General features: G+C 43.4%; 2 protein-coding genes across 2 annotated transcripts; one reads left to right on the top strand and one right to left on the bottom strand.

Moving 5' to 3' along the window:
• Positions 1 to 21,324: 21,324 nt before the first annotated feature.
• On the bottom strand, positions 21,325 to 32,891 carry znf281b (zinc finger protein 281b). The gene is made up of 7 exons (XM_080835697.1): positions 32,773 to 32,891; positions 29,200 to 29,743; positions 28,600 to 28,716; positions 26,372 to 26,495; positions 25,813 to 25,905; positions 24,827 to 24,945; positions 21,325 to 24,450 (listed from the first exon to the last, which is right to left on the bottom strand). The coding sequence occupies exons 2-7, from the start codon at positions 29,677 to 29,679 to the stop codon at positions 22,651 to 22,653; spliced, it is 2,733 nt and encodes a 910-aa protein (XP_080691823.1). The 5' UTR covers positions 29,680 to 29,743; positions 32,773 to 32,891; the 3' UTR covers positions 21,325 to 22,650.
• Positions 32,892 to 39,917: 7,026 nt separating this feature from the next.
• On the top strand, positions 39,918 to 49,276 carry kcnj19b (potassium inwardly rectifying channel subfamily J member 19b; the record flags this gene model as incomplete). Its single annotated transcript, XM_080834899.1, has 3 exons — positions 39,918 to 40,583; positions 46,671 to 46,887; positions 48,561 to 49,276. 3 exons carry the CDS (start codon positions 39,918 to 39,920, stop codon positions 49,274 to 49,276), a joined length of 1,599 nt encoding a protein of 532 aa, XP_080691025.1.
• Between the last annotated feature and the right edge of the window lie 22,813 nt (positions 49,277 to 72,089).

The raw sequence follows: 72,089 nt of genomic DNA, 5'->3' as shown, positions 1-72,089 counted from the left end.
TTCATAAAGAATAGAACTACATACCGCACCCTTTTAGGAAGAGAGAAAGTGCCTGATATCTGTTCTGACAGATGTTAATATCACATTTTTTTGTCATGACTAGTGTTTTCGCTTCACTCATTTCATCTTTCTGTCTCACCTCATTTTCGTTTTGTTAACGACTTAAAAGTTATCAAGTATACCTGCATTTCTAAATGGTCATGCACAATCATCTCAGAGTTTTCTAATGCCTAAGTATTTATAATATCTTATTATGTTCAGGCAATGCTCCCCCCACTATCTGTGAACACCACCTACTCTTCAGAGTTGCTCCTGCGAAGAAACAGTCAGAACAGTTTGCAGCATTGGCGATTTCTTCCCTGACAGATGCATCAGTGGCATTCGAGGAGACGTCGTAGATGTTCTCTACCTCAGCGACCACACTGCCCTCCCTGTAAGGTCCAAAGGCAGGAAGTGAGGAGACACGATGTGCGACTGAAAGGCTATTTGAGCCGTGGCTTCCTATTTTGTGTTTCCGTTTTCCATATCAATGTGCTTTTGCATCTGCTCTGCGTCTGAACTGATCTGTGATCAGTTATTCGGTGAGTCATTTGCCACAGATGTGCAGCCTCCTAATGATCACTGATATATTCATTTGTTTGTACAGATGTAGGTATGCTGTCACCTTTTAACACAGGACCATCCTCCTTAGTGATGCACTGATCATATAATGTGTTTTCCTTCTAAACTAGTTATCACTGTTAAAATACAAACTTGTTTTATCACAAAAGGGTTTTTACTGATTGATGCATTGTGTAGTGGGTTCTGTTGACTTTTTGTTAGCAGCAAAGCCTAACGAAATACCCTGTGGGGATTAACAGTGTAATTTATTCTGTTGCATCTGAATGGTCGTTCAATGACTCACCTTAAACTTAGAACAGTGGAGGTGATGTAGCCGTCTTTACCGTTAAGAACGCCCTTGAGCTATGATTTGAAGGAAAGATGAACTTCAGTGCCAGGAGAACCACATGCAGGTCACTTTTCATCGTATTGTACGTGTTTTTTTTTCAAGTCACATTTTCCCCCCTCATTTAAAACCATAATTAATCTATCATGCCATGGCATTTTCATGAAATAATGTAAAATTCCCTGAACATATTTTAAAAGATAGGCAGGCACAGGCACAAATAATGCTATACAAGTTTATTTTCAAAACTTCTGAAAAGCTCATCTTTTATAGAGGCTGTACTTTTTATGGTTTTAATATTTCTCCAACTAATAGGGTCAGACTTACCTCAGCCACTATTTCATTAGAGGTATCTTTGAACTTTTGAGAAGTCTTATCTGCCATTGCTTGTTCAAAGGTTTGATTTATCCTTAAATCACCAGTAAAGACCTTTGCTGCAATATAGAAGTAAAAATGTGGGGAGAATGATGATTTATTATTGAATTCCCCTGCCAGAACCAAACATGTCTTTTTAATGATTATTAATAGCAAACTTAAATATGAATATTACAGTGGCTGATTGCAATATTAAGTTTATTTTTTTAATAAATATTGTTGGTTGTTTTATGTACAACACACACTTACATGTTTTACAGACATCGTCCTGTAGCACCAGTCCAGGCAAACACAAACAAGTGTAATTGCCAAACCGTTTCTCACAGCGACTGTTTGATGGGCACGGGTTTGGGATGCAGGGATCTAGGAAAGGGCAGGAGGAAACAAGATTTGTGTTATTGAAAAATGAATGTCATTAAATATTAATTAAAGAAATTATAAACCAAGAAAAATGATCTCGCTATGCACTTCCCTGTACCTGTCCCAATAGCAATACTACTGCAGCATGTAAGTAAGGTCACCGTGCGTGGCCAAATACGACTTCGGCACTATGTGATGAGAGTTCACGGTCTGCTAACAACTTGAAACTTGAAATTGTGAACTAGAAATCCATTGAAAACAAATGGAAACATAACTACACCTGCAGACTTTACCTCTCAGATCCACCTGTGAGATCTTTCTCATGCCCCTGTAACTCTTGATCAGGTGTGATCATTCCCATAAACACTTTTAGTCCACCTTTTCAACGGCGGACGCTACCCTTATGAAATGGTTCCTGGACTTGCTGTTCTCTGACGTGCAACCCAGACACCAGGCAACCTGTCTCACGCTTGGCTTACTCTGTATTCTGTATCTGAAAGATGGATTGATGACTATTTTTAAGAAGTGATGCTATTTGGAGGTAGAAAGCCCATATGCATACCAGGTAGTGCAGTGGTGGAAGGCGGTGTTGATGCAGTACTGGGACCTGGAGCTGCAGTACTGGGACCTGGAGCTGCAGTACTGGGACCTGGAGCTGCAGTACTGGGACCTGGAGCTGCAGTACTGGGACCTGGACCTGCAGTACTTGGACCTGGAGCTGCAGTACTGGGACCTGGAGCTGCAGTACTGGGTCCTGGTGCTTCAGTACTGGGACCTGGAGCTTCAGTACTGGGACCTGGAGCTGCAGTACTTGGACCTGGTGCTTCAGTACTTGGACCTGGAGCTGCAGTACTTGGACCTGGAGCTGCAGTACTTGGACCTGGAGCTGCAGTACTTGGACCTGGAGCTGCAGTACTGGGACCTGGAGCTGCAGTACTGGGACCTGGAGCTTCAGTACTTGGACCTGGAGCTGCAGTACTGGGACCTGGAGCTGCAGTACTTGGACCTGGAGCTGCAGTACTTGGACCTGGAGCTGCAGTATTAGGACCTGGATCTAGAGTTGGAGGACTGTCAGCAGATGGACTAACAGTACCTGTATGAAATGAGAGGTGAATTAGATCTGTGTTTGTATTCTAACTCTAAAGATTGTACTGACATAAGATGGAATTTATTAGCCCATAAGGCATATATGACATAAGCAAGGATGTTTTTCAGTCTGTTGAGTCTTATAAACTGTGCTACTCATATCAACTTTCATGATTTAAAGACAAATGTGACAAAGTTAATCATTGTGCATCTAGTTGGAATCTTTCCTGTATATTTCATTAAATAATATAGCACGTAATTGAAATACATATAATCTTTTTAACATTGTGGTGGTGTTTATTGCTTTTGGATGTGGTAAGGTTTTGGGTGTTGAAACTGCAGGGAGTCATTTTAATGTTTCCCCCAAATCCATTCTCTCTCTCTCACTCACACACACACACACACACACACACACACACACACACACACACACACACACATACACTATCTGTCTCCTCTAATCTTACCCACAGCTGCTTATTCTCCCAAAGCCATGACAACAGACTGAACCGGAGAGCGAGGGGATGTGATAAGGGAGGAGTGCAAAAGCAGAGACGCCCTCTCTGCCTGTCTCTGAGTCCCAATCTCACACTCACACAAAACTATGAAGGTTTATTGTCTTTCTTTCTTTCTTACTCTCTCTCTCACACACACACACACACATGCCACCTTCTTCAAAGTATTGATTTAAGGCTGATTACTATAAGTACTGCACAAACACAGTCCAGGATGTGTGTGTGTGTGTGTGTGTGTCTGTGTCTGTGTGTCTGTGTGTCCGTGCGTGCGTTGCGCGCGCGTGTGTGAATGTTTGCCAGAAAGGAGGTGTAATATCAAGAGGAATAAGCCATTCCGTTTGTATGCAACTCAGACTGATGAGCTCATATGCTGAATCAGAGCAGTGATACATGATAATGAAAAAAAGCTAAAAGAGTTAACAAAATTTGATGAAACCCCACAAGACAAAAATCCAATCAAGACAGAGACAGCCTTCCTAGGACAACAGGCTAAATTGAACATATTTAACATTGTAACATTTAGTGAAACTGACCACATTCAGCTCTCCTTATATACAGGTCATTTTAACGACTGCATAGATGACGGGGTAAGTATCATTCCACAGAATGGTTCTCTATGGGGCTACCTGAATGAAACCAGAGGGCTCAGCCCAAGAATGACACAATGAAAGATTCCCACAGGCAGAAACGAGAGACACACAAGCTCCTGGAAAGGAAACCGGTCTCCCCTAACCTCTGGGTTGGGTTTCACATAGGATTGTGTGAGAGCTGACAGTGGTTGACTGAATGGGACCCTACCAAACACAGCCCACATCCAGGGATACACAGGCAATGATAGCTGCCAATAGAGTGGATGCAAACTCCACTGTGGAGTTTAAAAAAAAGAAAAAACGTCTGGAAGAGTGCCACCTGTTCTGTCTTTACTTAGCCTAGCGTAGCCAAGCCATGAGCGGGATGTTCATAATCCACCAGTTTGGACCTTGAACCATTCAAAAAGTAGTTTTGTTATAAGCTGTTTATTGATTAAATGGGTGACAGAAGAAGCTGAATTTATCCCATACTAAGAATTAGTTTGGTGAACCCAACCCAAGTCACAATTGAAGAGATTCGCTGAATATGCTTGTGGAAAGCAAAGCCAATTTAAAAGACATACACCAGCAGGTATAGGAAAGCCGACTCAAAATGACAAAATTGGGCAAAGATTAATATCTCTTATCACAAAAAGGTTGGATGAAGTTAATATTAACGCCTCCTCCTTGTTTAATTTCCGTGTGTGCATGTCTCGTGCACTTGTATTTCCCGTTTATTCACTCCTCTTCTCCTCCTCTCCCTTTTTCCTTTTCTTCCTCCCGCTCTCTCTCTCTCTCTCTCTCTCTCTCTCTGTTGAGGTCTTTGGTGTCTGCCTCCCTGTGAATTTACCTTTGCATCTGCTTCCCTTTGTAGTCAGACGTATCTCTCCACCCTTCGCTGCTCTTGCCCCTCTTCCAGTGGGTCGTGACTGAGCAGCCCCGAGCTGAAGGACCCACAGGTGGAGAGGGTGGAGATGCCAGACAAAAGCAAACGCTCACCGCTCAAAGAGAAGCCCACTTCAGGGGCATTGTGAACAGAAGGGAAAAAAACACTACATTTCAAAAGCTACTAGGCTTGCAACCATACAAAAAAATCCTCTTCTCTACTACACACTACACACTCATACTTAAACACACAAGCACACACACACACACACTCAAACAAGTACAAAGCTTGCTTCATGACCAGTAGTCCACCAGATGTACTAGGAGCGATGAAGAGAGGTCTTAGATAAGGGAAGTTAAGGAGGAGAGGCGATGGGGACACAGTGTGGTGGTTACTATCAACTCCACCATAAATGCTCTGCCGGATGGTCTGTGTCAACACTGATGACTCGACTACTTCAGATATCTCATAGATATTCCTTGAACGGTCACTGCTAGGCAGAACCAGGTGTGGTTGGGTGTGTGACCATGTCTTGGGTGGAGATTGGGTCAAAGGTTCTATAGATATGGCAAGATGGTACAATCTGCCTTGTAAAAAAAACTCCTTACCCATCCACATCTTCAACTCCTCCACCTCGTAAAGTGACTTTACCTGTCCCTATCTTTGTATTTAAACAGTGAAAAACTGACCTCCAATGATCCGACTGAACTCTGTATCTGGCCTGCTTGGTCCAGTTAAGCAATTCACAGTTATCCATGCTCTGCTAATTATAACTGCTTTCTCATATTTTACGACAGCAACAAGCAGCAAGGATCTAATGACACGGAACTGGATGAAATGTGTCATTGGGTTCTGTGTAATTCCCTACACCTCCCATGCAACCTCTGAGGAAAACAAATATGGCTGCCCACAAAAATTAGCCAAGAGTGAAATCCAGTAAAGTGCTGTTCGGCCTCTCTGTGTCTCTCTTGGCCCTTGTTCCTCTATAGTTAGAAGTAGCAATTTGAAACCACAAATAAGCTGCTGTGTTAGGTCACCCATAAAATAAGAACACAGTGCAAATGATCAGCATGAATGACTACCAAGTAAGCCTCAGTAAAAAGTTAGGCTAATCAAAGATTTAATAGGGGCCCACATATATTAGGGGCCCACAAATCCTGGTACAAAAAAGACCAGTCGTTTAATAAATGTAGAGGGGCATGGAGGCTTGACTGAGACATGTGTGTGTATACACCACTGTAATTGTAAACTGACATGCTAAAGCTCTGATTTGTGCTAAAAACTGTTCTCAAGAGTTACTGTTTAATCATTTTCTTGGGGTTCTCAAACATACATTGACTCCATTATCAAATTTGAACTGTACAACATTTATACACCAGTTGTCCATTAATTTCCTCTTTTGCGAAATCCACTGGTGAACCTCCTTGTGTTGCTATAAATCAACCAGAAGGTCTTCCTTTCCTGTAAGTTAATACACACAGCACTGAGTTTCACTGTGCATCGCTATGGATAATTACACTAGCTCAACAAACCCAAAAGCTGAACCCCACCCACTGTCCTTTCCTGGCCCTTAGTGTCAGATAGCAAAAGTGACAAACCAGACTATCAGGAAAAGACTCCTGCTTCCTGTGAGCAGCTCGAGCAATTTCAGAGTGAGTGAATAGTACCTCAAGGTCATCGTAATAGCCTCGAAAACTACACAGAACTCCTCCACTACCATCCCAACCTGTACCCGGGCTGTACACACTCTCCCACACACTTCCCCAGTGCTCCTCCACCTGGATGGTCCCTTTGTGCTACTCTGGAAGACCGCTGAATGAGCGGGGGAGGGGGGGGGAAAGAAAGAGATAGAGAGAGACAGAGAGAGAGACAGAGAGATTTAAACAGATAGAGAGGGGAGAGAGAGCAAGATAGATGGAGGGAAGGAAGGGGATAAAGAGGGGGAGAGATATGTGAGAGGGGGTGAGATGGAGGGGGAAAGACTGGGAGAGAGAGAGAGAGAGAGAGAGAGAGAAAGAGGGAGCGAGAGAGAGAGACCCAATGTGGGCTCGTATTCCCCTGCACAGAGGAAACCCCAATCCCAGCACCGCACAATAGAGCCAATTTAGAACGCCACAGCAAGGGCCCTGTTGTTCTCTTGCAGGTAATGGCTGCACTTGTCCTCCGAACAACTGATATGAGAAATGCATTCACTAAAATGTCTGTCTCTTCAGGTCTTAAAAAACACATGGCACATGGCATACAGGGGAATACGCTTAACATATTGAATGGGCCCATGGAGTATAAAGGGATTCACTTTTCAGGTGAAAAGATTAGATGCATTTGTGTCAACTGGGAAACTGGGTGAGAATTTTTCATCCTAAGGTTTTCCTTGTGTGCTCCCTAGTATGATATTTTATCTGTGTGCGTGTGTGTGTGTGTGTGTGTGTGTGTGTGTGTGTGTGTGTGTGTGTGTGTGTGTGTGTGTGTGTGTGTGTGTGTGTGTCTCTATAACCCCCTGATACTAGGCTTGGTACATATACTGTACTACCGTCACCATTATCAGATCTATTAATCTTCTTGACGTCAAGAGGCTGTGTGTAAACTCCTCAGCAGTGGCAGGGTCGGAGTGGTTTGTTTGTTGAACACTCCTTGTGCGTGCGCACACACACACTTTTGCTGAGTCACAGGGGGTCTTGGGGGACACACACAAAGGGCACCTCAGAGTTACCGTGGAAACATCTGCTTACTCACGTAAGGATTAGGACACATTCCTGGAATAGCATGCAGCCTATCAAGCGGTACTGCGCTGGAAAGTTCCGGTCAAGAAGTACTTGTTAGATAGCACTTTTCTCTTGTGAAACACGGCAGTTACCAAGCAGCTATTGCTATGGATCGGCCTATTATAGTCCTTTAATAGTCTGAGCCCTCTGGCGTTCCAGTGTATTGGTGGCACAGTGGTTAGCATGGCTGTCTTCCAAGCAGTTGACCTAGGTTTGATTCGCATCATGCTCAATGTTAATTGCAAATAGCCAGTAATCAAATTATGATGTCACAAAGTTACTGCCTAAACATGGCCTACACTGACTGAGCCGCATCATGGAGATAGGGGGCTACTGGGCCCTGTGAGATGCCCGCGCCAACAGTGTGCTTTTGCCCCTGCATCGACCCAGGGCTGCACTAGAATTCACCACAGAGGGTTCTCTTTTGACCCTCTTCACTGACAAACATCATGTTCCCTAATGCTATGAAATGAGAATAAACCATACAGAAAGATCTCTGTGGAAAAAAATGTCCGTGGCAACAGTAGATATATTTTTTCGGACCGATAATATCAAAATCACGGTAACTGAATCTAATTCTATAGTAGAGTGCACTAACTATAGTTTAGGTTCCATAGCTGTAGCCAGTGCCCAAAAGACAAACATTCAGAAGGAAATGCAATAAACACTAAAACTTCTTGACTAAAATACACAGGCCTTGTCTGTTGGACTGTATGTTGTGTGAACTGTATGCTACCATCTCCCCCACTCCAACCTAGTGAAGACAGTTTAACAGAGAGAATGAAAGATGAACACTTGTAGATAGTATTCTGTCGTGAAACAGGATAACCTAAGGATAACACTCTGAAGGAAGTTCACTTAAAAAAAAAAAAACTCTGTATCTTCATGTGTGTGGTGTGCATGATGGTGGAGCCGCGGCCACACGGTGGACTGTGCACCATATCTATATGTACATTCTCAGACAGACCCCAAACGGGAGATTGGTGGCGGAACAGGTGCAGCACACAAGATTCTAACTTCTCACAGGTGGGTGAGTTCACACCATCCTCTCAGGACTGCAGTGTCTGTCCAAAGTTGGGCTACAACAACTCACATTTATTTTTACATTCATACTTAGCTCTGCTACAGGCATCCTTTAAAAAACCAAGACCTTTAAAAAAAGACTGAATATACTGAAAAGCCATCAAATTGGCCTATATTATCTGAGTCAGCTCATAGCTTAGGCTATTCAATCGGTGGAGAAATTGGGCCCTCTTTTACAATGCTTTACTAGAGGGCCCTCAATGACCCTATACATTCTAAATGAGGCAAAAGCCAAATTTCAAGCAGACGAAGGGCCAACACATCAGTGATACAAACAAGATAAGATACAGAGACATACCATTCATTTATGTTCTAACAGCTTCACAAGAGGGGTGAAACATTAACTCCCACGTTAGCCCCTGAGGTCAGGTAAACACCGAGGCTTAACCGCGACAATGCACGAGGCATTTTAACTGTCTGGTTAATTCACCATAAAAATGGCAAATTACCAAGAGACATTTGGATTGGGCATTTACCGAGTCTCTTTTGGTAAATCCGTACTATTGTCCAACTATGGGGCTATGGCAACAAATAACGTCCGGGATGACATGGTGTGTGAGTAAAGAATCTCTTTAAAAAGCTACAGGGCTATTTTAGAGAATTATTTGATAATGGGCCACTATGCAACACTGATATAACTACACACTTAAAGGTCTTGTGCAATAAAGTCTGCAATACAATTTTATTATTATTATTATTATTAGTAGTAGTAGTAGTACAAAATATGAGTTTTCGGATCCTCGCAATCACAACCATAAGATTACATGTACCCTCATTTTAAAACGACCAATCCAGACGCTGAAATAGATTTCTATCTTACCTTCTGATTGCACGAAAGATGCTACCAACCAACACACCATCAGAACTTTAGCCAACGTCTTCATCGTCAATTGCTTTCTACTACAAGCTAGACTCAATTCAACAGGTTTTAAATCTATGAAAGTGTACCCCGTTTGTAATGACTGGTAACTTGTAGTGAAGTAGAATCCGCAAGAAGTCTGAAGGGTATCACACGAAATCTTCGCTCATTGGTCTTTATAGCTTTTAGGGAAACCCAGACCAGAGGACTAGCCACACCCCCGCTGCTGTTGACAACGACATCCCGCTTTGATATGAACCTATGAGTCAGGCGCCTAGCCCTTTCTCTTTCCCTGAAATCAAGTTTTCGATGTTGACACAAAGTTTGAGCCTCCTTTGTTGACACTTGAAAAGTGGGTTTTTTAGTGTCAGTTGGTCCTTCAAGGTAAAACACATGATCTGATAAGTCAAAGGGTAAGGTTGTGTGGGTTCGTGTACCTCTGTTACAATTAGACAAATCAGCATGCAGTCAATGCGGGTCTGGTCGCCTAACAAGGAGGCTGATGATGTACTGTATGTCTCTGGACAGAACCACACAGCTAAGACAATTAAACAGTCTAGTCAGAGCTATGGGCCATTGCCAGCAACCTGAGTTAGTCTAGCCTAATCTTTTCCTTTCCTTCATTTTTCTTTCTTTACAAAATGGGTTATTCAACAAGCAAGTTAAAGATATACATAGATGTTACAGTTGTACACTGTACATTAGGCCTACACATAAACAGATACACAAGGCATATTGTTGTGTCATACATCCTTTTGTCATAGCTGTAGAGTTGAGCTAAAAAATGTTCCAGTGCAAGCTTTGGCCTGTCAAGGTGTGAGCTGTGCATTAACTTTAGCACTAAGGCAGATATCGGCATTGGTCTATTGTCTTCCTTGGTGATCGAAAAGGGCAGAATCATATTCAAATCTAAATTCATGGAAAATAATCAAGATTATTTATGTAAGTGCAGCAAAGTATTTGAGCAACCTTACAAACGCATCTATCTGCAACCTTTTCACTCCTGTATGACAGGTAGACCCTAAGTAGATGGTGACAGATGGTGACAAGGGGAAATCGAATCAAAGTGATTTATCACTGCAGTAAAAAAAATCACCACAGAGTTCATCGTGTGTATCAGAATGCCCCTTTTAGGAACATCATGGACAAAGAACAATTAGTGACAGTGATTCTTACAGCTTGATTGGAAAATCATATCTTGTGATTGAAATTAAACCTAACCTGGAAGGAGAAAAAAAAACATTTAAACATTAAAAAATTAAAAAGGGTGATGTGAATCCAGCAAAGACAGCTTTATCACTCTATGGAAAATTTGATGTCACTGGGAATGCTGTTGAGACATCGGTGGTTTGGCTAATCATCCCATAAATCCATGTATTTCACATCCTCACGTCATCACTGGTGCCACACCACCAAATGTATGCCTTTATAGCATGTTACGCCACTTAGCTTCTGTTTGTGTTTCTATGGGGATGGGCGATATCAATGAGGACACAAAAGGAACTCCCATAGAGTTGGCAGTTGCCTGCCCTTATCTGATCTGATTGATGATCAACTGCAGCCTGGAAGAGGATACAATTAAGGCTTTTTTATCGCGCCCAACCTCTGCTCCTAAAAATGTATCCATTGTTTGTATTTAGTCAGGAGATATTATAACCTGAACCTGTTAAGCCACCCTCATCTTACACAAACAAACACACACACACACATACACACACACACACACACACACACACACACACACACACACACACACACACACACACACACGCACACACACACACACACACAAACAATGTGTGCAGTTTAGAGAATTGTTAAATATTTGTTTTGAGTCTGGGAATATTACACTCTAGTGAAGTCCATTTAGATGTAAGTTTTCCTTGTCAACACACACACACACACACACACACGCACACACACACACACACGCACACGCACACGCACACACACACACACACACACACACACACACACACACACACACACACACACACACACACAATTCTTGGAATTGGCCACTAAAGGAAGTATGCATGAGATTGTTTTTTCTTTCAGGTATTGGTTAACCTGTAAAATCAAAAGGTTACAAAGGGAGTCAGAAAGCCTTACAAGACAATCTGACCCCAAATGATAACATTGCGGACATGGTAGACATGCAGGATCCTCTAAAACAACTGATTCATATTCAGATTCACTATTATTCACATCCATTGATACAAACGTAGATATGTTTAAATATGTGTAGACACAAATTATGGATAAAAATTAAGATATTGTCCTTTATACTGGAGAGAGATTGAACTCGTCAGACACGTGTCATTTACGGACATTTGATAGGTAACAAAGGAGAATCAGAGCAGGAAGTATCTGATCAGTCACCTGATTTAACCAAATTGTGACAGACCACACAAGTTCGGACCCATGTCTGTACGAGAGTTAAAGGAATTGTCCACAATTCTAATCCAAAACACTTTTTGTCAGGTTTAGTGAACTGCTCGTTACGGTCCTCTAAATGTCTGTGTTGTTCATGAGAATGAGAATGCATATGGGACCCAACAATTGTGGCTGGGCCGAGCCACAAACAACTGCAGTTAAGCAACATGTTCTTATAGCAGCTTGGAAGGGAGGGGTGTAATCTGATTGGCTTTTGAGCTCAAATATCAACAAGAATCAGAATCACAGACTGTACCTTTAAATGCTATGTGATAGATAGATGGATACTTTATTGATCCCGAGGGAAATTAAGGGTGAGCCACTGTGTGAGCCACTGACCTTGTGTGAACAGCATGAGCCTGTTTTAAACATCCGAGTGTACTGCCGTTTATAAGTCCCTCCGTTACGAGTTCTTTGCTTATTCACCTCGAAACCAAACAAAGCTGGCATAATGCTGCCGCAGGGTGCATTTTGAGACAGCATGCCAGCATACCGGTAGAAGAGGCATATCATCTAACTGTTTATCCATCGACAGATGCCACAAAGGCCTAGAATGCACTTGAAATGCAAATGTAAGACTTCACCATTATATACATGTATCTGATTTGGCTAAGCAAATGGATTTAAGGGGCTAACACTAGACTAGACTAGAGAGCAAAGAGCCTTGCTTTTTTTTAGTACCAGAGGTTGCAACAAAGAGATCAAAAATCCTGCTCTTGAAAAATTATTAACAATTTAATATCTTCAATATCACCGACCACAAAGACAGCTACTTTGAAGTGATTCAAACAGGCTTTTGTTTAAAGCTTTCTGAATCGCTCTCTCTCTGAGATCAAGGTACTTCAGGGAAGTAATTCCAAGACTGAGCAATGAATAAACCCTGAGCTCACTTGTTGGTTTCAAGATTAATTTTAGTCACTTATTACAAAAGAGTAAAGTGAGTGTCGGTCCTTACACTTTAATTCAAGGGCGTGATTGACTGGAAAGGTATGCTTCATCTTACACACACACACACACACACACACACACACACACACACACACACACACACACACACACACACACACACACACACACACACACACACACCTAAATGGTCTCCCTCAAATATATTAGTTTGATGTTACGTAACTATCGTAAACAAATCACCTCACTAATCAATCAATTTAGACAAGAAAGATTATGAACAATATAGCTGCAAGCAGTTATGAGGGGGCCAAGCAGAGCATCATCTCCATGGCAACGTTTTGCCATCATGTCAAGGTCATGGTTGTTAGCTCTCATACCAAGTTTTATAACAATTCACCAAAGATTGAGGTATGTTATCATTTCTTGTGTGATGGCTTTGCCACAGATTTTGATTGGCCGTCATGGGAAAGGGTTTCGAAAATGAAGAACCCAACAGTTAATTTTAGTAAGTCTTTTTTGTCTTCAGCTCGTTTTTGACAAACGTCATGAATGACTGCGCATGTCTTCTTATTGTGGTGCTCCCAAGTGTTGAAATGGCAGAATTGATTTTGGATTGCCTCTAGACAGGCTCTTGCGGCTAACTATCAAGTTTGGCGTTGATAAATAAAAAAAATTACCTAATTTTGACATAATTTCCTGTTTGGCAGCCATGCTGTTGTTCAGACAAAGACATGAAGAGTAACAACTCAAACATGTTTTTTCTTATTATAGCACCAGTGAGTGGTATAAGGGGGTCATTTTTGGATAATTCTCTCAGGGCAAAGTCTTGAGTCACTTCACCAAGTTGGGTGTAGAGACATAGAATCATTGCTGAGAAATAGCCTAACTTCCTGTTTGGCAACTTGACCATCGAATACGTCGGGATCAAAAAAGACTTGACTTCAAATAACAATCATGATTTTTTTTTGACCAACTATATGAAGAGTAATGAACAAAAACATGTCTATTTTCTTATTATAGTGGTAAAATGTATCCATTGTTTGAGTCAGGAAATATAATAACCTGACCCTGTTAAGCCACCCTCATCTCACACAATCACACACAATGTGTGTAGTTTTGAGAACTTTTAAATATTTCTTTTGCGTCTGGGGATATTACACCCTTAGTCCATTTAGATGTAAGATTTCCTTGTTACCACACAGACACACACACACACACACACACACACACACACACACGTCCTATTCTTGGAATTGGCCACTTAAGGAAGTATGCACATGATTGTTTTTTCTTTCAGGTATTGGTTAACCTGTAAAATCAAAAGGTTACAAAGGGAGTCAGACAGCCTTACAAGACAATCTGACCCCAAACTATAACACTGTGGACATGGCAGACATGCAGGATCCTCTAAAACAACTGATTCATATTCAGATTCACTATTATTCACATCCATTGATACAAATGTAAATATGTTTAAAATAATATGTATATAAATTCGATATATACAGTGCCGCCTGAAAGTATGTGAACCCCTTGAGCAGTTTAGAGTTTTCTGTTGTTTTACCATGATTTTTCTATTTTATCATCACCAGTTTTCCATATATGAAATGTCAGGTTTATGTACATGAAACATGGAATTAGTATACATTGCTGCTTGAAAGTATGTGAACCCCTTAAGCAGTTTAGAGTTTTCTAATGTTTTACCATGATTTTTCTACTTTATCATCACCAGTTTTCCATAATGAAATGCCAGGTTTCTGTTTATCAATTGCAGGTACATTTACCCCTGATGCTGCCAGAGAGGTCCGCAACTCTTCAGAGGTGATGTGTGGGTCTGATCGGAATCTCACAAAAACATGTTTTTTTCTTATTATATTGCTATTATAGTAGTCATATGGGGCCCTTCTTTTTGGTCTCCCTTTAGGCAGGGTCTTGAGTAGGTAAGTTGGTACATCTAGGTGTTCCTATGGGCCCACTTCCTGTTTGAGTGATTCGATTCAATTTTGATTGGCTGCTACAATCAAATGCTTTAAAATCCATGTGATAACTTTTGTGAGGCTTGATCTGAAGTCCATCTGTGAAAATTTGGTGAAGATTGGACAATGTATGTGGCCATTATTCTGTGTAACTGGACAGATGAGAATGTGAGACTGTTGCTATGACAATCAAGAAGTAGATGAGTTAACAATTCTGCTGTCCTTATTGATTGGGATTAAAGTATGTGAAAACAAATACATAACATTTACAAACAGAGCTCCCGACCTGTAATTAGGTTTGCATAGCCACACTCAGGGAACAAAAAACAAGCACTTTAAGGCTCCTTGAAAGTTCTGCACATCGTGGAAAATATTATCTTGTGTTTGTTCGGAGCAAGTTACTTATTCTAGATCTGACATGCCTGAAGTCTCTCCTGAATTATGGCCATGGAGCCTTATCAGAAGGGAGATATTGATGTCACGCAAAGTGGAGTTAAAAAAAGAACATGTTCAATGTCTGCCCATTTCAACTTATCTTCTCGTTGACTAAATCGATGTTGCAATGTTTTAGTCATTTCTTTAGCCTCAAAGACGTGGGAATGTGGAATGTCATTGTAGAGAGGAGACAAGTATACGTCACAAATGGACCCTTAACACACCTGGCACTACAATGTGGCCTTCAAATAGGATGGAAACATTGTTGTTATGCCATGATTAATCATTTGTAACATAGCAGAATGATCTTAACTGTGGAAAGTACCACAGTGTGACACCCACTATAATAGAAACATGAGTGGCACTCACAAATTGATTACAATCATAAACACGTATGGCTTTCCAGTAATTACCTTATGGTTAATGAATGGATAAATAGGTCTATAACTGTAATACTGAGGCTATATTCACACTGAATTTTGACCTAGGAGACAGGTGGCATGCCTACCATAGGTAACTGACATTATATGGCATGAATGTGTTGACAGTGACAGTAAATTACGTAGCAATGACATCACAGACCATAGGTAAGAATGCCACACAGACAGTGATCTTTGAGCTGTCCCTGAATAAACATTGGATTATATGCGAGAGATTTTTCAGATGGGTGTAGGCGATCTAACTACACTTTCATAATTCTAAACATGAATTCAAGGAATCAAAAAATGCCTTTGTAAGGAGGTGATGTGGAAAAAGAAAGAGTATTCTGTTCAAAGGTAATGAGAAACCTCTAAAGCACACCTGACACTGTCGTAAGAGGTTTTATAGGAACTTGAACTTTTGTTGTGAAATGCAATCTGGAAAGCAGTGTTTGAACTCTAAGATCCTGAAACGGTACTGCAGCATGTCAGGCCTGAAGAATCGGTTTCCCTGACGACTTCCCTGGACTGCCCTCTAGTGGTTCATGCCAAACCTAGACTGTCAAAGAACAAGATGAACATGTAAATAACATCTATCGGTGTAATCATACCGCCAGAAATGGAATGCGTCTAAGCAGAGTACTTTTCTATACTTGTTCACACAGGGCAGTTACAGTGGCCATGACATTACAAAATAACAGCATGTGTGATGTGAAAGCCCCTGATAATACATGATGAAATCAGGCAACATTTCAGAAAATATTTTGTAGATATTATTTTATACTATTAAAAATCGAGTTTTCTATACATATAGCACTGCTAAACAGAGCTCTGGGCTGGCTGGTATTTGCTCACCTGTCCTTCATAACAAGAATCAGCCTAAAACGAGAAAAGCTCGGCTCTCCGGCAGTAAGGTTAGAGAGAGTTGGATTTTGGTTATGGTTATGACGCTCCTGATCTCCCTGTTATAGTATTCAATTCAATTCAATTCAAATTCAATTCAAAGTACTTTATTTTTCCGTTAGGAACTTCGGATGTGGAGGAGCAGCAGGGTGTGTCCATACCCGACAATACATAAAACAAACACACACGCACACACATATACACACAAGCACACACACACACACACACTCACACACACGCACACCATCAGCCCACACTAGACATAAGGCAGATAATAATGGCAGATTATAATAATAAACCTTGCTGAGCCTGGTGAATAAATAAGTTAATACCTCCACAGTGGAGGGACAATAAATAATGATTAAAAGAGAGTCCAGGTGTTTAAAAGAGAGAGAACACCGTTCAAGCAGGGGGTTCAGCCATTTAACAGTCTAATAGATGCTGGGACAAAGCTTGACAGGGCTCTATTTGTCCTTAGTGTAGGTGCTCTGTATCTGTGTCCTGAGAGTAGGAGGCAATACTGAGTGTGTAGAGTGTGTGTGATGTCCAAGGTGATTTGTTTTGCTTTTTGCTTAGTCCTTTTGTTGTATATGCTGATGAGTGATTCCTGCTGTTGTCCAATTATTTTGCTGCTCAGTTTGATGATTCTGTTTAGTGGGTTCCTATGGATGTTGGACAGCGCTCCAAACCAGGAAGTGATGTTGAAGGTGATTATGGATTCAATGAAACATCTGTAGAATGCAGTCAGAACGGATTGGTGGACCTGGAGTTTGCGGAGTTTGCGAAGGAAAAAGAGACGCTGCTGACACTTGGAGTAGATGGTATCGGTATTTGTTTTGAAGTTGAGTTTGTGGTCAATTATTGTTCCAAGATATTTGTATGTGTCAACCCTTTCTATCGGCTGGTTATTGACAGTCAGAGTGGGAAAGGTGGAGGGGGACTTTCTGAAGTCTATTATTAGTTCTTTTGTTTTGGTGATATTGAGATCAAGGCAGTTCCGGCCACACCAGTCTGAAAAAGTGGCCAGCTCAGACTGTAACTGATCGGATGAGTTGGTGGAGTCCATGATGACAGTGTCGTCAGAGTACTTTATGTATGTAATGTCTGGGTTTGTGCTTCTGCAGTCGTTGGTGTAGAGAGTGTAAAGAACTGGTGAGATGACAGAGCCCTGTGGAGCACCTGTAGAGATCCTTCTGGATGAGCTGAGGTGGCCATTAACTCTCACTCTCTGGTGTCTGTCTGTCAGGAATGAGAGCACCCAGAGTATGAGGTGGGGATTGACCTCCATCTGGAGAAGATGTTGTCCCATTAGATGGGGTTGCACAGTGTTAAAGGCACTCGAGAAGTCTATGAACACCAGGCGTACAAATGACTTGGGCTTGTCAAGGTGGGCATAGGCTCCATGCAGTAGCGTCAGTGTGGCGTCATCTACCCCTCTGTGACGTTTGTACGCTGAAGCGGGTCAACGTGCTTACTGACCTCCGCCTGTAGCTGTGTGATCATTAACCTCTCATGACCAGGGATGTTAGGGCCACAGGTCGGTAGTCATTGTCGCAGGTGGGTTTACTCTTTTTAGGCACAGGGCATATGATGGAAGATTTCCAGACTGAGGGGATAGAGTGTTCAGCCAATGAGCGGTTAAAGAGGTGGCAGTAGACACCAGCAAGCTGGTTGCTGCAGGCCTTCAGGAGGCGGCCACAGATCTGGTCTGGCCCTGGTGCTTTGTTTGGCCTTGTCCTTCTCAACACCAGCTCAACCTCCACCTGCTGCAGCTGCCTATTTACGTAGCCCGGCATCCTAGCAGTGAGCTCCTCTGTCAGTTTTTCCCTCTCCTGCGAGTGGTCCACTTTCTCAAACCTGCAGTAAAACTGGTTAAGGTTCTCTGCCATGTTAATGCAGTCTTCTTCCCCAGTGGTGGGTAGAGCTGAGTTGTTGTTGGGGAGGCCAGCTAGGGTTTTGACGCCTTGCCATGCAACTCTCGGCTTACCCTCCAGGAAGAGTTTCTCAACTCTCTCCTTATATTCCCTCTTTGCTGCTTTTTTGCAGTCACCTTGCCGCTGCTGTTTTGGTGGCTGCACTGGACTGCTACATACTTTTTATTATGAATTCCGGTTATTTTTTTCCTTCCACAGCTAGACCCCAGGCAGTTTCTACTGGTGAAATTGCAGACATCATTTGCAGTCCCTTTGGTAGTTGTTTTCCCTGCAACGATTTTTTTGTAGAGTAAGTATAGAATGTCAGAAAATGTTACGATTAAACAAAACTTAATTAAACTCTGAATCACACCTCTGCAGCACAATTAACTATATAAAATACAGCTTTTTATTAAGATCTCTCTACTAAAGTGACTTCCGTCTCCCCTCTTCCGCACTTCTAAGGATGACTGTCTGAAAAGGACTTAAAAGAACAGACCCTGACCTCTCCAAGCTCGCACCTGAAACAGTACCTGCAGATTTGGTTTGAAAATCGAGTAAAACCTGTTTGGGGCATCACCAATGGAATGTCCAGACCATGTTTGCCAAATAGTAACACCTTCTAGGTGCTGCTGTACTATTCTACTGCTAGTGCACTTTTATATTTTCCTATAGTCTTACCAATGGTTGGTTCTAATATTTTGCAGTCAGTCAGTCATTTTGCATTTCGTTAATGATCCCACATGCTCAGGAAATGACTCAAGCCATACGTTACTGAAAACAGCAGTAAAACATTATTTCACTTGTTTACATGTGCTGCATTTCAAATGGAGCCTTCGTTTCTAGCTTTTATTTTTCTTGCAGAAGGTTCTGGGAGGAGAAAGTTCAAGTTCAAAGTTTAAGCTACCTCAAGGTGGAGGACACTCCCTGCTAGGTAGAGCAGAAAAACTTCTGATCTCATTTACGAACATAATTAACTTTTTACTGAAGTATTAGCACATGTAAAGATTCATTTGGGGTTGGAGAGTCTTTACACTGCTGTTCTGTTTGATTTCAAAAGAAGAAGCATCCATTCACTGTAACTACAACATTTAAAAGCAGCTTAGTCATTGTCTTGTGATTTCCCATTAATTTTTAGACCACTGGTAAGTTCTCATAACAAAAGATTTTTATTGGCTTATCTAATCATTTATAAAGTCATTTGATGGGCAGAACCTTGCAAAACAAGTTCTGAATGGAGAAGGGACATTGGGAAGCATAACGCTACAAAAATTTTGGTGTGTTGATGGTGATCACAGAAATGCCATATAAAAAAAAACTTCATATCATGCATATCAGAAAAAAAAGTCAGAATGAAAAATATCACACACACATTTAGTGTATTTGTACATTATTGTAAACAAAAGTCATTCTAGACATCATATCAAAAAACACATTTTTTATGGCAAGTAACAAAAGTTAGATGGGGAGTAAGGGATGATGTGAAATCATCGTAGAGAGAGAGAATCCTAAAAGAGGGCGTCAACCTAAAACCCAACACTGCTTGGCATGACTCCATGGATCAAAAACCAAAACAACGAAAAGGAACAACAAACAAACAAGAATGTTCATTTGCCCCTCCAATCAAGTCTCTCTCTAGAATAGCAAACCCCGGGGGTGCTAAGAAAAGGAAGTTGGAACACAGGGCTACTTTATCCCAATGGAACTGGGGACTCTGGGACGAATCGGGACCTGATCAGGACAGGAGACGCCAAAGAGTCCACCGCTAACTGGGATGTCATTCTGTTTTCTTAAGAAAAAAAGTCTCAATTGCTATTCACTACAAACATTTTAACACTTGTCCCTGGGATTCTGCTTACAAAAAAAATTATCTTTTTCTTGTTTACACTGATATGAGGTATATTATGGTCAATCCTATTTTTCTTTTTGCGATCGCTCTTGCGATTCTCCATTCCATTATTCTCTTTTTGAAAGCATAGCGCATAGCTGGGGTGGCAAAAACAAAACAAAAAAAGGGGGGGGGGGGGGGGGGGGTCTTTTCCACTAGTAATATTTCACCACTGGAGCACCCCGAAATTGTAAAATATCACACTCTAGCCGCTCAAGACTAAAAAGAGTAAAAAAAAAAAAAAAGTAACCATGGAAGACAGAGCGGAGTAGTGTTCAATCACAAAAGAAAGTTATCAAAACTGCATTACCATTTAAGTGGAAGGGAAAGGGGAGAGGGGCAAAACAATCACTTTGCTCACACCAAATGTCCTCATTCCTCCATCTTCTCACAACGTTCCTGATTTTTCAAATGTCTTTTTTGTCTTTCTTTCCTTTTTCTTTCAAGAGCCAACAAAATACATTAAAAACCACAGGTTTTAGGTCCAAAAATAAAAGAAGACTTGCATGTATTTTTTTCCCATGTATCATTTGCTCAATGATGGTGTGTCCTTGTAGGCTTGTATCAGCAGGGGATTATATGGATATACAAAAAGAACAGCCTGTTTTTGTTTGCATGCACTGATCACACCTGAGTCAGTGTTTGAGTTGGAGAGGTAGGATTGCCCTAAATGTGGCCACTCTCTTGGAGCAAAAACATATAAAATAATAATAATAAAAAAAAACATTAATATTTAAATACACTTTAATACAAAGAAGGTCCTGTAACTTGAACCCAAGGCTCCACTACATATCAATATTACAAACAATAATGGCATAGCATCCAAGTTTCCCACCCTGCCCCACCTCATCTACCACCCCGACCCCCCCCAACCCTCCACCCAAATGCCCTTGATCATAACCCTCCCAGGACTTTTCCCATCCCACCCCCTCCCAAAACAGACCCCCCCCCCCAAACTCACAGCTTTCTCGACAAAAATAAAATAAAAATTCCAAACCTTTTTCTTTCAATATCAAAACATAAAATGTGACTGGGCTGAATCAGTTCTGTTTTTCTCAATGGTTAAAACGGTTGGTTAAAAAAGTGCTCATTGATTCCTTGCAAAAGAAGAGGATGCCAAAACAAAAGCAAACAAAAGTAAAAAAAGTCAAACCAGAGCGAACACGGAAGAACGGGCTCTCCACCCCCTCATGCCACCCTGTGGCCACTTCTACAGACTTCAAGAGGAAGTGACGTATAAATACTTACCAAGAGTTTGTGTCTCTTCCTGCGTCTGCATGTGTTTGTGTTTTTGCGTGTGTTTTTGCGTGTGCGTGTGTGTGTGTGTGTGTGTGTGTGTGCGTCTGCGTGTGTGTGCGTCTGCGTGTGTGTGCGTCTGCGTGTGTGTGCTTCTGCGTGTGTGTGTGTATGCGTGTCTGCTTGTGCACGCGTGCGTCTGTGTGCGTGTCTGCGTCTTGTGTGTGTGCGCGCGTGTGTGTATGTAGGAGAGATGGCCTTAAGCAAGAGAAATGAGAGGGTGGGTTTAGGTTTCAAAGTAAAACGGTACCATAATCTCCATAACATCACTAGTAGTGGATAAGGTCTGTCTGTGACTGAATGCACAGATTCACGACTGGCTACAGTCTCTTTCCTGGAGGAAGATTTCCCCCCAAAAAAAAACAACAAACGCACGCATAAATGTACTTTCATAAGTAAACCAGTCAAAAATACAAACAAGAGTGCTAGTTGCATCTCATCATAAAAGAGAAAGAGAAACAAAAAACGAGAAACAAAAATAACCTCTTAGTTTGCTGCTTTTTTTTCCTGAGTAATACTTTTCATTATTGTAACAGACAATACATAGGGTTTTTTTGCCTTTTGAATACTGGGCCTCTCCCTGACACATGTTATTACTTTAATCATTATCATCATTAATATTTTACAAATGCATCGTGATTGCTAAAACACACAAGGGATTTTAGGAACACAAGCCAGTTCATAGCTACCCTCTAGTTTTCATCCGAGGAAGAAAAAAATTACATTGAAAACCTTCTAAAAAAACAATATCATACGCACTAAGCTAAAGTTTTAAAATAAAGACATGGGGACTGAATACATATTAAAAAGGAGAACTTTTTAGTAAAAATTGCATGAGGTCTTGAAGACCTTCCCTGGTAGAGTCTCATATTAACATTTAATGGCAGTGTAATAAGTCTTTTTTTGTCTTGTTTAAATGTTGTTATAAAATGAATTGGTGGGGGAGGGGGGGTTGAAGTGGGGTCGATTAGGTTTCCGATAAACACTGAGGTTGGAAGACCCCCCCTATCCCCCCCTTCCTTGGACGACCCCATTTACCTGTAGCTTTGGCTCGTGGGAGTTTTGGATCCTGAGTTAGCGGGCTCGCCGACGTCCGCCAACAGACTAGTATACCCTGAGAATTCCGAGACGGGTGTCCGCGACAACTGGTGGTCCTCTGGGCCACCATACGCTGACAGTGGGGTGCCGCGGCCGTTCTTGAACTGCGCGCCGAAGGCCTGGGCGAAGTTCTCGATCTGGAACGTGGAGCGCAGGTCCACCTCCTTCGAGTGCTCCAGCGCCGCCAGGTCCGGGTAGACCGGCCCATTGCCTGAGCTGCCATTGGTGCTGGCGGTGGTTCCGCTGTCAGAGCCCACTCCTCTCCCCGAACTGCCACCATTCTTCCCATCCTTCTGACCTCCAGAACCGGCTCTATTGGCCACGTCGGAGGCGAGCTGGTAGGGAGGCGAGTGCTGTTTCTCCAGCTGGTCAGTGAGCTCCTGTGAAGGGGTGAGCTGCTGGTGCCCGGCTGGATCCAGGCTGCTGAGGTGGTACCCGCCCTGTGAGTTGCCCGCAGAGCCTGAGGCGTGGCTGGGGGGTGAGGGTGCCGACACCAGCATGCTGAAGTGGGGTTTGCCGGTGGCGGAAGAAGAGGACGAGGAGGAAGAGGGCCCCAGTGGTGAGCTAACGGGCTGCGTGTATCCGCAATCCAGCGGCGAGGTGGTGTAGACGTGCTTGTCAGAGAAGAGGGTGGAGGAGGAGGACGGCCCTGGGCTGCTGGCTGTCAGCAGGCTGGGGAAGGGGGCCGAGGGGCCCAGTGGGAAGCCCGAGCTGTGGCTGGTGCGCTCCAGTGTCTGCAGCAGGAACTTAGAGTACTCGTGCATCACCACCGTCTTGTCGCCCGAGCCTGGCGAGTCCTCATCGTCGGGCCCAATGACGTCGGCCGGCTGCAGCTCGTGGTGGCCACTGGAGAGGTCGAAGTTGACATCGTCGTGGTGGTGATGGTGGTGGTGATGGTGGTGGTGGTGTGAGTTGTCGGGCTTCTGGCTGTAGTGGTCCAGCAGGCTCTGCAGCACCTCGTCCGGGATTCCCGACTTGTCGTGCTTGTCCACGCTGATCAGCGGCGAGGTGTCCAAAAGGGCCAAGGTGGGCTCACCGCCCAGGCCCCCCTGGATGACGTTCTGCTGGGGCGGGGGCAGATGCCCGTAGTCGTTCTGCTGACTCCCCCCACCGTTTGCGCCTCCCCCATTGTTAGCTGCGTGCAGGTAGCGCCGCTTCTTCAGGAACTGCATGGCGTCGTCATAGTTGCTGCTGTTGCCTGATTGCTTGGGGCCTCCGGAGCTCTGCATGAGACCCAGATTGTCCAGCCCCCCTCCTCCTCCTCCCTCCCCAGCCGAGAGCTTCTGTCCGTGGATCCCAGAGCCTGAGCTGCCGTCCTCCTCCGCCATGGAGAGCAGGCTCTTGTCCAGGCCCTTGTTACGGCCAGCCTTCTTGAACATCAGCTTGGGCGTGCGGCCCATGTGGTTGCCCCCTACACCGGACGAAGCCCCCCCAGCCTGGCCCGCCCCCGAGCCTGACGCGAGGTCACCGCCGTAGTCCTGCAGGCCCAGTCCCCTGGGCATGTGGAGCGAGGAAGACGCTGCCTTTTTCCTGCGGCGCTCCCCGCCACCCTCGCCTTTGCCTTTGCCTCGCTTGCGCCCCCCGTTGGGGGCGGCGGGGGCTCCCTGAGTGAGGAGGTAGCTGCCCTGGCCGAGGTCATCTTCCCCGAGGTCCAGCAGGGATGGGTCCAGGCCCTTCTTTATGGCTTCTTCACAGGTGCGCTTGTGCTTCAGTAATCGGTCGGTGCGTGAGAAATACTTGGAGAAGGGACAGAGAGCGGAGGGAGGCAAGATTACAGCGGAGCTGTGTGTGCGGATTCATTCATGCAGCAAACCAGTTAACGTAACCCACTTCATAGACCACACGCTTTAGCTCACTGCTATCTCCGAAATCACAACAGCTACATCTACTACTAGAGTCCACCTAGGCGAAAAAAAAAGGTTCTTTGTAAGGGCTGAAACTAACAAATCTGAGTTGAGGAGATGCACTTAGGCCAATGATATAATAATAAAAACATGTTTTAACAACCAATTCACAGGTCAGCCTATATCTACTTTTAAAAGATCTACAAAAGCTGACTGATTATCGCACCGAATGGGCACAGAACAGATCCATAGTCCTTCTCAATCTTACCTGTTGGCAGTTTTCACATTTGTATGGCTTTTCTCCACTGTGAGTCCTCTTGTGTCTCTCCATGTGGTACTTCTGAATGAAGCGCATGTTGCACTGGTCACAGCTGAATGGCTTCTCTCCTGCACCACACACATAAATAGTCAGTGCATCCCCAGCCAGTTAAAATAGCACACTGTTCATGTTGGTAATACTACATGCTAAGAATATACCAGTCCACATTGACATACTTAGGTGTGATAGAATAGCCTTTGGTATAAACACATTATGAGGTCAATTGAAAACTATCCACATTTGAACGCTGGCATTCTTCTTATTAGTGACACCTTCCCACTAGTTCCTCCTAGTTGACTGGTGCAAATGAGTGCTTAACTCTGAACACTGGGGCTAGCTAGTAATTGAGATGGTTTGCTCTAAACGCTGTTAATTTCATGTATTGGAGTCACGTGAGATTGGGGGTCATTCTACCCCCGGGCGAACAAGTAAGAGTATCAGTGGGAATGGGAGCAACTAGATTCTAGTCTTCAAATGGGCAAAAGGGAAGTGGGACTTTCCCACCTCATTTGTTTGCTGCCTGGTTGCTATAGTTGCTTGCGTAGCTACGTCGGTTATCAGCTAGTTGGTTAAAAATCAGCCAGCCTGTTAAACAATCGATATGCTAAGTTTAATAATAGATTAACAGGACAACGGGAACGTAGCCGATTACACACACATGCCGCTATTATAGCCCGTTACGATATGCTAGCAAACTAGCTATGTAGCCAAGGAAGCCAAGTAATAACCGTAAAAAACTTTAGATATCAGTCTCCCATTTGCATGAAATGGTAGCTAGTTATCTAGCTGATGTTATTGTCCCCTCAATTTAACTTATGAAATTATAATATGCTTGCCCAGCTTCTCTGCTTGACCCCCAAAATACAGAAGTTTAACTTGCAGTTAATCAGTGAGTGTGTGTGTGTGTGTACACACGTATGTGTGTGTAGACTCACCGCTGTGGATCTTCTCATGTCGCTGGAGAAGGTACTTCTGGATGAAGCTCATGTTGCACTGACTGCACCTGAAGGGCCTCTCCCCTGTGCCATCAGAAATAATACAAGCGCCCGCGTCCCGCATTAAATTAAAAATAACACACACACAGAGGAACAGCTTTTAGATTCACACGGCCTTGCTTCAAAGTCACACACACACAGAAAGGTACAGTTCGTTGATGTACACATACAGTCACAAAAACATAGAACAGAGTTTTTAAATTCACACGGTGTAAAATCACACACACACAGACAGACACGAGGAGCTAGCAGATTCATATGGTCTTCTGTGTGCAGCCTCAAAAGATGCATTATGGACATAAGAGCTGCAGTAATATATTTAATGGCAGACCACTTACAGTGGCTATGACCACAACTACAGCAGAACTGCTACCATTGCTTAACAGAGGTATCCTATGGATGTGCTGAGTAAGTGCGTGATCTGCAAGCTGTGCTGTGTAGTGTGTGTGTGTAGGTATATGTGTGTGCGTGCATGCGTTCACCAGAGAAAGCGTCTCACCTGTGTGGATGAGCACATGTCTGCGCAGGTGGTAGGAGCTGCGGAAGGCTGCGTTGCAGTGCTCACAGATGTGCGGCTTGGTGTTCGGGGACATAGGACCCCCTTCCCCATCAAGCATCATTGACTAGAGTGAGATGGAGAGAGAGGGAGAGAAAGAGGTTAATATACAGCACACTGCAAAGGTTTTAAGCGTCTGTGATGTTAAATGTGAGGATGCTTTAAAAAAAAGTTTTTAGTGATCAAATAACATACAAGGCTACTACACTAAGTGTGTAGTACAGCAAGATGATGAATGAATAATAACCATATTTTCAGATTTTTCAAAGATGTAAACGTGATGAATTCCGTGGTTAACTAACATGTTATCTGGACAATACCAAGCTGGCAAGCTAGCCAGCGTAGACCAGCAACAGCTTAATAGCTAAGGGATTTGAGTTTTGCAACAACAGATTAAAACGTAGCTAAGCAAACTATCCAATGTTATCCATGGAAAAGTAGGATTTTTAAAACTGAACATAATTTTGCCTAGGTGGGCTTTACATGCATGCCTAAATATGTGTTGCAGACGGGGTATAACCGGCAGTGTGGACAAATGTGTCCAATTTCCGATTTCAGTCCGATTTAAATTGGATATTGGACACATGTGTCTCCCCAGAACTAGATTAATTGTGTCCGACTTGAGTCCGACTGGACTCCGATGTAAACCCCTGGACACACGATTCGATTCCGCTGGTAATTGGACTGGGCGCGCATGTGTCTCTCGTATCTGATTCAAATTGGACAATAACAACTTTTGCACGTGCTTGAGATCGTGCCCACAGACATATACATGCATCATATATAATGTATATGATATGATAAACGCTGCTAGACGCTCAGTTCTTGTGCTCCCTCTCATTCACGTTGAAATACTGAAAGCGAAAGTGAAACTTTGAAACTGGAACGCAACTGTTTGGGACAGAACGCTAATTCAGTGAACAAATATTTTCATATTACTTTCCACCAGTTGTTAGTCATGTAATCCATTCATATCGATGTGAATCAATCAATACTAATACAACTTTAACTGTGGTGTGTTTTTGTTTCATTTCACAACGTATTTACTGTATAATCAACGGTAGCAGATGTAAACATTCCGCATTTGATTTTAACTGACGCGGCCAAGAGCTAGATTGGTCACTGCCATGTGCTTTGAGATAGAGCAGTTAACCCCCCCATGGAGACCCCATGGAGAGAATTGGATGGGACCGGAGTGCTGCCATCATGTGCCCGCACTGCGGGATAACAGCCTTTGAGGTGTGAGGAAGATATTGGCCAAGGTGGAGGCAAAGAACTTTATGATGCAGAGCAGAGTGGCTTTTTCTTCGCTTAGTGTGAAGTAACACCTCGGCAGCCATTGTCCCTTTCATAAATGGCTCACTGGAACAGTGTCTGAAAACACACATCTCCTATTGCCATGCTAATGCTAATAAGGATAGAAAAAAGCTGCCTAAGACAAATATTTTGTGCAACAACTAAAGTGCCCAAGACTCAATACACAATACTGTAGAATAATTAAAAAGGGGAGATGGCATCTTCTGACCCTTCATCTATGCCCAAGTTCAGCCGTACAGGAGAAATGGATTAAAGTTTATTTCTAAGGAAATGAATATGGTACAAAGGAAAAAGAGGAAGAAATGAAGGAGAGAAAAAAGGAGTCAGTGGGAAACAAAAACAGCAAGAGAGGTAGAGATAAGAAAGGGACATCAGTCAGAACATGATATTTGAATGGTTTGACAACTCAAGTATCTTAGTCAAAATAGTTACTGAGGCTAACCGGTTTCCATTTTATTGCAAACAAAAAAAAAAACCTTACTGGTTGCCTGTGGCAACATTCTGACACTATTCAGATCTCATAACACAAACGGCCAATCACAATCAAGTATTCTGTCAAATTGAGTATTCAAGGTATTCACTCTCAAGGACAAGCGGAAGGCTGAGAGATGGACTTCCCTTATAATGGGGTATTGTGTGTGTGTGTGTGTGTGCACTTTTGTGGTGGAGAGCCCTCGTTAACTCTGAGCTTTACACTGTTGTGCCTGTCTATTGGCTTTCTTTTCAGGTCTCTGCGTAAGTGCCTCTGTGTGTGCGTCCTAGTTCTTGTAAGAGTGTGCGTGTGATTTGTAAGCAGCAGCACCTGTGAGAAAGTGTGTGTGTGTGTGTGTGTGTGTGTGTGTGTGTGTGTGTACCTTTGCGGCGTCCCCTCGTTTCCTGCGGGCTTTGCCCTCGTGTCCCTCTCCATTGGCCTTCTTGCCTCGCCTTCCCGTGCCCTCTTTGGGCTCCTTCCCCAATCTCCCCGAGAACTGCTGACAAAGCACAGATTAGGCTAATGAGGGGGTGTGGGGTGCAGATGACAATAATGAAGACAGTGGGCATCCAGGAAAACAATTAAGGGAGAGAGGGGGGTCTGCTTTCAGCTGTCAGGCCTTCAAGGTTTCTAAGGTCACATTTTATTTACTTTGGTCAGCTGCCCCCAAAAAAAAGAACATTTTTAAATTTAAAAATGTAAATAGCTGCAAGGAACCTGAAAGCACCGCCTGATGGCGTGGATAATTCACATTATGACACGGTTGGATTTTATAGAAATAATACACGCAGACGCAGTGTTACATGCAGTTATTCGCAAGGCTACAGCATGCAAGGCCTCACTATTTACATTTGCCAAACATACATCAATCTATCCAACCACCACCATTACACCGACAGGGTATAATACAGCTTCAACGAATAAAGCACTATCGCAACGAATGGTGTCTTTCACAAAAAAGGACTGTCCCATCACCGCTTACATTGCTAAGGCTGAGGTCATGCAGAAGCATGTTCTGGTGGTTGCCCAGAGACATGTCCAGCATGTCCATGTTGCCCGCTCCCTTTCCGCCGCCTCCCTGTGCCACCGCGGAGTTGGCAACGGCCGTGACGTGGTGCCCGCCGGAAGATGGCGCGCCGTAGAGCGGCAAGCGGTAGTCAAGCTCGCTCAGCTTCTCCTGCTTGATGCCCATGCCGTGGAAATAGCCGTGCTCAGGCGAGTCGCGCTCCTTCTTAAGGATCATCTCCTGCGGAAGGTCCGCCATGACTGACTGCGAGGCCAGACGGGTGAAGCTGGTAACTGGCGGCAGGTGGCTGAACATCAGCATGCTGGCGGGTGGGAAGTTGGGATCCATGGCGCCGTTGCTGCGCAGGAACTCGTTGCCCAACTTGTCCTGGATGAGGCTCATGGTGGTAAAGCTGCTGCTGTTGGCGTGGTCCTGGAGGAAGGGGCGTCCGTTCATTCAAGAGAAAGAAAGAAAAAGGAGGGGGGAAAGAGAAAGACAAAAGCACTACAAAGGGGATATCCTGCAGAGAGAGAGAGAGAAAGAGGAGATAAGACATTAGTTGCAAGGAGGTGGATATCACTTGCAAAGACAGATATGATACGGTTGTTTTTTTCTTAGTTAGCAAGCAAATGTTTTATATTTTTTTTGTGTGGTTTTGCAGACAATGCAGGGGGGGGGGGAATCCTGCTTGTTGTACATGGTGAGATTTTAGCCTATTTTATGCTGTACCCGCAGAGTGTTTCACTGAGAGGTCTGAAACGCTGTCCCCATCGCTGCTGACTGGGCAGTCCTTCTGCCACTCCACTGCCTCTCAAAATAGCCGGACAGTCACAGATCTGCACACAGCGAACCACGTTCTTATAATCCGATTCCCTCACACCCTCTCAAAATAAAATTAAATAAATAATGACACTAATAATTCACTGTGTGACCCACTTCCTGTCCCATCATCATCTGAGGGCAAAGTTTTTTGGTGGAGACCAGAGACATGCGATCACGACCCCACTCGTACTTTTGTAAGCTCGGTCACAGCCTTGACACCATATTAAATCAAGATACACAGATGGGCTATATGCACACACGGCTCCTCCTTTCACTTGCACATTAATTGCTTGATTGGATTTCTCTGGCTTTACCCTACAGGATTACTATGCATTCTGACCGGAGGGGAAGGAGATTGATTTTTTTTTTTAACAAGCCCAAAGCAAGCCAAGTCATGTGATCTCACAAAGGAATGGTGACCTGTTTATAGTGTGTCTATTAAAACGCCTGCCCCATTACTTTTGCCTAAGGATAGCGAAATAAATCAATCTAGGCAACTATTAATATATAACCTATGTTGAATTGTGCTGCATGAATGAAATTCAGACCAAATTAATTACATTCCTATATTATGCATTGAAAATACAAGTTAGGTTGTTTTGCAACAAAACCACAACAAAAATAGTTTTCTTAAAAAACCCCCACATAAGACTGTTTCCTGTGGACTATATTTACAATGCTCAGTAACAGAAGTCAACGTGTGTGGGGTATCACTTCAAAGTAACATGTGGACCAAATCTACCTTGTATCTTATTCACATAAATAACTGGCTAACTGAGGCTGGATGAGTTGTTTATTAGTCAGCTCCTAGCATGTGTGTCACTGGAGGTTATCACAGATCATGGCAAAATCAAAGCCTCAACTTCCAATGATTAGCCTTTATCTGTGTAGGTCAAGGAGGATTACAGGCTACGTAAGCTAGTTAGACTGTAAGGGCTTAACCTCCTGACAGCAGGAATCAACCCATCAAATACTGGTGCCAATCAAGAACTGACCTGTCAAGGGAAATTACTCCGATACACATCATGTAGGCTACACATTTCAGTTAATAACCATGGAAGTCCAAATATTAGTGATCCACTAGGAGTCAAACCAAAATAATAGCTTTTACTCATGTATTTTAAAACTTGTAAAGTCCAAGATGCTGGTGTGATTTTTTTTTTGGGGGGGGGGGGGGGGGTGTCCCTGCAATATAAATAGGCCTACTACTGAACTATATTGAAATGCAATCTAAACACGCCATGTTTTATCATGGTTACATGTTAAGCATGTTCAGTGTTGGCTGTACTTTTTAAGAGCTAAAACTTAGACGTATTAATAGTTATACGGGACGTTTAGTGAATGCATCACGAACACCAATGAATGGGGATTATTGTGATACCTAGCCTGTGGGTCAGTTATAAAACGTTGACACCGACTGCTTAGACAAATGACATGTTTGAGTTCGTGCACGAAACACTAAAATGCATTACAATGAATAACCATGTGAAGGTTTATCAACAACACTCGACACAAAGACGCGGAGACTGCCATTATATCGGAATACAATATGCCATATTCTCAGGGGACAAGTGCACTAAGCATATCGATAACTTCAGTCCTACAATTTTCCAGTCGTTTGAAATTTTAACGTTAAATTTCATGAAAGAGATTAACCAGACAGTGTGAACTTGGCCTATTTGCTTAAAACGTAATTTCATTTAGTGAGGTTTTCAAAGCCTTACTTAAATGAAGGCATGCGCGTTTTATTGTCTAGTCTACCGACCATTTGGTTAGACGACATTGAATTGTCGGCGAAGCGGACTATTGTGATGAACATAGCTAACTTGCTATCTACCTAACCTCGTTCATGCGAGGCAAAATAGCCAGCTAACGAGCTAGCCAGTTACTCCAGAAATTCCATTTAGTTACTTACGGTCTCTAATCCATTGTCCATACACATCATTTGACATAATGTCTCGCCGCATTTACAGTAGTTCTGATGGGGAAATAATGGGAAACCGTAATTCGAAGCTTTATTTTCCGCACGAGACATTGCTACAGTGTGGGTAACTAACTCATCGCATCAAAGCATTGACTTGTTACAACATGGCTAGCAGGCAAACAATATCGTTACATGTTGCATTCACGCGCCATAGATATATTTGTATCTATACCCAGTTCGTACCATGTTCATACAATTCGTCATTGGTGAGAGGCATTGGAAATGTGACAAAAAAATGAATTTAAACGAAAACACTAAATAATTGATGACCGCAATCATGCAGTCTGTCTTTGAAAGAAGGTTTGCTAACTAGCTAGCTAACTAGCATGCATTCTCGTGGAGAAAGAAATACGTAGCCTAGCCAGCTAACTGACTAGCGATAGCATTAGATGGATGCTAAAAACGTTTGCTTGCTAGCTATAACTCTAATTATAGCTTGCTATTTCCAACGACTGTATATTAGTCCACATTCCACAAAGTTTACAGTGCTGTAGGTCATACTGAAATAGCAAGGGTTCGATGGAGCCAAATAAGCTTATATTTCAGCTAATCTAACCACGTAGCATTCGTATAATATGAAACCCGCATTAAATGGCCAATGCAACACCGAAACAATGATGCTTGGCATTGAATGCATCTCTCGCTTGAGCGACTGTGATCTGATTTTGCCGTTTACATCCTACGTTATTCGATACATATCCATATTTAACCTAAAGCAAAAAGTAATGTTCAGTCACACTCACCAATACATGATCGCAAACGACTCTATAGCGTTTATATTTCCCCCGTAATCGTTCCTTTGAGTTTTTACTGCCAAAACATTGTTCTCCTGCGGCTGCTGTTCTCTTCCATCTTGTCTGGGCGCGGGGAATTATGGGTTTGGCGGACGGGTCGTGAGAGGAGACAGACAACTAGTGTAGCTGTGCAATGCTAACGTACCACCAGAGGGCGACCTCTACACCTTTATCTCATTCAAAGTCACTGGCAAAGTCAAGATTAGGCCTTTGCCCATTCCTTTGGTTTATGGACACATGAAAATAGTTCCAAAAATGCCAAAATATTTACAGTTTCTAACACAAGCGAAAAAAATAACTCAATTGACCAAGAAGCCGAGTCAAAGACAGAGTTTGACAAGAATTCTGTGTGTATGACACTCAGTAGGCCCTAATACATGTGCCAATCAATCAATTATCAATTGAGATTTCCATTTTCTCATGATTCTCACTGGAGATATTGTGATCAGAACAGTTTATCGTATCGTATCGTATTCGCGTGTAGGTGTGAACATTTTCAAGGGAAACGGCTCTTGTCGTTACGTGTTTACATGTGCAAAATGTGAAGCGTTTACATTGCCTCGGGCATGCGCAAAGACCACGGAGATGTGCTCCCACCTGGTTTGTTTACTAACAACATCAACATGGATCTGCATCGTGCACAGGCAGTGTAGTGGCTTAAAGTTCCCTTCTTTCTATCAGCATATAGTTCTTAATATTTTCTTTGAATAACCACTCCCAGATGGAAAGAAAACGAGCCTACGCGTGGATGTGTTTCAACAACGGTAGAAAACGGTGTTTGCTCCGTCTTTTACTGAACTCATAATTATTTGACAGTGGTATTAGTTACAGTTGAGACACCCGAAATAACTTGCATGCTCAGCAATCCTGAGACGTGATTTTTTTGCACATGAATACTAACGTCTTCTTTGATCCCAGGAAATTTGAGCACACAACCCATCTCCCTTACGGAGATATTGGCGAAAGTTGTTTTACCTACTTCATTGCAAACGTCTAGTTTTGCAAACGTGTCTAGTTTTTGTGCAGTAGTGAATAGAGTCTCAGTCTACTACACCAGGGGCGTCGTTAGGCCTGTTTTAGGGGGGCTGAAGCCCTCCTAAAATGTTCTTCAGCCCCCCCAAAATGATTTGGCATTATTGGCTTAAAAAAAAAAAAAAACATTTTTTTTTTTTGGTTATGACATTAAATTAAACGATTGTTTCTCACATGGACACGTTTTTTATAACTCTCAAATGCTACATATGTGCTTGCGTGCGTTCTGGTTTGTAGGTTTTCTCCCCCTTAAAATTACAATCCAATAGCATATCATTAACAATATTTGGGATCTCGCGGAGGCTGCTGCGCTGGTTTTCTCACTCTGCCAAGTAACTTAAGGTCTCTTCAACAACATCCAAGATTATAGCCAAGGAGTTTAGCTCAAAGTAAATGATGCATGGAGTGAAATGGTAAGTAAAGGTAGTTACAGAATGTGGCTATCTGTAGTTGTTAACGATTGTTAACTGCTTAAATTAAGGTTTACCTGAGGTAAATTAAAGAGAATATTGTGGTGGGCTATGTTTACACTAAGCTAGCTAGCTAGCTATTTTGTTAGAAACTGTCCCAGTGAGTGTGAACGAAGAAATTCGAAATACAATAAATAACTATCGACACCTCTCCATTCTTTGCATTACGTAATATATCGCTCTAGTATTTCGAAACATTAATATCAGTCCCTATAGAATGTTGTTGTTTATAATCAGTTAATGCTAGTGAATCCTTGTTTGACTTGCTTATAGTGAATGCATTTGGGTGCCTTCCATTTCAGCCCACCATACAATATTTATCACTTGATAATTACTTGTTTTTGTGTCCCCCCCCCCCCCCCATTGAATGGTAGATTTGACACTGAAAATCTGATTCCCTTCTGCCCAAAATAAAACAAGCAAACAACTCAAAAGTTGACAGTGTCAGGTCCATTCTCCACCCATAGTGTCCAAATGAGATAAATAAAAATATCACTGGTATGTTAAAACTACACGGACAAAGATGTAAATGTTGGTCAAATCGGAATATGATATCTTCTGCTAATAATAAAACAAGTAAACAACTCAAAAGTTGACACTTTCCCTTTAAGAATTAGGATTTGGGAGCAGATATGAAAGCTAGTTTATCCGTCTTTCCTTTACAAGCAGGTCAATTATTTCTCTCTCTTTATTTGAGAAAAGTTCTTATTTGTTTTCAAATTTCACTGTGACCCTGAAATTCTGTCTCTTGTGTCATCACATACTAAATGCAAGCAAAACTGAAGAGCAAAATTACAATTTTTCTGATTCTATGAACTGTCTGAAACAATGGATATATGCGGCCCTAAATGTGCCCCCTAAAAAATGTTGCGCGCTGTGCGCGCAAACATCCAACTCCCTTTGGGGCTAAGCCCCCCCTTTCTTAGAATCCTAGAAACGCCCCTGTACTACACCATACATAGCATATCATGTTTGTAGAAAATGATTAAGGTGAAACAAATGGCAATAAGCATATTTCAATTAAATGATTCACATTGCAAGTAAAATGGTGCGGCTGGAGCAGATACAGGGAGGGACAACGGTGCAACGGTGCGGAGCATTTTACTCCCTCGCATTCTCTCTACAAACTTCCATATAGACGCGGGATCAGCAGAGGAAAATCTACTTTCCTTTTGGGAGAAACAAGGCCAGTCGTTCCCACGACTACAGCACCTTGCAAAACGAATTATATGCGTTCCAGCAACAAGTGCTGCGAGTGAGCGCTCCCTCAGTGCAGCAGGGCGCGTTATAAAAGCCAGGCGCTCTCGCCTGAATCCTGACACTGTAGATGCTATTTTATTCCTGCATAGTGCTAAGACAAATTCTAAATAGAACGAAGGTTAGGCATATCAGCCTATATATTTTGGTTACATTAGGATATACGTTTATAGCTTGCCAAGAAGTTTGTCAGGACTGTAAGATGAAACTGCCTGGGTTATTTTGTTTCGTTAGGCTATTAGTTATATTTTAAAACAGCCCGTCATTGTAGCCTACCACTCGTGGAATAAGGAATTTCAAAGAGATGATGGAGTGATTTGACTCAGAAGTGACATTGGGCATTGGCAGCGCCAGATTTTCAGAACAAGTTCAACTTTTAGTTCAGTAACATCAGCTAAGAAAGAAGGTAAGAAAAATAGTCGGAAAACTTTGATTTGCAAGGGAAGCAGGCTGTTGGGGTTGTTACAGTATGTAGCCTACAATGTGGTGAAATTTCGGAATTAATAGGCTCCAGTGGCGTTTCCTAAATATGCTTTCTTTCATTTTGCAAAAAACAGTAGGCTATATTACCATATTAAAATGGTGTACCAAATTGCGTTTTATTACTGATAAAAAATTGTAGGCCTACTAGCCTATTGGATCAGTCTCCTTTCAAGAACAGGCAAGAACTTTCTAGCCTCTAACTTTCTAGCCTCCTGTCACCGTCTCCCCCCAGTCACGCATCGACTCCCCCATGACACATCGGCCTGATTTGACACGCCCTTTTCTGAGCCGAACGATCGTGGTAAACCACCTCTCTCGAAAGGCTCAGACGATCGGTGGAAAAACGAACAGTTCACATCTAGACCCCTTATACATGAGGCAATTGTAACACGTTCGCGAGTTTCTATCGGTGCAGACGCGATGTAACAGCTTTACATTGTCGCATGTATAAGGGGCTATTGTCAGGGAACACAGGACTTAATACATGGAGCAAACATGAAGCATTGTATACTACTCAGTAGCATCACTTTACTCATTTGACAGAATAACTGTCTGGAATGAAAATTACACACACATTTCCTTTGTCTTCCCACTTTATCAAGCATATCACAATGCAATGCAAAAAGCTCTTTCTACTCTGCTGAAAGATACATACATTTATGTATTTACATACAGTATAGGCTTACATTCTTATTTATGTCTAAGCATGTTTAACAGGTTACATTGTTTGATATGTAATCTATAATGAAGTTGAGAAATGAAAACCCTGTGGCATATGAAGTGGTCCATTGGTTTATGCTGCTGATTTTGACTGTGCATTGAATATTGCCGTTGCATTTGGCCTTGGCGAAGGTCTGTGCTCTCCGAGTACCCTTCTAGTTATAAAGTGTGATAGCCATGGGAAGGAATTACTTTCAGTAGCGTTTCTTATTACAGCGGTGCTGGGGGAGTCCCTGACTGAATGTCCTCGGTTGTCTGACCAGTAGGCCATGTCTGGGATGCTCAGTGCTGTTCATTATGTTGAGCAGTTTGTGCCACATCGTTTTCTCCTCGCAATTAACTCTAGGGGCTCCAGAGCAGACCCCAGCAAAGAATGATTCTTCTTTTTCAGCCGGTTCAGTTTCTTATTGTCACTAGCTCCATTGCTGCTGCCCCAAACAGATTGATGTAAAGAAAACGGCACTTGCCACATCAGACTGGTAAAGTTATGCAGCATCTTGCGGGTGGCACACATGAAACGACCTAAGCTTCCTCAGGACCTAAGCTTCCACAAGCTTCCTAGTGAGCGCCGTCTGGCACTGCCATTTGTGCAAGCACGGCAATCCAGACTATTCTCATTTGTAGTTCCACGTTGGTGGAACGAACTTCCTAGCTCTACCAGAGCAGGGGCGTCCCTCTATACCTTCAAGACCCAACTATTCAGGGAGCACCTCCCTTCCTAACTGGCACCCTGGCTTAACTTTCACTTAAGCAGTGACAGTCCCGCACTTCTTTTACTTTCTATGTCGTTTTCTATTTATGAACAAAAGTAGTATTTATTGTTACACCAGGTTTATTGCTCTTAGCGTGACTGTTCTCAACCTTGTATGTCGCTTTGGACAAAAGCGTCTGCTAAATGACTAAATGTAAATGTGGAAGTAGAGTCTGCTCTGTCTCCTCCTGTAGACTGTCTAAATGTTACATTTCCAGTCCAGTCTGTTGTTGAGGTGACTGCCCAGGTATCCCCCACCACCACCAACCCTTTTCCCAGATTAGAATTGATGCATCCAGTCACGACCAGATATTATATGTGAGATATGAGGAATAAGCCTGTTATGACTACATGTTAAATTTGGTATGTGTCAGAATCCTGCATAAAAATCCTGCATACGTGCATTATCATAACTTGGCTAGATGTTCACCTTTTTGCTGTGGCAAACAGACCTGCAGTGTCGTTGGTCAATTTTGACTTGAAATTTCCTCTCGTGTCTGAGATTGATTGATAGCCTGTCAAATAACTGTGGTATGACCAAGTTTAGGATGTCACAACATCCTGCAGAAAATATCACCACAAAATAGATTCAGTACCTTGCCTAAGTATTCACCCCCTTGGATGTTTTACCCTTTTATGGCTTTTATAAATCAGACATGGTCAATATAAGTTGGCTTTTTGGACAAAAACAATCACAAAATAGCTCTCTTTAATGTCAAAGTGAAAATATATTTCTACACAGTTATGTAAATGAAATACAAATATGTTATGAAAATAAGTGATTGCTTAAGTATTCACCCCCTTTATCACCCCCTTTATATAGACTGACCTAATTCAACAGAGGTCCAGCCAATTGGTGCTAGAAGGCTCACAATTAGTGAAATGGGGATCAGTGTGCAGTCAATGTGTCTCAAGTGATTGTAGTATAACAACACCTGTGTCTGGAAGGTCCATTCACTGGTCAGTATTCAGTAATCAGTATTCCTGGCTACTGTTACACCATGAAGACCACTTTGCACGGCCCCTCAGTTTGTGAGGACGGCCTGATCTAGGCAGATTTACACATGTGCCACAATCCATCCATTTCTTGATGATGGATTTAACAGAATTCCAGGGGATGTTTAGTGCCTTGGACATTTTTTTGTATCCTTCCCCTATACTTTTCAACAACCTTTTCTGAGTTGCTTAGAGTGATCTTGGGTCTTAATGGTTTAACAATAGCCAGTAATACTGATTACTGAATACTGACCAGTGAATGGACCTTCCAGACACAGGTGTCGTTATACTACAATCACTTGAGACACATTCACTGCACACTGATCCCCATTACACAAATTGTGAGCCTTCTAGCACCAATTGGCTGGACCTCTGTTGAATTAGTTCAGTCTATATACAGGGGGTGATAAAGGGGGTGAATACTTATGCAATCACTTATTTTCATTACATATTTTTATTTCATTTACATAACTGTGTAGAAATCTGTTTTCACTTTGAAGTTAAAGAGGGCTTTTTTGTGATTTTTTTTGTCCAAAAAGCCAACTTATATTGACTATGACTGATTTATAAAAGCAATAAAAGGGTAAAACATCCAAGGGGGTGAATACATGCAAGGCACTGTAAAAAGATAGATAAAAAAAGACCACACAACAACCAACAACAAATTATGCCTTTGTGAGCATTAAATTGGGGTTGGAAACATTACATTCTGCGCAAACAAATGTAAGGAGCTGCTATTAAATTAAACCGACCAAGTGCACATTTGGTGACTCTGAGGTAGATGGCGCCATCAGCGTGGGAATTCACCACAACAGCCTCGTCAGCGATCCCATGAAACTCGCTCTGCTTTGCCTGTGGGTACCTGATTGGTTTGGGCAAAGACCAGCAGACAATGCCCATCCTCCCCCTCCCACAACTACTCTCATATACGCCAATGATGGCATAGCATACAAGAGCTGCCAGAGAGTGCCGCAGTTTGTCAGACTTTTTTATATCTCAACAGCGCTCTGGTGACCCTGACAGACTACCGGAGTGCCCATCATTACGCACAAGACAGACTACTTTGCTGCAGTTTGTTTGTTTTTTAAATGTTGCTGAAACAGACTGCATTGCTGCTATCGTAACATACGCTGTTATGTCTGCTACAAAAAGTTATGGTGTGAAGCAGAAATTGTCCAAGGACTTTGCATAAAACATTTTGTTCCAACATCTATGTGCTTTGTTGCATTGAATTTTGTACTTCTTTTCCGTAAGATTTTGCGTCGCATTTCAAGGAAAGCTATTTTTTCTATTAGTTGAAGATGCCAGCAGTAACTGAGAGACAGTGAGGTTTTTTTCAACGAAATAACCAGGAACACGGGTTTGGCAACAACTTTCACATCATTATGTCTGCGATTAGAAGGAAATTTGGAGATGACTACCAGGTTGTCAATACGAGCCAAGCTGTCGGTTTCTCTGCTCCGGTCAAACGGAAACGCCAGCGGTTCGTGGAGAAGAACGGACGCTGCAATGTCCAGCATGGTAACCTTGGCGGTGAAACCAGCAGATACATATCAGATCTCTTCACCACGCTAGTTGACTTGAAGTGGCGATGGAACCTACTGATTTTTCTCTTAACTTACACCGTTGCTTGGCTTATCATGGCATCGATGTGGTGGATCATCGCATACATCCGCGGGGACCTAAACCACGGCCACGACGAGACCTACACCCCGTGTGTCGCCAACGTTTACAACTTTCCCTCGGCTTTTCTATTCTTCATCGAGACTGAAGCGACTATCGGTTACGGTTACCGCTACATCACCGAGAAGTGTCCGGAGGGCATTATCCTGTTCCTCTTCCAGTCTCTGCTGGGCTCCATCGTTGACGCGTTCCTCATCGGCTGCATGTTTATCAAGATGTCCCAGCCGAAGAAGCGGGCGGAGACGCTGATGTTCAGCCAGGACGCTGTCATCTCGCAGCGGGACGGCAAACTCTGCCTAATGTTCCGCGTGGGAAACTTGCGGAACAGCCACATGGTGTCGGCACAGATCAGGTGCAAACTTATCAAGGTAGGATAAATGCACTGCGTCTCAGAAAATCAGTAGGATGTTAATTTTAAGATTAGTGCTCTCCACACCGCCTCTCCCATTTGAACAATGTCATGTCCAATATCATTCTCTCTCTGTGATGAAGCAAGAATAATCTGATGAAGGTCAGAACAGTGGCCCATGTCATGTTTTGATGGGTTTGTGCACTGTACATTCAAGTGTAGTTGTTGTGACTGTGTGTTTGAGTGAAAGTAACAGTCAATGAGAGAGAGGGAGTGAGAGAGAGAGAGAGAGAGAGAGGAAGGAAGGCAATCAACAACATCTGAACTCAATAACAAGAACTGGCTTGTAATAAGTGCAGATTTGCTGAAAAGTGATCTGTTTCCTCCAGGCATTGATCTACACGGGGTGCGAGATTGGAGATGTAGTATATAGACAGTCCTTTAGCCATTCTGACCCGTCAGCACCAGGCTTTATAATAATGAGTCCTCATGCCCAGCATGTCCTGGGAGTATGTCTGCAATATGTTGGCACTGATTTCATCCGAGGGACCACTGAGCTTATTGAGGAGGGGAGCATATGTTTCTTACAAAGTAATTGTGATGAGGGAAAAAAGTAAGCAATGGTGAAATGTGTCATGACGATCTCCTGGAGTTTATTGGAGTCCTCTCATAATGGATAAAGCTGTGTTTTGTATGTGCCAACAAATAGGATTCATTATTTTACGATTTGACTCACACCAGGCCAAAACTACAAGTCCCAGAACAAAGCCTCCATAAATAGTTTGGTATCAGTCATTTACATCTGCCTGAACATACAGCCCAAGTACTGCATCTTGTCCTTGGTGCGCTATAAATCTGATAGTCCGCTAGTCAAATAACTCAAACACAAATAGCCATCTGAGGTTGTATATGCTCCAGACCGCATGCTTCTGGGCACAGCGGGCAGAAACACACCGGCAATAAATCATTTAATAAAGCCTACAGGCCTCACATTTTACTTTTATTTATTGATGGTTCACAGTAGTACTAATGGCCCATTGTTTAAGTTGGGTCTAATAGTTTGAACACTGGTAGCCTGCCTCTGAGGCAGATTGCAGCAAAGAGCTGAGCCCATTTTTTTCCAGCACACTGCAGATTTGATTCTGTCTCTGGCTGAGTTTCAGTGGAAGCGTATGGGCCGTGGTTTCAAACTCAGCAGAGGGTATTCTTGTGCCCCTAGAAGAAAGATGGAGGGAGAGATACAGGCCAATACAAGAGAAAGAGAGAGAGAGAAGAAGAGAGGAGAAAGCGAGGGATAGGGCAAGGTCAGTCATACCTAACATGTTACGTACTCACAAACAGCAAAACAAGAACCACTCAAAAAAGCTCTCCATTCTCCGCACTGTGGCAAGGCCAGTGAACGTCTGCAAGCACACCTGCCTGCCTCACCACTTATGTGTCAATCAAGAGGCAGTAAACCTTGAGCATCCCTGAATTCATCCTGGAGCCACAATGTCATGAACACAAGACTGTTATTCAATTAAATTCAATTCAATTCAATTCAATTTTTATATAGAAACAAAACAATGAAGGCACTTTACAGAGCACAGGGCCTGGACCTCCTAAGAACAAGTACAATGGTGACAAGGGCAAAAAAAAACCCTCCCTGTTAATAAGAAGAAACCTTAAGCAGAACCTCGGCTCATAAGGGGAGGGGGGGGGGGATCTGCTACAGGTCAGCTGGGTAGAGGTAGAAAAAGAAGGGGGGGTGGGGGATGTGCTTGTGGCAGAAGGGGAAGGGGAAACAATCTGGAACAAGGCAGATTAAATCATTTATATGATATGTATCAGGATGAGCATGTATGTGGTAAATGTGCACAGCATACATGTGAAACATGTACACAATACATACAAACATAACATGGTATATACTGTACATGCTACATACAACATTGATGTGGGGAAAGAGCATTCAGGTATTGTAGAACAGCTTTGTGGGTATACAGTGTGCTCGTAAGGTTATGGTATGACGGTTATATATATATTCATAAGCTACATAATATGTTTTTTTTATACTTGTGTTGCCAGTCAGCAACAACATTTAAGATCATGCTGGCCTCTACTAGAGCAAACACTCAATACTTCCAACCTCAGTATTCTCTTGAGTTGCAGCCCTCTAGTCACGTAGTCCAGTACAGTATTGCCTGATAGATTTATCTATTTCCCTTGTGGAGTGATAGAGAGAGGAGAGAGAGAAAGTGAGATCAAGAGGAAACAAAAGGAGGGGTACAAAAAATGGAATGGGGAAAAGTAACAAGGGTGATTGACAGATGGCATATCCACCACTGTCGTCAGCAACGGGTCCCAGGCAACAGTGTGTGTGTCGGGGGGGGGACTGTGTGTGAAAGAGAGGGATGAAGTGGAGGGAGGAAGTGTGCGTTTGTGAGAAATAGAGTGGAAGGAGTAGGTGTGTGTGTGTGTGTGTGTTTGTGTGTGTGTGTGTGTGTGTGTTTGTGTGTTTGTGTGTGTGTGTGTTTGTGTGTGTGTGTGTGTGTGTTTGTGTGTGTGTGTGTGTGTGTGTGTGTGTGTGTGTGTGTGTGTGTTTGTGTGTGTGTGTGTGTGTGTGTGTGTGTTTGTTTGTGTGTGTGTGTGTGTGTGTGTGTGTGTGTCAGATGACTGATAACTGATCCTGCTGCACCTTCGGCCTATCACCTATGCTTCCCTTCACATCTGCTGCCCTGCAACCCAGCACCCATTCAAACCCCCGCCACCATCTACAACAGCAGCATCAACACCCACCCTGAGATGCTGCGCTCTGAAGCCCTCTCATCAAACACAGGGAGCATCGACAGTGGCAGGGGAAACAGCACAATATCTCTCCCTGGCTAGTTTGCAGCGTAAGCACACTGTCTCAGACCAGTGATTTAGCCTCCATAGCCCCTCTTCATCCTTCGCCGTCCCCTTCTTCAGCCCCCTCTCTCTCTCTCTCTCTCTCTCTCTCTCTCCCTCCCTCCCTCTCTAGTTCCTTTTGTTTGCTGGAGATAAGGCAGGTGAAGCTGAACGAGAGACAGAGTTTGAGGCTGTGAGAGTGGTTTTATTTATTTATTTTTTGTTTGTTTATTTATCTATTTTCCTCCCAAGGTGCATTTTCAGAAGCAGAAGCTGGGAGCAAAATTAAAAAGAATTGATCAGGTCGGCTGCATCGGGTTTTATACAAACTAAAGTCTTGATGTGAGGCTTCCACAGGCAAAGGGTAGAGTAGGGGGTTAGTGTGTGTGTGTGTGGGGGGGCTCATTCAGCTGTGGATTTGTGGTGAAATAGGATTTGAATCTTCTCAGGGAATGATGTGCTGGGATCCATGGCGAGAATATGACTAACAAACCAAAGAAAATCAGATCTCATCACAGAAATGTAGAACTCTTAACTCTTTAACTTTGTGCTGCAAGGCAGATCTAAGGACGTTTGAAGAATGTTTAATAAACATCAGATTATTCAACTAAAAACGTATTTAATACATAATTTAGAGGCTCTCTAAATGTTAAGTGCTTGATTTCTGTTCTGAATTGAGCATTTGGTTCCAAACAGAGAGGTTCTGGGGTTTATCCCAAAGTACTGCATATAAATATGTGACGATGCATCGCATCTGAGAGAGAGAAAATGCATTGTTCTGCTCTGAAACATCACTGCTTCATTTTGGCTAATTTCCTGATGAAAATGTCACAGATTGCACTCATTATCTTGCAGTAAGCAATTGTGATTAGCACTGCACAATTTCCTGGCGTGGGTGGGTGTCATTGTGTGCCTGAAACTGCATGTGTGTGTGTGTATGTGCGTATGTGTGCATTCACATTTACCCTATTTTTGTGTGGACCCATGTGTGGCAGGCTGATTATGTGTACTGTGTGTGTCTGAGTGTGTGTGTGTATGTGCGTGAGTGTAAATATATAAGTGTGTGCAGAATACATGGCCAGGTTATGCATGAGCACAGTGAAAATGACAGATTCCCTGGGGGCGGTGGTGTTAGTGTGTGTGTGTGTGTGTGTGTGTGTGAATATGAGAGAGAGAAAGTGAGTGACAATATGAATGTCTGTTTGTGTGCATATGAGAGAGAGATAGGGAGTGAGAATATGAATGTGTGTGTGTGTGTGCGTTGTGTGTGTGTGTGTGTGTGTGTGTGTGTGTGTGTGTGTGTGTGTGTGTGTGTGTGTGTGTGTGTGCGTGTGTGTGCGTTTGTGTGTGTGTGTGTGTGTGTGTGTGTGTTTGAAAGAACATTCCGTGAAGTGTGTGGCGGGGCGGGGGGGGGGGGGGGGGGGGGGGTGGCACCACAGGCGGCGGGGAGGTGAAGGACATGAATAAACATCACCTGCGCCCCCATGCTGGGACTCCAGCACAGGGGATGAGTGGGATATCTGTGGCTCAGCTCCTTGTGGTATTCCCGTGACCTCTCGTGTGCTCTACGGGCTTCCCAGTCACTCTCGGGACCTGAACTCAACGCAGCTTTACAACTTCTGACTGAGCCGGGTTGCTTTGAAGATGGAAGATTGAGTGCTGTCTGCCTGAAACAGCACTCCTCTCTTTGTGTCTGGTTTGCACACTTTTTGTCACCCCCCCCCTTTCTCTCCCTCTCTCCTTCTCTCCCTCTCTCTCTGTCGCAAACACACTTCCCTCTCACATACTCCGTTTCATCGTTCATGAATCGCTGATGACTGCCACACCACATACTGTCCATCTTTAATACCTCCACATAAAACCCTATGACTGGAGTTTCCTCTGCATTAAATGACCAGCCATTACCCTGAAGTGTTTCTAATCAAACATGCTTACATCCCTACATTTCGTGGCCTAGATTTTACATCGGAATTAAAGCACAGCCTAGGGGTAGGAATACCAATTCCATGGTTAGGAATACCATGGTAAGGATTACCATAGTTAGGAATACTGGTCCACCACACCCAGAGACATGCACTGTGACAGTATATTGCATTGATGTATTTACCTGACATTTTTATCCAAAGTGGCTACCAAAATGATATGTAAGTGACATAATACAACAATACTAAAAACAGCAATAATAACAACTCCTTATTCTGGGGTTGAGAATATTACTGATAATGATGACAGCAAAACAGCTTTTGCCCTGGAGGGTTTTTAGTCAACCATACTTACATTCTTACACTTGGCCAAAATTGTGGCCATAATTTTATTGAAGACCGAAAAAAAAAAAAAGAATCCACAGCGCATAGTTAGCAACAGAAGTAAAGTTAGGAATATAAAAGTTTATTATTTTATCTCTCTCTGTCCTTTTATCTGCCTGTTTGTGAAGCAAATTGAATTAGCAATGCGTATGAACGTTGCTGTATAAATAAACCTGCGTCACCTTATTGATGCATTGACATTCACATGCACTGTGGCGGAGACCGATGCTGACGTGGCGTGCCGAGAGCCGTGCGTGGTGCCGGTTTCTTGTGGAGGCCGTATGGGAGGCTGTTGGTGCAGACTGAATGCTGCTCTGTGAAATGTCTCACCCCCTTTTCTTTTGCCGAGAATGGCACGGCGAGAGTGTGGTCCGGTCTGTTGACCATCTGCGTCCTCTAACTGTCAGAACAGGCCATCACGCCAACCAGACTGCTGAGCCTGAGCAGGCCAAGCTCTCCGGCACGGGCAGACATGCTGAATTATGAGGAGAGATGGGCGGCGCATCCTAAGCCTGGTCTCTGCAGTGTTGACTGGGTCGGCTATTTTCCCTGTCTACGTTTTGATACAAGCAATAATAATATGTTTCCTTATACAACACTTTTAAAATTCAAGTTTCAGTGAGTCAAACACGATAGAATTGTTAATCAGGGGATAAATTACCATGGATTATGTCATATATGGATGTCTTTCTTGCTTGTTGTTCCCTTCGGCCCAATATTATTTAGCTCTCCCACCTCATCACCTAGGCAAGAACACACAGAATGAGTCATAGGAATGCTAACGTTGTATTTCTCTCTTTCACTCTCTGTCTCATTGCACCCTCTTTTCCTCCATCTCTATCCCTGTGTCTTCCACTCTCTTTCTCATTTCTCCATCTTGTCCTCCATCTCTCTCTCTCTCTCTCTCTCTCTCTCTCTCCCTCTCTCTCTAGTCTCGTCAGACCCCCGAGGGGGAGTTCCTGCCTCTGGACCAGCGCGAGCTGGACGTGGGCTTCGGGACGGGTGCTGACCAGCTCTTCCTGGTCTCGCCGCTCACCATCTGCCACGAGATCAATCCCAAGAGCCCCTTCTTTGATCTGTCCAAGCGCTCCCTGATGAATGAGCAGTTCGAGATCGTCGTCATCCTGGAGGGCATCGTGGAGACCACAGGTGAGGCGGAGGAGTCACAGGGACACACACAGTCATAGTATCTGATAGGATGTAATGCAGGTATGTATACCATAATAATCCCTGGTGAATGCTGTGTAAACACTTCACATCCCCCCTTAAAAGCAAGCTCACAGTTGAACAAGTGCGGTCTGGTGCAAGAAAGTAACAAGTAACATCCTTTAAGAGATAAGTGAGCCAATGAGGGTGTCTAATTATTATTCCTTTATTTATTACACAGCACATTTCATTTTGTGCCTCATACCTCTTAATACCTTCTCCTAACACGAATAGACCACGTACTAGTGCCTGTTAGTCTCTCTCTCTCTCTCTCTCCACATGTAGTTACATGTTTTGATGTTTTAATGGAATGGTAATTTGGTAATGGTCTCTCGCGCTCACACTGTCTCTCTCACTGTCTCTATCTCTTTCTCTTTGTCTTCCTCAAATTGAAATGTCAACTTCAAAAGGGGATTTATTCGCATGACCATAATACAGTATTGCCAAAGCACAACAAGTTAATTAAGTTTACACACAATTCAATAATATAAAAGATCTCTTTCTGAGTGCATGCTGGGAGAGAGTGGGTGGAGTGCTGTGAGCGAGTGATGGCCGTCTGTGGCTGATACTCTCTAAATCTTTTTTTGTGTTTGTATTTGTGTTTTATTTCATATCAATATGAATATATATTTTTCTTTTTTGGATTTGGCTAACAGGTTGTTTACCAACTTTGTCTTCCTTTGCTAGTGCTCCCGGAGGTATACGCCAGCGTTTTTGCTGGGAGCATGGTAGTCATGGGAATAATGACTCTTTGAAGTGAGCTGGCTCTGTCCCTTTCATCATTCTTTTTTTTGTTGGGGGGGGGGTACTAGGTTTATCTGCAAAATTATCATGGGTATCAGGGTAAGATTTGGATCATAATCTGAACCTACACAACCCACTAATATGATTTTTTTTCTATGTCGTGGACTAGGTTTAGCAGCACTAAATTCCTACTGAAACGTCCTGCAGGGCTTAGCTCCACACACACGCAGAGCATTCACACAAAATTGTTGTGCAGCGGAATGGCCGTGTTCATTTGTGCTTTAGATCATAACCGCCGTGATAGTGTTTTTATTTCTCTGATTCACTGCTTTGTTCTTTGCTTACTATAGTCCTCCTATTCAAACTGAAACTGTTACTCTGATTGTAATTTACTGAAGATATAAGCAAGTTTCTTCAAGACACTAAAGGGTTAAAAGGGGTGTATGTGGAAGACTACTTCCCGGACCGATTACAGTTTGTCAGTGATATTACTTATATGATGTTTATAGACCTCATAAAAAGGTAAATCTAAGAACTAAAAAAGATGATAACAATATTGTGGCTTGAACGTCTTGGTAATACTTTTAACAGTTTGTTTATTTTTATTCTTGGCTTTCATTTCTACAAAGCAAATTAGTGCGTTGGATGTTTCTTTGTGACTCGGTGGTGCTAAGATGACGCTCCACTGTTGTGAATTTGTGTATTTTGTCGGATTTTTTTTTTGTGTGTGTTTTGTACACATATCCATTTGCCGATGAGTTATAATAACTAATCTGTTCTAATAATAACTAAACTGTTTTAATAAATCTCTCTCTCTCTCTCTCTCTCTCTCTCTCTCTCTCTCTCTCTGTCTCTCTCTCTGTGTCTCTCAGGGATGACATGCCAGGCCCGCACATCCTACACAGAGGACGAGGTCCTGTGGGCCCACCGCTTCCTGCCAGTCATGTCCCTAGAGGACGGCTTCTTCCGGGTCGACTATTCCCAGTTCCACAACACGTTCGAGGTCAACACCCCAGACCTCAGTGTCAAAGAGCAAGAGGAGATGGCCTCGCTGCCCTCCCCAGCACCCACCACCCCCCTCACCCCCTGTCTGGGGGAGACCCATGGCCGCCGCGAGCGCATTTTCTCCCTGGGCGGGGTCTCCCATGTGGAAGAGCAGGGGCTCGGGGGGAGACGTTCTAGTAAGCTCCAGAGGATGAGCTCCAGGAATGGGAAAGATGGTCTGAGACCTGGTGGTGCTGGAGGTGGAGGAGGTGCTGCAGGAGGGGGAGCGGGAGGTGGAGCGCCACCCACGGAGAAGGCGTCCAGCACGGGTGACCTGCCCCTGAGGATCCAGCGTCTGGGCTCCATCCCCTGCCAACCCGGGGAGGGCGAGGAGATGCTTCAGCTCCAGCTGCGGCACGGGAAGCCCGGCTCAGACACGCACCTCCTCCAGGCCGGCACTGGGGGGGAGAGGGGGCAGCACGACCAGCACAGACTCCCTCTGGCCTCCACCCCCATACCCTCAGGCCCTAGCCACAACCAAGCAGGGGGGCGGCCCGAGGACAACTTGCCCGCCAAACTGCGCAGGATGAACGCAGACCGCTAAACTTTGAACTTTGACCCTTACTACATCAGTAGGTGATCAGTCAGGACTGAAACAATGGAGGGATCCAAAGATTCCCCTGAGCTCACATCACGAGTAAGAAGGAACTGTGACATATTACTTTCCTTTTTCCTTGATTTCCACTCTAGTCTCTCACTATACACTCTCTGTCAGCCACCACCATCACCCCTCCCCACACACAAACACCCTCTCTCTACCTGCAGCTATAGTAATTTTAATGTCATGCCTTTAAAGAGTAAAATCAGTTAATTTGCACCTATACAGCTTGATACTGCTGTCAATCTTTACTCATTAGGATGGAAGCTGCATTCATTAGGAGGCCAAGATGGAACGAAGAGGTATTGGTGTCTTTGCACTGCTGCCAGTAGAATCCATGGGAGTCCATTTGCAGTTCATTTGCGACATTTTGTACACTGACATGGGACTGGTCTAAAACTAATTTCAGCCAATTGTGTGGTCCCATTCACTCTAGTGCCATGAACAACTACATTCCTACTTTTTATCAACATTTTATCTACTAAATGAAGGTTTAAGACCATTATGTATTGTGAAGACAGGACAGCACACCTTTTAATAAAACCTGGCATTTATCCTCTATACCTTACAGCAGAATCAGAAGTTTGTATGAACATATTTTCCTTTATGCTTTTAGCCAAACCGAGCTACAGTACAGAGAAGACATACATTTTAATCAGTGTAAGTGAACTCTGGTTAAGGACCTCATGACCTTGCTGTTGTAAGCACATTGCTCCATCAATGGAGGTTCAGATGTATCCCTGGTAATTTATGGGTCTAGTCTGTTGGTCCTGCTTGGTACAGTCGGTCACAGGTGGCACTGTGGTGGTAGTCCCATTCATCGCTGCTTGAAGCTATATTTACTATAATCAATGTATTTATTGACCTTTGAATAGCCATTCAGGTACACAGACTTTAAAATGCTATTTCAGAGTGTAGCGGGTATATAGATTACGCATATCTCTTGTACCTGCAAGATCTAGTAACTGCACTGTAAGTAGGGAAACCCACTATCGTTTGCTCCAGCGGCATTTGCTTATAAGATTTAACTTGATTTAGTTTCAGTTGATACTTTAAGTTACCCGGACAACAGAAAAATGTTGTTATGACTATATAGACTGGGAGTGAGGTAGAGCTTCCTCTCTAGATGTAAGTGCACGGGACACATTTTAATATGAACACTTTTTTTCTGTACAGTACTGAAAAAGTCAAATAAATGATTTTGAAATATTTTTTTTTGTGTTGGCTTTGTGAATTTCCTCATGGGTGAAGATGTTTTAGAAAAGTAAATGTACCTTAGTCCATTTCTGATTTCTGATTGTTTTTTTGATTTATGCATTTTTGATCATCTGTGAACTTTTTGTCTTTTAGGCTGAACAGTACTTCAGGGTCCTCTTTGCTTCCGCCATTAATTATGCCTTCAGCTGAAATGCGCAGCAACCATGACCCAGTGAGACTGAGAGACAGGAGGCACCATAGAGACAGATGCTAGATAGGCTACTCATCTCAGGGCAGCGAACCAATATGGCGTTGCTTTCCGTATCGGTTTGCTTTCAACACAGTCTGTAAAATGTGTTGAAAATGAAGAGTGTCATCCTTTGAATCACAGGCCACAGCAAGGGCACCTAACAAACGATGGTGCGTCAGCACAGGCTCCGCTATCGCTAATTGCCATCTCCGTGGCAACCCCTGTTTTCACCTCAGGCAGTGGGAAGTGGAAGTGAAGTTAATCAATTCAATTTGTTTAGAAGAGGAAATAAATCTCGGACGCATTCCCTGGGCCCAACGAAAGGCGGGCATCACATGTTTATTACTCTCAAATGAAAGGAAATTCTTGAGCTTCCTCCTCCACTCGGCTGGTGCGCCACTAGAGAAAAAAAGAGAGATTCTCTTTCCATCTGTGCGGATGCCGATTCTGATCCTGACGTCAAGCGAGGATGTGACTCATACACTGCCAGACCAGTTCAGCCAGTTCAGCCGTTCTCTACGCACACACACACACACAAGCACGCACGCAAACACACACACACACTCCTCCTCACAGACCTTAAAAGCCACTTGACTGACACTGCCCCTCGAGAGTTTCAGTCAGAAAGAAGGAGATAATCTATCTATGGTCCCCAAGCCTGCAGCAAAAACCACAAAAACCCTCATTGGCAAAACTCCTCTTCCCTTTGATGGATATCACCATATTCCAATGTTTTCACTGCAGCTGCAAATGGAAAGGAACTGCCAATTCTGGCCCCAAAAAGATCATGCAAATAAAATATTTTAATGGTTGTGGCCTTCTAGAAAATGTTCCAGCATTCTCACCCACTGCAGGCTCAGCTTGGCTGTAATAACTCATTGCTCAGTGTCATTAAGCGCCTCCCGCGAGAGTCCTTCTCTTTTACAGAAGGACGTAACCCTCAGTGTGGGGGAAGGAGAGGGTTCTTTTCCGAGATTTGACTGCGTGCCAGCACACCCCCAGTGGTCTTGACTGAGACGACACATCGATCGCTGGACACAGTCGCACACCACGACACTCTGGGCAAATGTTACATCTGAATAATTTTTGCCTCTGTCCCCCCTCTTTCTTTCTCTCCCTCTCCTTCTAAATGGGTATAGACACTGCAGGCAGATGGACATTGGGGCTGGAATAACGATGATTAGACGAGCTTTGGTTCCCTAAATGTGCGAGTCCAAGAATATAACACATTTAAATCCTTTCTATTTGGACACTTGTGAAGCCAAGATTTTCTTGTTGTGGGCATGGATATCGCTCCAGTTTTTGGAAATGACTCCACTTAAACTGGCATCGAGCGGCGTTTAGAGGACACGGTCTTGGCCACCGATCAGGCTGGTTTTTATAGACACTTTTCAAATCAGCCTGGTTGTCCTCCCCTGCTCCATCTAATCACATCAGATATAAAATGGGATAATAGATAATAAACTGGCTGACAACCAGTTCGGTCCTGGTCAGAACCTCCTCTTGCTTTGACCTTAGCTGGTCCTTAGTCATAATGAGCAGTGCTTTGAATAGCTGTTTGTAATGTGTAATAAACAATAGCAGAACTCTCTCTCTCTCTCTCTCTCTCTCTCTATCTCTCTCACTCTCACTCTCACTCTCTCTCTCTCTCTCTCTCTCTCTCTCTCTCTCTCTCTCTCTCTCTCTCTCCCCCTTTCCCTGGATGCTTGATCTTCCATCGACCAGATGCTCATAAATAACTAATGAACACTGAGAATTCGGTGTCAAAACACAGCCACAGACATGACAAACACAGCCCCATCTCTGTGTACACTCACATGTTTGGATTAAGCATGAGGGAATGAATGAACAATCGGACAATCGACAACAACAATTCTCATTCTACCAGACCCCCAAACATGGCAAGACCTGCTAATGTAAAGTGGAAAGTGCCAAGTTCTCCTGAACAATGAACTTCCTTAGATTTGTTAATGTTGAATCACAAAAGGCCATGAAATAGGTTGTTAGCAAATGGTCCACACTGAAGAATACTAAGAAAGTTATTTTCCTACCTTAAATTTCAAGTCCTTAACTTCTTTGTCAAACTTCCTTGACCTGCAATTCAATATAATGCACACTAGTTTTCTGAGCCTTTAATCTGATTGAGGAATGCTCCAGTGAAGAAACACATTTTTTGATATTAAGACCCCATGGTTAAAAGTATAGGTGTTTACAGAGACTTCTGTGATACAAGTCTGTTTTGGCCCATGGCCTTCCCATAGGCGCGTTGGGAGAAACCGCTAGCCGTGGTGCTGAATCTCAATCGATGTAAGTTCTTAAAAAAAGAAATATAATGTTAAAACCGAAGCTAAACCCCCCACCCTCAATACCAAGATACAGTCCGCTTGTCCCTAGTGTTAGCACAAAATTAAAGTCAATTCAGGCCCTGATGATATCAGTGAACATACCATAAATAGCTTGTATTTCATTATCGGTCGCCACAAAGGATGCAGCTTGGTCCTGGTGCCTAGTTAATGTGTTGATGTATCTGAGTGACTCTGCCAAAATCCATTTATGAGGAGATAAGTAGGGCATTTTTAAATAACAGAGCTCAATCGAGTTAGCGTGAGCAACCCCAGACCACCAACAAAACGCGATTAAAACGACAGTCCAGATCGAAATTAATTGCGCAAGCGCACACACGCGTGTGTGTGTCTGTGTGTGGTTAGGGCTATTCTAAACTTCAGCAAAAATATTGTTTGGTTCTCTCAAAAACAGAAAACAAAAACACAAATAGTGTGATTGTTTGTGACAACCTCTCAGGTGGATGAGAGATTTTGCGTATCTCCTCTCCTCTCTGCTGCGGAATCGGGTGGGATTTCGGATCGGATCTGAGTGTAGTGAGACTCTCACGTGTGACAGCTTCACGGGGGTGGGGGCTGTCATCTCGAGGCAGGTCTACGAGGATTGAGGGGAGCCAAGCTTATTAACACCAGCTTCAGCAGAAGGGCTGTTGATTCCAATAGTTTTTTATGCTCAGATTTTTGGCGACCAAATTAGCCTGTCTTTCAAAGAGCTTAACCAAGAAAGCAGCGATACAGCCTAACCCAAGTGCTCTGCATTCTGAATCAGTCAGTGCAACAGACGGCGTGTCTGAACGTGTCTTTCATAGCATAACTGTCATAACAGAATAGCTGTCTACCTGAGACGCGAAAGGCTGATTCATTTGTTCTTCAGCATGTAAATGAATCACACACTTCATTGAGGGGAGCATCGCCCACCCATACAAATATCACCATCATTGCGTCAAAATAGACTTGGGGTTATTGCCATAATTATGGCGGTCCCTCAGACTTTTCTGGAGGTTAAGAGATACAAAAATGATTGGTGAAGCTCAAGGCCTATTATTATGTTGCTCATAAAATAAATAATTAATGAATTCAAACCAATTTAATTGCACCCAATAAACGTAAATGGCACCAAATATGTAGTTCCACAAAGACAAAGTGCATCAAATGAATATGTAAAAACAAAGCTTCAAATCATTAAGTGGACCCTCTAATTAATTCCACGAAAGGAAGCCCTCCCACTTAAAATGGTCTCTCTCGCTATTTGAATGCAAATAAGAAAGGAGCTCTCAAAATCCTAAGTTCTCGAACAGACATATGGCCGCATAAATTCAGCCTCGATGCTCGGCTGCCGGATCAGGACCGGATTTGGCCCAAACTTGTCCGCTGTATTTGGTTCGCCCCGATAACAAACTCCTCACAGCTAAAAAGCTGCACTGCAGCTGGGGGAGCATTTGGAACCGGGAACTTGGAAGGAGAGCCGGCTTCGCTCTTTGATATGTAGAACTCTCTCACGGCACGCTTGGGCCTTGACCCATTATGGCTGAACACACAAATCAAGCCGCTTTAATCTGAACGCAGTCGTCGGAGTGCAGCCTTGAAGGTGAGTCCATCTCATTACTCTCCTGGGATAATGGAATAGCTCCAAGCAGCTGTGATCGAGGGCTCCTCTCCTGTCACCCGCGAACTGCATCTGATCACTCAAACAGCGTCATGACCGAAGCACGATTTAAATCAAGTGCGCTTTTTTGATGGAAAATTTCACCCAAACGCAGGCAGGCTGTGGTGACCTTGGAAGCTCAAGTGGCGGTCGATCCTGTGGACTGATAGGGTTGGCTTTTGTATCGTGATAAGCAGCATGAGCACTGTAAACATTGTGCAATCGTTACAGGGCCAGATTTCTTTCCTTTAGAAAAGTTTGTGAAGGGGGTGGGGGACTGGTGCTTTCACATTTTTAAGAACTAGCTGAAGAGAGCATAAATCTCTTGATACAAAACCACACACCTTACCCACAAGTTATGCATCTCACAGCCACAATTTGTTTTAGATCCAGCATAGCCTACATCGAATAATTTATCTCTGATTTTAATTAGGAAAATTCCAACTTTCTTGGAATCCATCAACAGCCTTTAAGCACGAGCAATCAGTTATCACTGAAAACAGACTTTTTTTCACTCCAATAAATGCTGTGCTAAAAGACATTATACTCTCTATAATCTGCATTTTCCGTGTGAAGCATACATTGCAGTGCTCTTCCAAACAGGAATGAAAAATGGGGGAGCGTTCTGCTGGGCTGGCCCATGTATCCTCAGGCCAGATTTGGCTTTGAAGAACAGCTTGCCCGGGGCATCCTACTGGCCCATGGAGCCCGGCTGGCCCAGATAAGAGACTGGAGTCTGCAACGGACCGGGCGCCTGATCTGGCACGAGTCGGTCGAACCTATATCAGAACCGGGCCAGATCCGCTCCAGGCCGAGCGGCTGTGAGGGGTGAGACGGAAATGAGCGAAGGCAAGCATGCTGAGAAGTCTGTGAAGGGTTCAGCTCCCCTGGGCTGCTGGCAGGTGTCACTCCAGAAGAGGAAGAAAATAACAGCCAATCTGGTCATCACAACAGCCAATTAACCATGAGATTGGCATGTATAACAACCAATAAACTAAACGATTTTTATAAAAACAACAACCGGGAAATTGTATGAACAAACAGGGAGTTGTCCTTAATTCACCCGGTCATGGAACAGCAATAAACCACTTGCTTAGAAATACAGGAATAGAACGACCATGCCAAGGCAGGACAAACGTTTCCTGCCCTTATTCCAGTCAAAGAGCACAACGGACTTCGCCTCAGCCACACCAATGACAAACTAAACTCTTGCTGTTTTGAAATCAATAATGGGTTTAAGTCAGACATTATTAATGAATGAATAATTGGAAAACGTTCTCGAAAGTGAACCAGCAGAGCTCATCCTTTTGATGTAGCCTAATGAGTTTATTTGCCCCAGGAATTCTGCCATGTCCTTGACAAACACTCTCAAAGATTAGCTGGGGTAAGGAAGGCTGGAAATGAGACGGTCAGTGACGAGGTGAAAATGAAATTGCGAGCAGAACTGTGAGAATGACCTTGTCAACAACATTCAAGTTCTTTCAAATGTGCTTAAAACAGTGTGTGTGTTTATAGTGTCTTCTTTGTCTTGAGAACCTTTTTCTGTTTAGCCGATTTCAAAGACAGTCTCATGTGCCACATAAAGATAGCAGTCACTCCCATGATTTTCCTTTGCCATGTTCAAGTAGTGGTTACTCAGAACATAAACATATTCATCATCCACCCAGCCCTGGATGTTTTGCAATTGAATCATGTTTACAGAATACAAGAGGGAGCGTTTTGATGAACGAGGCAAATGCTGGGAAGAGTTTACGACGTTGTATCCTTGAAAAGTGGGGAAGTGGCACATAACAAAAAAAAATCGTATTTAATTTCTCTTTTTTCTTTAACGGGGGAAATTAGCCCAAGTCCCACTTAGGGGGGCCAGGCAGTCCTACTTTATCTGCAAAACCTAATTAGGACTTGAGTTTCAATTTCCCCTTTAGCTCTTCATTACCCAAATAAATAAAAGTTACTCTTTTTCTCTTCCACTTTTCTTGACTTTGTTTCTCTCAGTCTGTCTGTTGCTCTTATGTTACTGTCTCTTTCTCTCTCCCTTTTTTATGCTACTGTCTCTCTCTCTCTCCCTCTCTTTATGTTACTGTCTCTCTCCCTCTCTGTTTATGTCTCTCTCCCTTTCTGTTTATGTCTCTCTCTGTCTGTCTCTCTCTCTCTGTTTTACTACTCTGTCTCTCTATATCTGTCTCTCTCTGTCTCTCTCTTTATGTTACTGTCTCTCTTTATGGTACTGTCTGTCTTATGGTACTGTCTGTCTTATGGGACTGTCTGTCTTATGTTACTGTCTCACTGAGCAAGCAGACCTGATTAGTTTTTCACTCTGACTTGTTAAAGTGTGAGCGTTGCCACCCGGTTACTGATTAGACGGTTGGCCGTGTCACTTTGAGTAAATGAAATAAATGTTTCACGCTTCCATCAAACCCCACCCCCTCCCCCCTGCCGCCTCAACCACCAACTCCTGCTCTCAGATCTAACAGAAGCCATTTGCCTCTGAAGCAGCAGGAATTCAGACAGCTATGTGAATGACAATGAGGGCATACAGAGAAGCAGTTGTGTGTGTGTGTGTGTGTGTGTGTGTGTGTGTGTGTGTGGGTGTGTGTGTGTGTGTGTGTGTGTGTGTGTGTGTGTGTGTGTGTGTGTGTGTGTGTGTGTATGTAAGTGTCATGTGTACATGTTGTGTTTATGAGAGAAAGAAAGATGAATAGATGACTTGATGCAGTGCATATGTGTGTGTGTGTGTGTGTGTGTCTGTCTGTCTGTCTGTATGTGTGTGTGTGTGTGCACGCGTGTGTGTGTGAGGCTGACACATGTGCAGGCTTACTCTTTGATTCATTTTGCTAGCCGCATCATTTCTTAGACAGAGATCATACTTGGCATTTTATTATCATAACATTCGGCCTGTACATCAAACCATGACAAAAGGCTCATGACATCCCATCAACAATGTTTAATGTCAGACTAAACCAATTTGCCAATTTAACACACCTGATTTTTTATTGCATTATAATGCACTCTGAGGAAGACAAGAAGCCATTGTGGATCTGTGAAGCTGTTGGTTACTGTCTGTGTATTTTCATTGTCGGTATTATACCTACAGACCCTATGGAGGGACGCCTCGGAGTGGGTTGCATGTTAGTGTCTCTGTGCTGTTTGTTCTGCCAACATCTGAAGGTCTTGACTGACACATCGGTAGACGGGAGAAAGTCTGAGAGTGTGTGAGAGAGAGGGAGAGAGAAAGAGAGAGAGAGAGAGAGTGAGTGAAAGTTGAGCGGAGAGGAGGGCAGCACATGAAAGGTCCGTATATTCCAGCCCAGTCATAAAAGCTCCACAGACACTTGCACAGGTGATTTAAAGGCAGCTTTGTGAGTGTGTTTGATTCTGTGTGTGTGTGTGTATGTAGTGTGTGCATGTGATTGTGTGTGTGTGAGAGAGAGAGACAGGGGCAGGAGAGAGAGGGAGAGATATATAGAGGGAATATGCATGTGTGTGAAAGTTGTAGAAGGGATGTGTGTGTGTGTGTGTCTGGATTTGACAGTAGACAAGGACAAATATTTATACATATTCTTTTCATCAATATCGCAAACAGCGAGACAGTGCAAGTGTATCTTACCCATTATGAACAAAGCCTATTGCATTCCACAGACAGTACATTCATTCTAATGCACTCAAGCACTGCGTGAAATCTAAGCAGAAAAATCTGAAAAGGATCCTATCTGACACATCAATCGATCCAAATGGATGGAGGTAAAATGCATGCAAATTCCCCTAAAGTGCTTCTCATGTGTGCTCCATAAATTCTAGACCAGCACTTCAGGCCTGTCGGTGTGTGGGTGTCATGGCCGCTACTGCAGATGACTTCAAGAGACAGGAGGAGATTTAGCACAGCTGAGGCTGGTGGTGTATTTCCCTGATTTGTGAAGGTTATTGACTCTGACCCTGTCCTAACTGTAAATGGTTCAGTTTTTTGTTTGCTTTCTAGCGAATCGGCCGTTTAGTTTATGGTCACCCCGCACCTAAATTACAAACAGGCCTGTAACGTCAATTTCATGATATATAGATACATATGCGACATGCTAACATCTCCAAAAACAATCCGTCAGTGGTTCAGGGAGGACCCAACCTGTGCCCTCTGCCCAACTCGAGCGACTTTCAAACACATCATGGTGTGACAGGTTGTGAGGCCACTCTCATGAAGGCCTCTACACCTAGCGGCACAAACAGGTCCTCAATAGCCTGCCTATCTGGTATCCGCTCTTGAGAACAAGCGGGAGAGCGACCAATCCCCTGAAGGCAACTCCATTCGTTCAAGAAGGACAGAAAAGGCCCACACAGCCAGAAATAGGACACCTATGCATGGCCCGTGACTGGAAGATGCTGGTGGACATCAGCCAGGTTCCACCAACCTTGGGACGGATTTGGTACTCTGGTCCCCTTCACTGAAGACTGCTTACATAATCGAGCTCACAGTCCCCTGGGTGGACTCAGGAGAGGAGGCCTAGGCGGGAAAGGAACTGTCGCGCCGAGTTGGCAGCAGAGGCAAAACAGCGTGGCTGAATTACCAAAGTTTATCCGGTCGACAGGCTCTCTGGCAGAACACCAGATCAGTCTCAGAGGTGGGGGTGTTGCAGGACTTCAACAGCAACCGACACAACATCAATAGATCAGGAAAACAGAACGGGGATGGCTCTAGAAAAAGTAATTTTTTTAAAAGAGTCAAGTCAAGTTTATTTATAAAGCACATTTAAAAACAGCTCACGCTGACCAAAGTGCTGTACAATTAAATCAGAATAAAATAAAATATGAAAACAAATAGAAAACAGAAACAAAACAATTAGATCACAAAAAAAAAAAATCTAATACAAAAACAGAAGCAATACACTCAACTAAGCGAAAAGTGGGGCACTCACAAAAGAGGGCACTCACCATTTAGCATAAAATATATTAAGCCTAACCCAATAAAGTAGCAGGTCCCATCTTCATGCTCTGATGCAAGGTGGCCTGCCCCTCAACTCTACTACGCCTCAACTCTAATAGCCTGAGAGATACAGACGGAGGGCAAAGAGATCCTCTGTACAGGCATTAAAGAAATCACTGTCAGGGTTTTCAGGACAGGACCAAATCGCAGACCAGATGAAGAGACAGTTCAGGGTTAATTTCACAAAAAGGGTAAAGCACAGAAGACCTAAAGGCAAAAAACTAAGAAATCCCAAAACACACAGAAACACAGAAAAATCCAACTCATGAGTCAAAAACAGGCAGGGCAAAAAACATCAAAACACTGAAGCACGGTAGAGAAAGAATACAGGAAAGCCCACAGCTAAACAGGACAGAATCTCTCACTGTACAAAAACTGACGAACCCACGCAAAACACAAGACAGACTGAACTTAAGTACATAAGGGGGAAATAGACTGCAGGACACAGGTGAAACAAATCAGGCAAACAAACAAGGTGATGATTGGGAACAGGTGAGGAAAAAAAACAGGAAGTGGCAGAGGGCTGGTGGAAGCGGAGTCTCAGGACAAAGACAGACAAGCACATGACAAAATAAACAAACAGGGGTAAGCACATGTCAGGAACAAGGAAACACAAAACGAAAACAGAGCAGGATCCTGACAATCACTAAGGGAACATGCTGTGCTCCTTTAATGATAGATCTAATTAACATGTTTAATTGTCCTCTGATCAAACGCCACCTCAAACTCATCTCAAGGTCAGCGATGGGGCCTTAAACGACCGCGCAGCTTGCAGTGAAGACATCGTTATGTGCCAGATCAGAGCTTTTAACAGGAGAGTGACCAGTGGTGGATCAGTGGGAAAAAATCAAGGCGGATGGTCTGAACAAGCCATTTAGAGACTACTTAGAATCTGATTTGGCAAGGACATACATACATTATCATCATTAATCCAAAAGGAACGGTAGATTTACAAGGGGGATGGCTTTTGTCCAATCTTTTCCCAGGGGGGTATAGCATCCCCCAACATCCCCCCCTCAGCTGGAAGCTGGCTGCAACAAGCTAGCCAAAGCTGGTTTCCTCCACAGTCACAGGTGGGCTACACTGAGGAAAAGGTTGTTCTAGTAGCTCTGTGCTGTGTCATTCCATGTAATGTGTACAGCGGGAGGCCAGATAGGACTATTTGCTGACGGCACGGACTGCGGAGTGTGTGTGATGGGTCATTAATCAGTGCTCCATGCGGCAATAAAAAAAATAAACGGCAGTTAACAGAGAAATAGATGAATAAAAACAGCTGGTGAAGATAGCGCGTGTTAGTTCAGCTAGTCAGTTTTTAAAAGATGCACGCACTGGGAGCAAGATAACACCCCAGCAGAGAGAGAGAGAGAGAGAGAGAGAGAGGAAGTGAGCGAGAAAGGAAGAGAAAGAGGGAGAGAGAGAGATGAGGTGATCAGGTTTCACGGACATGTGAAGCGGAGAGAGAGAACAGGGGACGTTTTTTCCGCCTGATCAGCCGGTAACATCGCTGCTCAGCGTCTAATTACTGGCAGAAAATTGAACCACGGCAGAGCGTGTGCCATATGGTGCCGTATCAAGCGCCCTGTCTCGCTGTCTGTCAGGGCAGGGATTTAGGGAGGATCAAAGGCAAGTGGGGATGTTTTTGATCAGCAGATTTGAGCAACGGTGCCTCTCTCTCGCCACGGCACAAGCTGCTGTTATGTGATGTATGTGTATTTTGTTTTGTTTTCATTTAGTGTGTACCAGGATCCAGTCCAGTGAGCAGTTCCAGCTCAAAGCTTTTAGTGCTGACCTGCACAAGGGCATTCGCCTGTGCCTCTGGCCGTGGCCTGTGGTTTATAGACTGTGGCTCACTGCACCAGTAATACCCGTGGGGTTTAGTACCATGGGCGCACACATGTAACAAGCAGGATGTTATTACACAAGAAGAGAAGCTGACACCGCACAGAGCTGATGCAGGGTCGGACCAGACCAGAGTGTTTTGCCACTGCCACACCACCCAGAGAACAGGAGACAGGAGGCTCACACAGATACTGATGACAGATGGTTGTTTCTCTGAGATGAATTGTTTGGATAAAGGTGATAAACAACTTAGATTGTGAGCCCTGTCATGCCAGGGTGTGTTTACAGCAAATCCAAGGGCCCCGAAAGATGTATTTAAAGCTGTGGAGAAAAATCAACTGTCAAATTCTTGGTCGCATGGCCATATGGTTCTACTCCAAGTAGAGCTCAGTAAAGGTCAGCATCAAAGCTTTGCGAATAGTCTTAGCGCCTGGGTGTTGAATGATTAAGATGCAGTGGAAGGCCTGGTGCCCAAGGCAAGCCCACGATTTTGTGTGTCCGGCCTGTTGAAATTACATGGGAGGCTGTCCCTCTACATTACAAAGTCTGTGCACACCCCATACACTGGCACACCCCATACATTGCCTGTGGTGCCTACACCAAGAAAGACCCCTGCTGAGATGCTATGCAACATGCATGAACCCAAACACAAATGCAAATTTCGGCACGGTTTTTCAGCTATACGTATGAACCATTGATTGTGGCTCTACACAGGAGATTATCAAAACAACGAAAGGCCACGAAGGTTTAATAGGTGAGGTCAGGCTAATCATGCAGTTCTGGTTCTCGGTCAGCGAACTTTTCCATGACTAGTGGTTGCTGATTGCTTTTGAGTGCGCCATTGAAGAAAGGTGATCTGCACTTTTTCTGTGGCTTCAGCTGATGTCAGCACAGGGAGCACAGAGCAGGACATGGGGGTCAGCTAGAGCCAAACAGCTGGAGCATAGCCACCTCAGCAGGTTTAAGCCGGACAGGTGCTGTAGCTGCCCTAAGCTGAACAAATATGTTTTGAGCAAAAACCTGCACATGCACGCACACACACGCACACACACACACACACACACACATACACAAACACACATACACAAACACACACACACACACACACACACACACACACACACACACACACACACACACACACACACACACACACACACACAGACTCACACACGGGTCTGGAGATGTTCATTGGATTCTGCAGTACCCATGGGACTAAACATGAAAGCAGTGAACTCACACCATTTTCCCTTCTCATACAATCAGGAACAGGGAATCAGAATTATTCACATTCACATTCACACACACACACACACACACACACACACACACACACACACACACACACACACACACACACACACACACACACACACACACACACACACACACCTATACATCTACATTCAGAAGACATGTACACAAAAACATGCACACAGAAAGAAACACAGACATGTGCATGTACATTTGCATGTACACATATACACACACACACTCTCTCACACACACACACACAAACACACACACACACACAAACACACACACACACACACACACACACACACACACACACACACACACACACACACACACACACACACACACACACACACACACACACACACACACACACACACACACACACACTGTTTACTCTAAATGAGCTGGTCGCCCTTTAAGAGTGAGTGTTGGACATCTGGCCTGGATCATGCTGTCTGAATAAAGATGCACACATGATCCCCGCTGAAAAGGTCACCAGAACTAAGCGCTTGTTCACACAGACGAGGAAACAGCTGATGATGTCTTTATTCGCCTTTTTTCCCCTTCCTGGGGGTCGACTACCAGCTAATTGGCTTTTTTTGCGCTGCATGATACGGAGTGATTAGATTCAGATAAACCAAAGCTGTTCCGTTCTGGCGCGGCACAGTTGGATTAATTCGGTTTTCCCCATCGCCAGCCGCGAACAAAATGAAAAGGCTGAGTTGTACAGGAGGAAGGGGACACTACAATGGCAAGGAAGGTGCTTGATTTGATTTTAAATTGGTGGTTTTCTGTGGCGGGATTCATTGAGCAGAGAATTAAAGTCTGTGACTGGAAGAAGGGAAATGAATATTGAATGTTGAGGAAACATTAAAGATGACAAATGCGACTTTTTGTGTGGTGGGTGGGGTGGGGGGAGGCAGAAGAGCACAGCACATAGTAAACTCAAGTCTGCCATTCAATAATCTGAGAACAAGCTAATAATTATCTCTGTAGTAAATATGGCTATTTTGTTTACGGTGTAGTAACAATGTCCTCAGTTGAAATCAAATCACTCTCTCATACAAAGTGTTCTGTGTGCTCTTTTAAAAACCATAGATTTCAGAACCAACCTTTGTCACACAAAGAACACTTTTGTCAAAAGGATCAGTCAAGAGTGCTTTTCTGAGGGTATTTTAAGCCATCTCCTTAAAAATTCCTCTACCACAACCTAAACACCCTGTGAACCCTTATCCAATATCCTGACCCCTTAGAACATTAGAGCATCCAGTGAATGCGTATATGACATACATCTGAGAACCCTTATCCAATATCCTGACCCTTAGAACATGGGTGGGTAAACTGCTCAGCTACAGGTGCACCCACCACTGGACAGGAAGCCTGGATACAGTACAGACCAATGACTGTAAAGAGTGTGGGCAGCCTGGAGTCATGGCCTTACAGGAACAAAAGCATATTTGGTCAAATCCATCAAAGACTTTTGAAATGACCTCACGATGTCCACAGTTTTTACTGTCACTGGTATGGACGGAATGGATTACCCAGCATAGACACTGAGGAGGCCTATTTTTCTTTCCTGTAGCCCCTGTGGTCTTCCGCATTACATGCCTCTAATACCATCAGTGCACCAGGCAAGTAATGTTCCGGAACAGAGCTTGACAGGGCCCAGTAGCGGGAAAGTAATTCAATCGGGGAGAACATGGAAACTGGATAAAAGTCTGAATATCGGTACTAATGCCGAATCAATATTCCACAAGGTCTCTCCTGTGGCTTCATGACAGGTTACCAGTAGGGAGCTGGGGCACTCAAACTAGTTACTGGTAAAGAGTCATTCAGACTTAAGTGTCTGACTGTGGAGTGAGTGAGTCAGAGAGAGAGAGAGGGAGAAGGAAAGAGAGATAGAAGGGGGAGGGGGGCATCGCTGGTGCCACTGAGGCACTGGGATGGAAGAGATTCGCTTAATAGGACAAAGGCATACACTAATTAAATTTGCTTCAGAGAGCTGACCTTCACTTCAGGAGAGCTGGCTCCAAAAACGACTGATGGCGGTGAAAAATGATACACTTCTTTAAGGCTGTGCCGTGCCTGGATCATTAGCAATACCACTGTAGTGGGGGAATGACTAGAAATATATCAAAAGCGGTATTTCAAACAGATCTATTTACTGGAAGCTGTAGTTTAGCCGATACTGTGATCTGCAAGCTACAGCTTGGATGTGTATATGATTTGTTATATATGAGCAACCGAACAAAAAGCGTGATTAATTAAAGCCTCTTTCATGGTCTCGCACTCTCTCTCTCTCTCTCTCTCTCTCTCTCTCCCCCCTCATCTTTGTCTACCAGTCCCGTAAGAATTCATCAGCGTGAAGCAAGCGTGATGGGCATGTCAGCTTCCTGACACCCTACATGCCATTGCACGTCTCGCCACGAGTAGTACCTGCTGCGGCGCAGGCCTTTGGGATTGGCGCCGACGGCTGGCTTGTCACGCGTCGTTTTCCCACACACACCTGACGCCTGGTGCGCACATCCCGCTGGTTGCCGAGCTGTTCCTGCCAGTCATCAAAGCAGTCCGTTTGTGTACAAGGTGTGTCACATTAACTGCGAGGTAGGAGGGGCACGTTCGAGCTGGCAACCTCACCGTGATGGGAAAAAGAATGGGGATGAGACTGGTGGTGACGTCGTATTTGTAGATTTGTAGGAAATGTTTTCAGGATGTTAATTGCAGAGAAAAGCTATATCTCTGTCATATTTGCCAAAGGTACCAGGTGAGTTATATGTTCTGTTCAAAGGCAAGAAGTTGAAAAACTACTCCCGTACCATTTTTGTCCTATAATATGAGAAACTGAAAAGAATCTTTAAAGGATCTGTTTTTCACACAGGCTTTTCTTCCTGGAATGAGTTTTTAAAGGACACATCAATAACCTAAATAAAATACAGAACTAACTATTTTTGGGATATTGTGAATACATGGTTTTATATTACTTCTGTTAAAACCATATATTATAGTTGATACAACACCCTTGGCAGGACAGCACAGTGTCACTATTTTATACACACGTATTGTTATAAGATCTGAGAGATTTTGATACAAGGAGGTCTCTGGCTGCAGACATAAACAAGAAAGACAACTGGAAGAAAGCGGCCACGCACACAAACACAAATCATATACACACTGCACAGATGGGGCTCGTAAAAGTGTCTCCTCTTCCGCGCCATTTTATGTTTTAGCGAGAGGAGCTCGGGGCAACGAGCTGTCTCAGGACTAGTGCGAGCGGGAGGCAATGGGCTGCCCTTGGTCGTCGGGGGTTACAGCGAAATCAGCGGCAGGAGGAGGAGAACGTAATCAGCACGCTCTTACCACACTCACACACCTCTCAAAGCATCAAGCGTTTTCATCAAAAAAGACAAGGGTGTGCCAATTGTACCCAGAGGAAGGGGGTAAACATTCATTTTCATGAGAACGAGATGAAAATATGGCTCTTCACAGTGAATATGATTGGGGCGCGCTCACGTCAGATGAACAGGTTGATTGCAAAGACAGATTGACCATGGAATTAGAGGAAGTAACGCAATGGAGCAGGAACTTTAACAAGTAGAAAACAGCTCATGGCATGATTGGAGAAAGGACGGCATGAATATTGAGATGAGACAGGATGAAGTAACATATGGTATTGAGAAGGCTTGACTGAGGACTACTCTTTCACTTAATGAGCTAGAACCAGGGGCGCTATTGTCATGTAAGACAGCTAATAAGTCCTCTCAATGACCTGTCTATGACAATGTATGAAATGGCTCTGTGGGTCTCACACATTCAAACTTCTAACAAAGAACGCCTAGTGTTCAGAGACAGAGAGAGAGAGAGTTTGCTCACATACACACACACACACACTCACACACACACACACACACACACACACACACACACACACACACACACACAGACAAGTTTGCGCACAGAGAGAGAGTTTGCAAGAAGAGAGATAGAGAGAGAGCGAAAGAGAGAGACTGATTGTAATACTAATCACTACTTTGTGTGGATGTTTTTGTTGGTGAGTGTGTGTGTGTGTGTGTTTGCATGTGTGACTGTGTGTGTGTGTGTTGAATCGACTAATCCATTTAAAAATATCTCCGATCAATGTGTGGAGGAGACGAGCAGGTGCGAGAGTAAAAAGAGAACTCTCTCCACACAGATCCGTGTCAGACGCTGGCGGCACAGAGGACAGGGGAGAAAGGGACAGGGTGTCACAAAACAGCCGGGGGCGCTAGTGTGATATCCTTCAGTCTTTTTATATAGACTGGTATGCATGAATGATTGATTACACAATGGATGGATGGATGGATGGATAGATGGATGGATGAATTAATGAATGAGAGGATGGATGGGTGTCTGAAAAGATGGTTGAAACAGATAAATAGATAAGAAAAAATTGATAAAAAAAAGAAAGCCTGATAAATGAATGGGTTTATAGGTATATGATGAAAATACATGAACATTCTTCCAGGTGAGAGGACAGTGTATTCGGAAGAACAGATGTATGTCATCTGTACATCTTATAAAACATAGTCAGGAAAGATAGACTATACAGTACACACAAAATGGGTGGATGGATGGAGAAAGGTAGATGGATAGACTGACAAACACATGGAAATGAATAAGCCCCTCAGACCTTGAGGTGTTTGACTGCACTGACTAGTATGAATGAGATTCTCTTAAAAGACACAGAACAAGGGAAATGGAACAGCACAGACAAACACATTTAAACGCCAGAATGTAGCATTTTAAAAATTAACTCACCATTTAAAATATACATGTTATATAGACCTCAATGGAATCTTTAAGTAGCTTTAGGGCAGCGCTCCACAGAAGTGTGGCGTTGCAACATCTCAAAGTCTCAGTCTTCCATTGAGCCCTTACTGGCTTTTCAGAGTTGCTCAGCAGTGCAGCACAGTCTTGTGTTTTTCAGAGTGAATAAAAAATGCTTTAATGCCTAGAACAATTTTCCTCTGAAGACATGGTGAGTATTTTCCAATATCCTCGCCAAACGTTGTTTCTTTCCTTCGAGGACATATCTTACGGTTGTTCTCTTCTATTGTATTGCAAAGTGAAGGGTCCATCAACATAAGTAACTGCATCTTTGAAACTGGCAAGTAGCCAGGGAACAGATCCCACCCTGTCAGGGCAACATGGGAACAGACATGATCATTAAGGGGCACTGTTGGATCCAAATGGATTACAATACATCTATAGGCAATAGGCGATACATCTATACACCTTTGTGTTGAAGAGAACAGAACACAAAACGCCTATTTTAGTGCAGGGAGGTGCACAGTGACTTTAACAGGCCTCACGGAAGCAATGGATATATTGAGGGGTGGTATACATACTCACACACACACACACACACACACACACACACACACACACACAGACACACACACTAACCTTGGTGGGAAATGTCACCTGTGTCACTCGCTGCGTTTTAAAAAACATCTGCTAGGAACTTAAAGAGCAGATCTTCTGCGTTTATACATTGTGATTTTTTCCCTTGAACCTGCTGATTCTGTGTTTCTGATAAGTAAGGGGTCTGTGTGGTATCTCAGCAAACTGAAACAGTGTTAGGATTTTATTTCAGTCCAGTGCTTTGGACAAGGGCTGCTATGGCTAAAAATCTTTAGAAAACCATAGAGGAGTGGAGAAAGAAAGAAACCGACTTTTTAAAAATCAAATCAAATCAAATCAAACTTTATTTGTACGGCGCATTTCATACACAAAGGTAACACAATGCGCCTCACAGTAGGAAAGAAGGGAAATAGAGGGGGGGGGGTAACAAATACTTGTAAAGAGACATAGATAGATAAATAAGTAAACGTTCCATAAATGTAAAATAGATACATTTTGCATGATAACAGGGCATCACATGACAACAGGGCATCACATAACGCATGTCAACAGGGCATCACATGTCCACAGGGCATCACATGAAAACAGGGCATTTTGTTTTCTGTTGTGTTCTGTTTGCCGGGGCTGTACATGCATCCACTCGGTAAACAGGAAACACATTTGATGTAGCGGTACTTAATTGGGGGTTACAAACACTTGTAAAGAGATGTCTGTTATATATTCAGGTGCTTGACTATGGAGTGATTTATAGACTAGTAGGAGAATCTTGAAATCTATTCTAGAACTAACAGGTAACCAGTGCAGGGATTTTAATACTGGTGTGATGTGCGCTCTCCGTCTTGTTTTAGTGAGGACTCGCGCTGCTGCATTCTGTATTGTTTGTAGTTGACTAATGGCTTTTTTTGGTAGACCAGACAAAAGAGAGTTACAGTAGTCTAGCCTGCTTGTGATAAACGCGTGCATCAGTCTTTCGGTGTCAGCCTGAGCGAGAAACGGTTGCACCTTAGCAATGTTTCTTAAGTGATAAAAAGATGTTTTAATTATATTTTTGGGTTTCAAAATTGAGATCTGAGTCTAATATGACACCTAGGTTTCTGGCTTGGTGCTTGGTGTTAAGTGCTAGTGTTTTTAAATGTGCAGATAGTTTATCTCTTTCATTTCTTTCACCAATGACTAATACCTCTGTTTTATCTTGGTTGAGCTGGAGAAAGTTTTGTGACATCCATACATTTATATCAGAAATGCAATTTACCAAGCAATCAATAGAGCTGTAGTTGTTGGGTGTTACAGAAATATAGAGCTGGGTGTCATCCGCGTAACTATGATAGTCGATGTTGTGCTATTACACTACCAAGGGGTAGCATGTAAAGACTGAAAAGTAAGGGCCCTAAAATGGATCCTTGAGGGACCCCACAGGTCATAGAAATGTTTTTGGAGCTGTGGTCTCCGAGGGCAACAAAGTACTCCCTGCCTGTTAGATAGGTCCTTAACCAGTTTAGGACTGGACCAGCGAGGCCAACCCAATTTTCAAGTCTGTCAATAAGGATATCATGATCAACAGTATCAAAGGCTGCACTAAGATCCAGAAGGGCCAGGACAGATAGCTTTTTGGAGTCAGCATTAATCCTGAGATCATTTACAACCTTGACTAATGCCGTTTCTGTGCTATGATTGGATCGAAAACCAGATTGAAAAGTGTCAAAGTCACAATTAGCATCTAGGAAAATATTTAACTGTTTAAAGACAATTTTTTCTAGGATTTTGCTAAGAAAAGGAAGGTTGGAGATTGGTCTATAATTGTTTAGAACAGATGAGTCTAAACTGCTTTTTTTCAACAGTGGTCTCACCAGGGCAGTTCTGATGGGAAAACACCTGTAAGCAAGGAACAGTTAATAATGGCTAGAATGTCCTTAGACACAGAGTCAGAGATGGTCTTAAAAAAATTGGTGGGAATGGGATCAAGAGGGCATGTAGACGGCTTCATTTGTGACACTACTTTGTTCAGCTTTTCTATATCAGTCAGTGCAAAAAAGTTAATACTGGTACAGCATGGTGGAGGGGGATCGGAAAACAAAACATTTGGAATTTCTTGAGCAATATTATTTCTAATGTTTGTTATCTTATCTCTGAAAAATGCTGCAAATTCCTCACATTTGGAGGTGGAAAAAAGACTATCATCTACTTTGGGTGCAGGGTTTATAAGGCTATCTATTGTTGAAAAGAGGACTCTGGGATTGTTAGTTTATAGAAATCAACTTAGAGAAATGATCCTTCCTAGCATTTCTTATTGCTTTATTAAAAGCCTTAAAAGAAAGCGAAAAAGAGAGAGAAAGAGAGCGAGAGAGTGAGAGAAAGAGAGAGAGAGTAAAAGAGAGTTTTGATTTAACCAGACACAAACACACATGCACATGCACACACACACACACACACACACACACGCGCGCGCGCGCGCATGCACACACACACACACACACACACACACACACACACACACGCATATGCAGTCATACACGCATGAACAAGCCTTTACAAAGCCAAACCCACACACTCACAAGGATGCAAAACTACCCCACATGCAAAGTAGTACACACATACATAACCCAAATAATCACAGAATTTCACACACACATAGATACCACCTACACACACATACACATACACATACACATACACATACACATACACATACACATACACATACACATACACATACACATACACATTCACATACACATACACATACACATACACATACACATACACACACACACACACACACACACACACACACACACACACACACACACACACACACACACACACACACACACACACACACACACTCCTGGGTTTGGAGATTCTGCAGTACCCATGGGACTAAACATGAAAGCTGTGAGCTCACACCATTTTCCATTCCCACACAATCAGGAACAAGGAATCAGAATGAAGAACACAGGACAAATGCAGTGTAAAGAAATGTCTATGACCTATCGTAAATCTCCCTGCTTTAAAGGTGCAGTCCTCCTGGCAAACTCGACAAACAATCAAATACACACCTCCCTTCTGTGCCCTCGAAGCCTTGTTGTTGGTGTCCAGCTCAGTTCACACCACTTGTCGTCCCCCCCCCCCCTTTTACAGAGACAGGACTGTGGAGAAACACCTGAGTCTTTTTGAGGGCACACAGAGTGGACGTCTGTAGGAACCTCAGGAGAATTTGACTGAATTCAACAGAAGCGTGTAATATATTCTAATCAAGGAGCGCACCTTCACAAAGGATACAAGTAATTCTCCTCATGAGTGTACACAAGAAAAATATTGCCGGAGCCCATTGGCGGCCATTACATAAACGTGTGAAGCAGGCACTGGAATGAAAAATGAAAACAAAAAAAGAAGAAATCTGCAGGCAACATAAAAGCCCACTGGTCATCAGCTTCACTTAAAGCATCCCAAGCAACCTTATAACTTATTCTTTACCATGAAAGATTAATGGGGTCTCCTGTTTGTTGCTTTTGCCCCTGGGGGACAGGGTGAGTTTTTTCATGACAGGTGAGAGAAGAAAGAAGAAGAGAGGAGAGGAGAGGAGAGGAGTGAAGGAAGAGGAGGGGTTCAGTCAGGCCTTCCTCATCATGTTGGTGACAGGTAGTCAAGGCACGACAGGGGACAGGGTGATTTGGGTCGAACTGCGGCCCGTTAAATAATCCACACAGGGACTGGGTTGTGAGGCGTGTCCGGAATATTCTTTTCACAGCGCCAAAACGCCTTTGTACTGCCATCTTCAGCTGCAAAATTCTAATTGGATAAAACATTTATTGGGATACAAAAATTAAAAAACAGAAAAAAAACCTACTGCATTC

The sequence above is a fragment of the Sprattus sprattus genome (assembly GCF_963457725.1).
Source record: "Sprattus sprattus genome assembly, chromosome: 3".
Taxonomy (NCBI): domain Eukaryota; kingdom Metazoa; phylum Chordata; class Actinopteri; order Clupeiformes; family Clupeidae; genus Sprattus; species Sprattus sprattus.
This window is presented reverse-complemented; position numbering and strand designations above follow the sequence as displayed.

Coding starts and splice junctions, on each gene's coding strand:
- znf281b (XM_080835697.1), bottom strand. CDS start 29,679: ATGAACGGACGCCCCTTCCTCCAGGACCACGCCAACAGCAGCAGCTTT. Junction 24,946..25,812: donor ACATGAGAAGATCCACAGCG/GTGAGTCTACAC, acceptor TGTGTGGTGCAG/GAGAGAAGCCATTCAGCTGT. Junction 24,451..24,826: donor AATGTGAAAACTGCCAACAG/GTAAGATTGAGA, acceptor CCCTTCTCCAAG/TATTTCTCACGCACCGACCG.